The following is a 63003-nucleotide window of genomic DNA, read 5'->3' as shown; positions in this document are numbered from 1 at the left end:
ATCCCTCTTTCTCTTCTTTCCTTCCTTCCTTTCCTCCTCTGTTTATTCAATTGGTCCCAGAAATTTGAATCCTTCTCTCAGAAAAAATTTCATCTTGTACTGAGAATTTCAAAGAGGTGTCCAGGTCTGTTCTAAACTGGGCAGCACATAACCCATTCACACATATTCTCTCTCTCTCTCTCTTACATACATATGTATATATATTTACAAACATGCACACACACATACATATATGTATATATACATATACATATATACAATTTACATACAAACATACATATATATGTATGTATAATCACCTACTGTGTGTCAGGATGTACTATGCTAGTCTCTGGGGAACACAGTGGGGAGCAAGTCAGACAAGATCCCTGTCCTCATAGAACTTATGGCCAAGAGAGACAGATAATACACAAATAAATACACAAAAATTATAATTATTAAATTATTAAGTCAGCCCTACAAAGAAGCACAGACTACTCTGAGAGCATATTCACTATTCATTCCAGCATTCATTATATATTTAACAAGAGAGATTATGTGTTAGAAGATAATTTTTTCAAAACAATAAAATCATATCTCTTATTCAAATATAAAATGAACATATGTCAAAGTTTTTATTTAAATCTTTAACCTATGAGGAAGCCAGTAGGTGTTAAAGACTGGTTCAAAGGAGAATCCAAAAAGAAGATGTATACACACAGATACACACAAACACAGACACACACACACAGAATGAAGAATGCTGAAATCAATTTTGCTAAAGATGCAAAACTATTTTCTTCCAAGAGGACTGGCAGGGAGGATCAATTGTACCTTATACAGATAAAATTTATTTGCATCTCTATGAACAAGAATTATTTGTATTACTATCAGCCTTGTTACGACTTACAAAGGTGTATGATAGTTCAAAGATAAGGAAGGGCATTGACCACGGAGAATCAGGTAACCTTAAATGAGGTGAAGGCAACATATAGCATTCCATAGGATACACACTGATCTTTGCAGGTTATAGGTTTTGTTTTGTTTTGTTTTCATTTCAAAGTCTTTTACAATTTTCCCTGATGTGAGTCAGACCTATCACTAGGTACTAGTAACACAGAGGTAAACCATACAGACACAGTATCTCCCTCGGGGGACGGTTACAATGTTCCCTTCTGTTCTAAGAGTGGGGCGGATGGCTGGGGAACAGACAATATTTGAAAGCCAAACTGAGTCTTTGCCATTTTTGTCTAAAATCAGGTTATAAAAGCACTTTGTATGCTGAGAAAAACCAGGGCTCTTCTGTCTAGTTCTAAATCCCCAAATAAATGAAGTCTTGGGCCTTTCCTATGAGTTACTGATTCCCTAACAAAAACTACTTTATTTCCTTTTCCTCCAAAACCACATCTAAAAACACGTGATTACCTTTGCAGATATAATAATCAGGTGAGAAGATTGCTGTTTTCTCTACCTTGAACAGATTAATCCTTGGAAATTTTTTTCCCTTGAAGTATCTGTTGTATTTTTTTCATTTGGTGATTTATCATTCTAAAACCTGGGCTTTTGTAAAACTTTTTAAGTAAATATTTGTTTCATTTCTAAATGTTTTTGTTTCTGAATATTCTTTGAGACAACACACACACACCCCAAGATAATCAAAGATTGTTGTAAGTGCTGTGTAATCAATAAGCATAGTGATACAACAGAGACGAACTTGGAAAAAGAGAGGATTGCTTTAGATCAGAGGTCAGCAAACTTTTTCTGCTGGGACCAGACAGTAAATATTTTAGGCTTTGAGGGACATCCAGTTTCAGTCACAACTCTCAGCTCTGCCATTGTAGTGTGAAAGCAACCACAAACAGTATGTAAATGAATGGGCATGGCTGTGTTCCAATAAAACTTTATTTACAAAAATAGGTAGAGGGCCAGATTTGGAATATGGACCATTGTTTGTTGATCCCTGCTTTAAATAATGAGGTCATGCAAGGCTTTCCTGAGAAGATGATCTTTAAGATAATACCTGAAGGATGAGAAGAAGATGGCATTCCAAACAGAGAGGACAGGATGCACAAAGGCCCTGAGGCAAAAGTGAGTTTGGTGTATCTGAGGAGCAATAATGAGGCTGGTGGCAGAAGCACAGTAACTGATGGGGAGCGTGGGAGATTTGGTCAGTGATGTTGGCAGGGGCTGGGTCATATAACAACTTGTGGGCCACAGTAAGGAGTTTGAATTTTATTCTAGAAACATCAACAAGCTATTATAGGCTTTAAACTGTGGAGTGACTTTATCAGATTTTAAGTTTAAAAAGATGACTGGCTGCTGTGAATTTGAAGGGGACAAAATAGAGAGGTAAGATTAGCAAGAATGTTTAGTCGTTATTTGGGCAAGAGATGACAGCAGACGTGAAAGAGCACGGAAATGAAGAGAATGATTGGACTGAAGAGGCATTTTTTAGGGGTGGGCAGGGACCATGTGGGATTCATCTCAGCATCAGAGACAACCGCTTCCTCCATTTCCTGCTGCATAATACCTGAACTCTTCTCCCCGGTGACCAGGCCTTGCTGATGTGGCCCCCATGACCTGCTTTTTGCTTCACCATCCCCGCAAGGAGAATGTGCAAGGTTCTACAGCAGACGCCTGGCCATCTCTTGTCTCCTATCCTTGCAAAAATTGTGCTCACCGTCTGGACTTTTGGTGGCTCACTTGACTGTCAGGCCGCCTACTTCTCCCTCTAGCCTGTGATCTCCCAGAGGGCAGGGGTTACTGTTGAACCATCCCCATACAAGTGAACAAGGTCACAGAGTTCAGGTAAACGTTACTTCACTGAATGAACAAGTAAAACTGCAGTGCCTAGTGGAGGGCTCCATCCATGGTTTGTGCTGATGCTCATTGAATCGATTAGTTCATTAGAGAGTGAATACGTGAGATGGTTGAATGAACGAACTCACAATGCCTAACACCAAGTCTCCTTACATAACAGGTGCTAATAAATATTTGTCGTTATTATTTAAAAATTGAGTAAGAAACATATTCATATGATTCAAAAAATATAAAAAGGGATACTGTGAAGAATCTCATTCCCGCGCTATTTCCTATCTGTCTGGTTCCCACCACTTTTACTAGTTTCTGACCTTCTCAATTTCTCCATGCAAATTTATGCAAATGAAAAGGTATATTATTATTCCTGGAGGTTTAGTGAGGGTAGTTGAGACTAAACAGGCAGGGACTCCTCTGTCTATCCCTCACTGACCCTGAAACATGAATCAGAGCCTCAAACTGGGCTTCCTTCCTGGCTGGGGCTCTGACCTCCCCACCTGGCCTGTGTGCAGGGGAGGTATAGCCCCTCTATCGGAAGGGACAGCCAGGTCCACCACTTCCTATGAGTCCCACCTGAGCTGCTGCTAGGTTGAGTCACACCTAACTAAAGAGCAACAAAGCCCAGAGCTAGAACTTTCCTCCCTTCCCATATTTCCTTGTTATTAAGGAGAAAGTCTTCGTTGAATGCCGATATGTTTTTACACCTCTCTTAACATTTACTTCCCTTTTTAACAGAGAGCAGGCCTCCACCTCAGAGCCTTCAGCAGGCAGCCGGATCTGGCAAGAATTTAATGACATTGTTTTGTTTTCATTGTACTTATTTTTATGGTTACCTTCTATTTATGGCACGAGATACTGATTTTCCATTTATGGAGGGATCTCAAGTTCCCTTTTGAAATGAATATTTTTATGTTTTTAAAAGAGGGTCCATTTAAAGAAAAAAATATTATGTAACTGGCAGTACAGGTGGTACCCAGACATGGAAAAATATTATAAAGAGGAATGTGATGGGCTGAAAAGAACAAAATGCCTCTCAGGTCAAATACCTCTCTCAGCTCTTATTTAACAGAGGGACCACTGAGGCTTAGCGAGGGGAAGGGACATTCTCAAGGTCACATCAATGACATGGACTGAGAACTGGACTGCCTGATCCCCTGTGGTAGGGATATCCTATGCCTGAGAGGTAGGGCAGGGGTCAGAGATCCAGTGCACTCCTCTAAAGCTGGTCAAGTCACAGTCTTAGTGCAAAAAGGGCCCGGGCCTGGAGGAGAGGAGGGAAGCATGCTAGTGTTCATCAAGCATTGACCATGTGCTAAAACCTACACTAGGTGCTGGACTTTGCCCCAAGGGAACTCAGGGATTCAGGAGAAAGACACATCCTAGAAGAATAAGTAAAGTTCCTGGAGGTAGTGTGGCAAGTGCTCCAACAGATGCATCACTAGTGATATCTGGGACTTTTGCCTGCAGAGTGGTCATTTCCCCGTTTTCTTTTGGGAAACCATCCCTCCTCTACTCTTGCTTCTTGTAGCTCAGGCCAGGCAAACCCCACACCAGCTTCAAAGGTGGACATATGAGCAGGCCTGGCCAATCAGAATGCTTCATCCCTCTGGCCATAAGGATTGGCATAGAGTTGGACATGTGGCCCAAGGCAGGCCAATGGCGGCCTTCCCCAGGACTTTTGCTGGAATTACTAAGGAAAAGCCCCACTCCAAAGGGGTTTTTAAAGGATAAGTTGTGATCCAGCGTTGCTGGCAGCCATCTTTGCCACCAAAAGAGGAGATGCTCTCTGAGAATGAAGCTGACATTGAGAAAGCAGGATGAGAGACAGAGTTCTTTCTAATGATATCGTAAGATCACCTGGATTCAGCCATAAAATCAGTGCCCTGAACTTGGTACTAGAAGCCAATAACTTATCTTTCTCTTTTTTTCTATGAGCCACTGTGAGCTGGATTTCTGTCACTTACAACCAAAAGAGACTTGGCCAATTCCAGGCAGAAACACATGGGAAAGTTGGAAAAGGAGAACATTGGGGTGATGAAGATTTGTTAGGAAATTCTTTCTTGTAGGGGTGGGATTTGAGCAGGCTTTTGAAAAATAAAGAAGATTCAATGTGTGAAGAAGAAACAATATTTCCAGTGAGCGGAATTGCTCGGGCAAAGGCTCGGCAGTGGAATAGTGCAGGGAACTGCACAGTCGGTGTGGCTGGACAGAAGGAGACGGGTAGAAAAGTGGTGGGAGACGGACTGGCGGAGAGGAATGTGCCTGAATTGTGCGGAAAATCACTCTATTCCTTTGCCTGCATCCTCCCTTTTTTGAAGAGTGCCCTTCGTCGGTGAACTTATCCACACCATTTATGAAGCAACTACTATGTGCCTAGCACACTGGAAGGGCTGGTGAGCTCGCAGTGGACAACACAGGCAAAGTCCCTGTCCTCTTGTAGTTTCCATTCTAGTCGAAGGAGACAGGCAGTAAATGTGACAAATAGATAAATAAGTATCATAGTGTCAGGAAGTAATAATTTATGAAGAAAAACTCAGACAAGTAAAGGGGCTAAAAATTGATGGAGATCTGTTTGTGATAATGAAAATGATTGGTGGTGATAGCTGCACAACATTGTGAATGTACTTAATACCACTGAAGTGTACGGTTAAAAATGGTTAAAATGGTGAATTTTATGTTACATATGTTTTACCATAATAATAATAATAATAAAGCTTGATGGAAGGGTGTTATTTTAGCTCGGGTGCTCAGGGCAGGCCTCCTCGAGGAGGTGGCATTTGAGCAGAGATCTGAATGAAGGGAACTAGCGAGCCTTGAAGATCCTCTGGGGTTGAAGGGAGCATTCCAGGCACAGGGAACTGCAAAAGTAAAGGCCATAAGCCCTGAGTGTGCCTGATGTGTTCTAAGAACTGCAAGGAGGCTGGTGTGTGCCCGGTGCCCAGAGAGCAAGTGGGCAGAGGAAGGGAGATGAGGGTACAGGAGCTGGCACGCTGGAAGGGAACTTTGGGTTTGGTTGTAAGAGTGATGGGAAGTCCTTGCTGGTTTAGGCAGAGGACAAACATGAATTGGCCCTTTCTACTCAACTCTGGCCTCTCTTCAACATTCAATTAGTCTCTTAATCAGGGCAGATATCTTACCTCTGCTTCCTGAATACCTCTCTTGGCTGTTGCCCTCTGCCGCCTGCCTTCATGACCGCTACCTAGTTGAGGGCATCATTTTTACACAGATAACCCGAGTGGCCTCCAACTGGCCTCTGTGCTTCCTGCCAACCGTGCCCTCACCATGGTCACCAGGGGATCTTTCCACCTGCATGTCCAACTAGACTTTCTCTTGTTGAGAGCCATGACTTCCCATTTTTCAGTCCAGCCCTGTCCAGCTCTCCGGTCTCTTTTTTCCTCATCCTTGACCCCCCACACCTCAGCCTTCCACGAGGTGCTCTGCTGCTTCATGTTCTCTCTCTCCTCAAAGCTGGTGTACACACTCTGTCCTCTACAGAAGTCCCATTTACCTAGAGACTCTCCCTGCAATCCTTCAAGAGTCACCCCAGCTTTACTCCTCTGGGAAAATTTCCTTGACCATCCTGACCCCCAGCTGCCTTAGCGACCTCCTCTTCTTTGCTCCCTCTACCCCAGCCTCTTCCACCTTCAGAGCCTTGAGCACAGTATCAAGCAAGGCCTCTTGGTTTGTTTGATATTTTACAAGCTTCTCTCTCTCCTCACCTCCCCGAACCCCTCAGGTCCCTGCCCATAGTTTGTCCTCAATAAATATTTGTTGAATTAATGAACAAGAATTTATATTGCAGAAACAATACCATCACCACTGCCATCACCACCACCACCACCACCATCATCACCAATAACTAACCTGGGTTGAGGACTTGCTATGTGCCAGGCTAAACACTTGAGAGTCTGGATCTAATTTATTTTCCACAATCCCAGGAGGAAACTACTGTAATTAGCCCCAGTTTAGAGATAAGAAAACTGAGGCTTGGTGAGATTAAGCAGTTTTCCCAAGGCCCTGTAACTCAGAAGCAGCAGAGTTGTCAGTCCCAAGTGCCCAGTTCAAAGCCATGGACACATCACACAGCGGGGGAGGATGTCTTGGATTGTTGTGTCCATGAGTGGGGTTTCCAGGAGTCCCTGAACCTCACACAGAGTTCAGTTGCCCATGAATTTTGAGGGGTAGCAGGTTCATCGCCTTCATCAGAGTCTCAGAGGGCTTCTTGATAACCCCTCCATTTCAGATGCTCTTTTGCATCATGGGAGTAGTTGGAGCATTTCTGAATATTGGACTGATGATGTCCAAGCTATGCTTTTAGAAAGCTCATTTTGGCTATTCATTGCAGCATTTTTCTACGAGGAAAGATAGGAAAAATCCTTCATGTCCACTAAGTGTGGACACATTAATTATGTTATGATACATCTTCCCATAGAAGGGAATACTATGCAGCTATAAAGACGAACGAGGAATCTCTATGCATCAATATGGAATCATTCCAATATTTTTAAGAAAATAAAGTGAAGACCAGTGTATATAAAAAGCATCTATTTATGTTTTTTTTTAAATTTTAAATAACTTTTTAAATTTCATTCATTCGACAAAATTGTATTTAATACATATCAGGACTGAAATCCATATTTGTGTTTTTAAAGATGGGGTAAAATCGTAGATGTAGATTTGCTTCTATAGACATAGAATATCTTCGGCAATATTCAGAAGAAAATAGCCAATGGAAACACTACCTCATATGATTTTTTATGAAGATTAAATGAATTAATATTAGATAATGGCTTAGAAGAGTGCCTGATGCATAGCAAGCATCAGAGGAGATGTCGTTGGATAAAAGAAAAGCAAGTTTGCCTCGGGGAAGGGAACAAGGTGCCTCAGGGGCAGGACAGGTGGACTTTTTGCCAGATGCTCTTAGGTGCCTTTTGAATTTGGTACCATGGGCAAATATTTTTTGATGTTTTTTAAAAGTTAAAATTAAATGCATCTAGATAGATAAGAGATCATATGAGGGGGTCAGAGACTGGAAGGAATTTCTACCCAGAATTCCAAGGAATTAGCAGGAATTGGTCAAAGTCTACACTGTGTGGTGTGAAAATCAGGACATGAGGACAAAGGGGAGGGGAGACACCAGAACGCCCACATCCCGGGGCCCACTATAAAAAGCGCATTTAAAAACACCAGACTGGAAATGTTTTTTTTTATTATTATTATTATTTTTTTAAATAGCAAAAGCACGTCCCCCCAGGAGGCGTGTTGCAGCTGTGGCTGTGGCAGTTCCCAGGTGATGTCAGTCCTGGCCAGGCGCCAGCCCCGGCCCCTTGGAGACGGTCTTGGTGGGTTCAGCTTGACTGTTTTTCCTTCCTGAGACTTGAGGACACCTTCCTGTCTCAAAGAAAGCAGCCTTTCCAGGGCTTTCTGAGAGTCGGGGTGGGGGAGGAGGTGGGCCTGGGCTGAGGAGGAGGGAGAGGCAGGGAAGGTGGGTGAGGGGTGGGAGGAGGGGAGGCTGCATCCAGGAGAAGAGTGAGGGTAGAGAGAACAAGATAGGCTCAGCTCTGGGGTGGCTCCTTAACCATTCCATGTTGGGCGGGAGGGGGTGTCCTCCTCGGGAATCCAAGGCCTGCCTCCCTGACCCCTTCCTCGCCCTGCCCTGGCTGCTGCCTGGGGGACAAACTGGGGTGGGGTAGGGTTGGGGGGTGAGAGACATTCCCACGGAGTTCCCAGCTGGTCAGGGCCTTTTCTACTCCCTAAGCTCTGGGCCCATCCTTCTCTCCTCTATGGTTAAAGGCCTGTTGCCAGCATCTTTTGCGCTTCCAGGCAGTGTGGGTTTTCTGCAGACAGATGAACCGCAGAACTGGGTTCAAGGTCTAACTGCACTCCTAGCTGTGTGATCACAAGCCGGCCACTGCTCCTTTTTGAACTCCATCTGTGAAATGGATAAAATCAACCTTGCAGGGTGGTGTGCAAACTGCGTGGTCGTTCAGCAGGTGTCTGTGAGCACCCACTGTGTTTTAGTACCGTGTGAGGCACTATGGCTGCTGCAGCATGATGGCAGCCAGAAGGTATGGTGGGCAAGGGCTCCGGCCTGGCTCTGTGGCCTGGGGAGAGTTGCTTCCTGCTTTGGAACCTCAATGTCTAGCACACAGGCAGCAGAGGAGGGAGGTGAAGATGGTGGGCTCTGGACCTGACATACTTGGGTCTAAATTGGGGCCTGTCATTTAGTGGCTGTGTGACCTTGGGGAGTCATGAGGATAACGGCCCCTGCCTCACTGGGTTGAGGAGAAGTAGCTGAGTGACAAAGCTCAAACAGTGCCTGGCATAGAGGCAATATTCTGACAGCCTTAGCTGTTATTACTCTCCGTCCACCAAGACTAGCCTTGCTTTGACTGCTTCTCAGAGCTGCTCAGAGGAATGGTATCAGGGATTATCAGGTTATGTTCAGGGGTGACCTGACGACCCGCGGGTGCCTCATCATTCATCTTGTGCAGGGGCGGGCTGGGCAAATTGCAGAAACTTTCACACTCAGCAAAGCCTTCTCTTGCCTGGGAAGCATCATTTGTATGTTTCTTCTCTACCAGTCACACATCCCCACAAGCCTCGGAAGCACCTGTCACATTTTTATTATTTGCTCAGGGCCTGCTTTCTGATAGAATGTGACCCCCACGAGGGCAGGCAATGCATCTGTCTTATCCCTTGATAATCCTTAGAGCCTTGAGTGGTCCAATCCATGTTTGTTAACTGACTGACTGACTGATAGGCTGGCTCACCAACTTAAGTTGCTCTGTGATGTTAAACTATTCTATACATCCTTGCTGTGGCTCAGGCCACATCTGGAGCCAGATCCCCTGGGGTCGAAATGCAGCTATGCCATTGCCTAGCTGGGTGTTCTTGGGCTTGGTTTTCTAGTCTGTGGAATGAAGATGACAACAGTACCTATATATGCAGGTTATTGCAAGATTAAGTGAGGTCATCCATATAATTCACTCGGAGTGGTGCCTCTGACTAGTGAGCCCCATCAGTGTCACTTATTCTCATGCTTATTGCTGCTCTAAGTAAGAGGTGTCACTAAATTGGAACAGATACATGGAATCTGGCTCTGGCTCGTCTCTGATTTGCTGTGTGATATTGGGGATGCACCTTGCCCGCTCTGGGCCTCAGTATCCCCATTGGTGACTGAGGGCTCTGAGAAGATAAGCTCCAGAGGCCCTTCCATTTAGACCTTCCAAGAGTCTGTGTTTGAGCCTCTCCAGTTCTGGGAGCGGCGGCAATGCTGGGGAGCCTGTGGGAGATGTAGCTTCCTGAACCCACTCCCAAACTCTCATTCCCTCGATGTAGCTGGGCCCTGGACTCCTCTGGGCACACTGGGGCAGGCGTGAAGAGCCTGGTTGGGGGATGCCCTGTCCTGTCTTTTTCTGGAAGCCTGGTTCACTGAGGCCATGTGGAGTGGTGGTTGAGGGCTCAGTGGGGCTCTGTAGCCAGAATACCTTGTTCAAATCAGAGGGGATGTTGTTGGATAAAAGAAAAGCAGGCTTACCTCACTTATCAGCTGCCACGTGACCCTGGGCAAGTACTTTAACCTCCCTGGGCCTCAGTTTCCTCATCTATACAATGGGGCAATAATAAGTACAAACTTGTTGAGTAGTAGGCTGTATTAACTTAGGTAAAGCGTGTAGACTAAGGACTGACACATAGTAGGCTATCAAAAATGTCAGGCATTTTTCCAACCTTAGATGATCTGGACATTCAGGAAAAAGAAAAATCTCCTAAGTTTTACCAACCTTCCCTCCTACAAGGCCAGTCTGTCCCAGTTTACAAAGCCCTTCTGGTCCGCCATATGCAGGCTGTGCCAAGAAGAAAACCAAAACCCAACGAAGGGCAGACAACCACCCCAGGTCACACAGGAGGGTGGTCGAGCTAGGCCAGGCCAAGTCTCTTGCCTTGTAGCCAGTTCACCCTCAGCGCCTTTCTGGTTTCCAGGGCCTGCTGGGCTGCCCTCTGACCCTGGCCCCCTGGGAGCCTGATCCCAGGACTGTGGGGTCTGTAAGTCTGGTCTGGATTAGACACGCTGAGAAGCAAAAGCTGGCCCCCCCAGCTGGCTGCCTGGCAGGACCCGGGCTACAGCTGCTGAGGCTCACAGGGACATAAATCATGGTGGCAGGAGGCTTGGGGGCTGGGACCACCTTAGCCTCTTCAAGGGCACAGGGGCCTGAGAGTCATGGACAGGGACGCCTGGGTCTACTGAGGGTATTTTCCATCTTCTGTTGGAGCAGCTGAAGCAAGGGCGGGTCGGAGGGGGCCAGGAGACCATCTGGCAGGCCTTCCATCTTAGTGAGCCAAGATCTCAATTTTTAACTTTTTCTTCTGCAATCATTTACATACATACAGAGAAGTGACAAAAGTAGCTCAGAGAACTCCTATAACTATTTACCTGGATCCACCAAGTTTAAGTTTGTCACATTTGCTTAAACCTTCTCTCGCTCACACACGTTATTTTTTTCTGAACCATTTGAGAGTAGGTCACCTCCATCATATTCTTCTACCACTTCATCATACTCCTTAAGGGTGTATTTCTTAAGCACAAGCAGATCCTCTTACATAACCATACCGTTAGCAAATTCAGAAAATGTGACATCGACACGATACTTTTATCTATTGTTCTTATTCCTGTTTTGTCACGTGCCCAATAATTTTCTCTACTGCATTTCCCCCCCTGCAGAACAGGATCTGGTCCAAGGTCATGTGTTGTATTTTGCTGTCCAGGTCTAGACTCTTGATGTCACGTCCACATGAAGTAAAACTCACAGTAGCAGGATATGCAGACAGGGTTGAACAAAGATGTTCAACTTTATGTGAATGCCCTGATGGTTTTATAAATCCTCAGTTTAATGTTCTCATGATAATGCATCGTACTTGTGACTGTGTAGGTACTTACAAGTTAACTTACCAAATATGCCATAGTTTTTGGAATTCTGTTTTGTGGTGTTTTTGTATTTTAATCTGATAGGAGCCTCATAAAATGGAAGTAGCCTGGGCCAATGAAGGAAAAAAATGAAGTGGAGTAGCCCTGGGCTGGAGGAAAGGGCCTTGCATTCTCAGCCCTGCTCAGTTCCAAATGCTGTGTGGCTGTGGCCTATCGTTGTCCCTCTCTGGGCTTCGGTTTCCCCATTGCTATTGCTGTGGGCTACCTCTGAGGCCTCTAACTTGTAATTGTCTTTTGGAAGGGAGCCCTGTGTAGCAAGGAGGAAGACATTAGTTCCTGGAGGCCTAGTAGGGCTGGGGACTCACTGGGTGACCTCAGGCAGCTTGCTTCTCTGTATTAGCTCAGTCTCCTCGTTGCAATGGGTTCTAGATCATCCTTGCTCCTCGTGTCTAAAGAGATTTGGGTGGAGGGTGCAACCTGGAACTTAAACCTTCCCTTCAGGGTCCCAGGTAGCCTGTCTGAAGTTGGTCATCCACCCCCTCAACCCCGAGTTTCTTCTCCCCAAGCTCCTTTACTCCTCTGGCTCTGAGTCACCCTCACTCAGGGAGCCTGGAGAAGCCTGGCTGGGCTGGCCCATTCTAAAGGCAGAAAGTATGTGTGTTGGGGGCAGGGGTGTTAGACAAATGGCCCCTAGAGGTACTGCTCCACAGCTGTGTCTCTCCCAAGTCACGTGTTTGGGCTGGCCTTGCAGCTCACAAAGGCTCATAGACATTAACTGTCCATTACCCAGGAACTCAAGGAAGACAGCAAGCTGCAAAATGTGCAGAATGGAACACTACGCAGGCGTGAAAAATATGAAGCAGCTCTTTGAACACTGGAGAGTTGAATTATGTAAAAAAATCCAAGTGCAGAACAGTGTGTAAAAATGCTACCACTTGTGTGGAAAAACAATACATATGTGACTTGCCCGTATCTGCAAAGACTGTCTCTGCAGGAATCCCCAAGACATTGTCTCTGAGAGCTAGAACTGAGTGGCTAGGAGGGACGGACACTTATTGTCAGTTTACTCTCTTTTGAACTGTGAACTCTCTAAGTGTATTATCTATTTCAAACGAAATATAATTGAAAGAACCCAGTCTGAGAACAAGTACGGGAATGGCTCCTGGGATGCTCCTAATTGCATTTCTTGATCTACATGCAGGTGTGCTCAGCCTGTGACAACTCATTGTGTTGTGCACTTAACAGCATGTGCACTTTACTGCATGCATGTTATACTTCGGTAAAAAGTTTTAACTCAGTATGCAGTAAATGATTGTTTAAGTGTATGTGTATGTTTCACAAAAACTCTGTGGGATTAGTGTTAACTGGTTGTCTTTGGGATGGGGTGACATTTCTAGGGTCTTGTAATGTTTTTTTTTGTTTTTTTTTTAACAATGAAAACATAAGCAGAGAAACCTGTAAATACTTTTTCAGAAACAGTAAGCAGTGTAGAGCATTTCCGAAGGACACACAGGAAACTGCTAACAGCCGTTGCCTTTGGGGAGGAGCCTGAGGGAGGTATGTACTTTCACTGCCTACTATTGGATACAATTTGCATTATTCACCCAGTGCATAAATGGTCTATTAAAAACAGTTTAACAAGGCAAAACAAATACTTATCATTCTGCCCCAGCTGTTCTTGCTGGTTAGAGATCAGGCCAAGGAAGCCCAGAGAGGTCAAGCAACTTCTCAAAGGTCACCCAGCAAATCTGGTGGCAGAAATGGGCCTCTAGCCAGAGCACCCAAGTGTCTGCTCTGCCCCCACTCCCACGTTTCCTGCCATTGACGAGGTCACAGTCCTTTTCCTGTGGCTTTGCCAGGGGCTGCCTAAACCTGGACGTGGGTAGGCGCGGGGAGTGAAATGTGCTTTCCTAATTAGCTCCCAAAGGGGAAGAGCTACTGCACTGGGACACAGGATAGGAACACCAGTGTCCCTGGAACATTAGGCAAGCAAGGTAGAGGGCACTTGGTAAGCTCTCCTGGGCAGGACCTGGGCCCCTTGGGGCCCTCCTTCTTTCACGTCTGATACCAAAGGGATTAAATGTGGTTATTTTTTATGGTCCATTCCAACCTGGACTGGCAATTCTGGCGAACCCCTTGTTCTTCTGGGGCCTTGGTTTTCATCTGCGAGGCAGACAAGATGGGTCTGGCCCACCCCTGTGGTGTCTGGCACAGTGAGGGTGCTCAGTAATCTGGTGATGTGCAACACGGGCAGCCCCACTTCAGGCTCAGTCAGACGGTCAAATGCTGCAAAGTGGATACGACCATGGACTCTGGAGCCAGGCTTCAGGAGGTCAACACTAAAAAAAGGTGTTTGTCAAATAAATTTAAAAATAAACATGTAAGTATACCTTGAGGAAAGGGCGCTGCCTGGCCCTGCAGCCTCTCCTGGCCCTCTCCCTGCCTTCTCCTCCTTTCAGACTCCCAGGCTTCTCTGATCCTGGCTGCACAGGGACTGAGCCCTGGCTGGAGAGCCAAGAACTCTTGGCTCCACGGACCAGCTATCCCTCTTACTATCTTGGCTGAATCTGTGAAATGGGGAAACACCAGCCCCCACCTCCCAGGTCTGCTGGGAGAATAACGGGTCGCAGGGGCGAGCATTCCATCTGCGGCATTTACAGGCCAGCAGAAGGAACTTACTTTAGGCTTTAAAGGTGGATAGACCTCACACTGTCACCCTGCCACATGCCAGCCACACACCTTTAGGTGTCATCGTTTCTCCAAACCATCTTAGCTAAAACAGGGATAAGAATATCCCCTTTTAGCACATGCTCATTTGCACATGTGGAAAACTGCCTACACAGACCTATTTGTAAAGACAGGATAACAGAATGGTTAAAGTACAGGCATACCTTGCTTTATAGCACTTCACAGATGCTGCATTTTTTGAAGGCAAGACCCTCCACCAAAAGATTATGACTCGCTTTATCGCGATACTCACTTTATTGCGGTGGTCTGGAACTGAACCCACGGTATCTCCGAGGTATGCCTGTATGGTACATTCATAATGTGGAATAAGCAGCTACTAAAGGAATGAGGAGACCCTATATCTCTGTGTTCTGATTTGAGATGACAGCCAAGCTTGATTGAGGAAAAACAGGAAACAAAAAAAGGCAAGGAGCAGAAAGCATGTGTAATGTGCTACATTTGAAGAGTAATTGATAGGGAATAGGGACCTCATGAAACACTGGTAGCTGGAGGACAGGAGATAACTGTCGGTGATACCCTTTCACCAACTCTTTTTCCATATACCCTCTTGCACCTTTTGAATTTTGAACCATGTGAATGAATATATTCCTTATTCTAAAATAAATAAAATTAAGGTTTCTTTACCAACCACACAGACAACTAACAGGTGTTCAAGAAGACTGTGAGGGAAGTTTAGTTATCTTCACTTCTGCAGAGGGGTCTTCCTGCCTTTCCTCAAGCACCCCCCTTTCCAGGGCACAGGGCAGCACCTGTGATGTCTGTGCCTCTGCCAAGGCCCAGGAGAGGGGTCGTCTCTGACCTCTGATGTCCCCAGGCCCCTCCTTTCCTCAGTTGGGAACATCTTTTATTTAAAAATACCTTTTATTTTAAACCCACCAATTTCTCTCTCTCTCTCTCTCTCTCACACACACATGCACACACTCATGCACAGACATGCACACACCCTTTGTGACCAACAGTCTTTGTTTTTCCAAAAGTTTTGCCTTGTCTCTGACCAGTCAGAGCTGGGGCCAGCTGGATGGGTCTTCACAGCTCTCCAGGGTGGAGTGGAGATGTCCTAGGGGGCCTGCCCAGAGGGTCATGGGCCCAAGCCATTGTCCTCTGGCTCTGCACAAAGGAGGGGTAGGATTGGCTCCTGGGATCTGTCTTCTCCCTTGTTCAACCAGTGGCTGGCCTCTGGCCTCTTTTTCCAGGGTCCTGCTTGGAGCAAATACCACAGGGGTCCAGGCTCATCTCCGTGGCACTCGAAGGGGGGCCACCCCCCTCACCTTCAAGCAGCTGCCCCCCAGATCACGACGGCCACCCTATGAAGGGGGGAGAAAGAGGTATTAGGAGGTTTGATCAGATGACCATGAACATTGAAACTAACCTCTATGTCCAAAAATAGGGGACTTAATAAATAATCACAGTTAGCCACACAGTAAAGTTCTCTGCAGCACAAGGCGGAAGAAACTCTTTATGGACAGAGAGGAAATGATGGCGACATAACATTGTTTAAGGGCAAAAGCAAGAACTGAGAGAGAGGGCACATAAGAAATTGCTAATGAATTTCCTTAGAGAAGAGTAATTTGATGACGGGGAGACAAAATGGGAGGGAGGCTTTTTTACTTCCTTTGCTCTTTTTTACCTTTTTTGTTTCTTCCCCACGTGATTTGTTGCTTTAAAAAAAACTGAATACATTTTAAATCATATTTTATACCGAAGGGCAAAACAAACACCACAGTGGTTCTCCCCACTGCCCAGCTTATGTCCAGTGACTTACTCATCGACCTCAAAAGTAGACTATGGATTTCTGGCCTCCTTGTCTTCTTTCAGGGTGTTCCTTCGACCAGGAAATATGCTCTCTGGTCCCGTCTCCCTGTGAAGGTTTCTCTATTCCTACAATTGCCTAGCGCTTCCTGTCTTTCCTGGGACATTCCAACAGGATAACTCAGAAGAGTAAGACTGGTTTTTCTTTGTCCCTCATCAGGCTGGGACCTGGGGGAAAGTTCTTCACTCTGTGACCCCAGTTCCAGCCCAAGGCCTACATGGAGCAGGGGCCAACAGATGCTGCTTGAATCAGTGGCGCCCATTGGAAGAGGAGCTAATGGTGGCAAGCGCTTGAAGCCACCTGTCCTTTTACCCTGCAGAGGCAGTCTCTACCCAATATTCGGAGATCCGACAGTGGGTTTCATCCTCGCTGAAAGCCAATGAGGTCACAGACATTAAAGCACTCCCACTTTGGAGGCCTCAAGCCATTGAATGACTGGTCCAGAGGCACCGAGCCAGTTGGTGAAAGGGCTGGGCTGGAAATCCATGTTGTCCAAGTTTGTCCTGTTTCCAAGACCCAATGGTGTCTGACATCCCACTGTAATTGCTCACCCCCTAAGCCTGGTAAGGTGATGGGACAGGCATCTTTCTCAGCCAGCCAGAGCAATAGCTGACCATCTGGGAGCTCTGCCCCCTGCTCCCCTCCGCCCTTGGGCCCAGGTTGGGGCAGATCCATCCAGATGTGAACCCAGCCTCCCTTGAGGCTTTCTGGGCCCAGGGACAGCATGTTCATTCACAGGCAAGGCTATTTTGAGGGCTGAGGCCACAGTCCCAGCAGAGCCTGGGGCTTGGGCTTCTCAGACAAACTCTGGCTTGAGTGTCTGAGAAGGGGGGTTTGAGGGTAGGAGGAGGGGTGTGGGAGAATGGGGTATAGGGTTGAGGATGGGGGCTAGAAAATCAGCCTCCCACTCTCTCACTCTGTGTCCTCAGGGACAGGGAGAGCCACCTCCATCGCAAGTCTGGCAGTCATCGAGAGACCTTGGTTCCAAGAGAATAGTGGGACTGTACACCTCCCTGAACCTCAGTTTCTTCATCTATAAAATGGGGACAAAATAATTCTACTTGCCAGCCCAGGGTGTAGTAAAACGCAATTGTAGCTGTGAAAGAGGTGTATAAACTGCCATGAGCACTTCTAAGAGGCCCTGAGTAGGCCCAGCTTTTTTGTCCCTTAGGAACTCAGCACCAAGGGCTCTGGGAAGCACCAGGGTTAGGAGTTGGGTCCCAGTGAGACAGATCTGGGCTTCAGTTCCTGCTCTGCCTTGGACTACCTGTTGGACTTCAGGCAAGTGATTTCACCTCACCAAGCCTCGGTTTCCCATGTGAAAAGCGGAGTTACTGTGAGGATTACACACGTTAACGCAGGTAGAGCCCTTAGCAGTGTCAGGAACATAGTAAGTGTTCCATGAATGTTCATCAGTATTATCATCAGCATCATCTGGTAATGTTGCCTCCTCGCCCCACTGCCCTCTGTGCCACTTCTGTTTCTGAGCTGGGTACACCAACTGCGGAGGGCCTTATGAGACAATCCTACCCTACTCTCACCCTTAAGTGACAAAAGGGGAAACAAGGCAGAGACAAGAACCCTTTTTCCATTTTCCACTTGCTATTTCTGCTACGGAGGGCCACCCTTAGCCTCTCCTTACACAGGAAGATGTTCCATGGAGATCCCAACCCCAGAGCAGACAGGTAGGAGGGAGATGGTAGCTCACAGTGAAGGGATAGGGTCTGAAGCCTTGGAGCTATCTGGCCCCCAAAGCTCAGAAGGGAGCCCCCCAGGAACTCTCCAAGATAGTTTTCTTCCAGTTGAGTCTTCGAGGGGCCAGAGCTGGCCAGGATTGCCCCTTTCACCTATTCCCAGAGGAGCCTGTGGGGTTGAGAGCATAGTTTCTGCAGCCAAATTTGGCTGGGTTCTTGGTCCCATAGACAGATTCCAGGGAAGCAGCCAGATCCAGACGAGGCCCGATGATCTGTGGGACTGACCTGAGACTCACAGAGAAGCCGCCCTGCCTACCTGCTGTGGGGGTGGGCGTGTGACAGACAGACATTCTCCCCCAGGCCTGTAGTTACAGGGCTCTCCCACGCTAATCTTTCCCACCTCTCTATCAGGCAGGCCTGGGTTAGAATCCTGACTCCATCAAGGGCTATCACTGACCCAGGGACAGCATCTCTAAGCAGGTAGGGATAAACAGAGCACCTCCTTCCCTGGTTGCTGAGGGGTTTAAAAATAACGTGTGAAGAGTGCTTAGTACAGGAAATCAGTGATCATCCAGACTGCTGTGATTAATGTCACTGGCCAGTCTCTGCCTCTCTTTTGTGTTCTGCCTCCTTCAACACCTTCCCTTTTCCTTCTCTAGGCCATGTTTTCTGACCCCCGCACTCTTGCCATGCCTTTCTCCTAGAACACCTGTACCTACCCCCTCATCTGCCTGCTTCTATTCCTAAGCATCCACCAGGAATTTAGCCCCTAGGTTGGGGACTTCCTTTGGGTTATGACAGTCCCTTTGTGTACCCCCTCCCCACCATTAGACCACAGTATCCAGGTCCTCATCTCCTTGCCCTTGGCCTTGACACCACACTGGGAGTTCCTGATTGTGGTGGGTGGAGACCCACAACCTGCTTCTCTGGCAATGCTCTCAGAGCCAACGCAAGGCAGCTGTTGGGTAGTTAAGGTTTGCTGAACTGAATGAATGGGTGAAAGGTGGTCAGGGAATATCACTGAGGGCCCGGTCAGCCCTTCACACTCCAGGCTGGACACTAGAAAGCCCACCTCAGCTTTCCAAACCTGGATCACTGACTGGGCCATGGCTGGGAGCAGCAGGGACTCTCAAGAGAGTGCAAGTCTAAGCCTAAGAAGCCTGATTTAGGGAAACTGAGGCAGCCAGGCTGTCAGTACGATGAGCCAGAAGGGAGTAGTCTGAGGCTAGGATACAAAGGCTTCCCCAGAAGAGAGTGAAGCAGGGGACCTAGGGCAGCCAAGACAACCCAAGACTGGGCCTGACTCCAATCTCCCACACCGTTTCACTTTCCAAGTCTGTGGGCCAGTCTCAGCCTCAGTTTCCCCAGATGTAAGTGGTAGCTTCTGGAATCCAAAGTTTTCACACAGACCAGCTTCTCTACTGTAGGAAAAGCCCAGGCCAGAAGCAGGAAAGGTGGGTGATGAAGCAGGATCCTTAGGGCCTGGGCAGGAGGAGAACCAACTTTCAGCCAGGAGAGCCCCCTCGGCTACCTCTGCTGCTACCCAGCCTCATCCACCACCGACCAGCCTGCTTCTCATCCTTACCCAGGACAGACCACAGGAGCTTTACTCCAGCTCTGCCCAGCTGACTCAACAGTGCCCTCCCCCAACACTGAGGGCTGGGTGACCTCAGGGGACTCCATTCTTCACTCCTACTGCTCATCAGTTGGGTACCTCAGGCTCTTGGGTGGGGGCAGGTATGCCCTTTTCTTCTCAGTCTCCTGCCCTTAGATCAGGTCTTGGATAGGGGACAATTGTTTCAAGGTCGAGGTAGCTCAGAGACACACATAACCAAGCAAGCCCAGAGCCTGCCTCTGGCTTCCCAGCTGAGTAAATGCTGGCATTTACTCTCTGAGCCTCAGAGTCTCATCAGTGAACTTCAAAGCCTCATCAGTAATAACATGGGCAGAATCACTACCTGCTTGATGAAGACCTTGTGAAGGAAAAAAAAAAAAAAAGACCAGGAGCGCATCTCGGTACAAAGAGCTGAATAAATGATGGCCTTTGTTATTATTTCCTCATGCTCTCTTCCCAGCACACCTTTGGTTAGTTGGGGTAAGAGGGGGTGTCCTTCGATGAGCAGTCTGCATCTTCTAAGCCAAGCGTGAGCTCTGGGCTTTCCTGCTCCCCTTTTGATTGGGAGACATTAAGCGAGTTCTGTTCCATACCAAACCCTGGACTTGGAGCACCGCACGCCCGACGAACTCCACGTCGCGTACCCCTCTCTTCACCTCTCTCTTCTCCGCCCTCTTTTGCGCCCTAAAAGGCCCCGTCCCCCGCTTACCCCTGACGCCACGGCCGCTGTGCCGGAGCGCCGCGCACTCACCCCCTTGCGCTGGTTGCTGAGGCAGAAGGTGCAGATGGAGCGCGGCTGGCGGCCGCCGTCGGGGGCTGCGGGGACGGCGCTCTTGGCACTGCCCGCGGCTCGGAAGCACGGCTGCCCGTCGTCGGCCGCGTCGCCCAGCAGCAGCACGTTGGCCAGGTGCGCGATGTAGCTGGACGCCAGGCGCAGCGTCTCGATCTTGGACAGCTTGCGGTCCACCGGCTCGGTGGGGATGAGCGTGCGCAGCGCCGTGAACGCCGTGTTCACGCTCTGCGTGCGGTCCCTCTCCCGCGCGTTGGCCGCCTGCCGCTGTCGCACCACCACGACCGGGCCCGCGCCGCCGCCCGCCCGCCGCCCGCCCCCGGGGCCCGGGCCGCGCCGCGCCGCCTCCAGGCCCTCGCAGCAGCCAAACGACTGGTCGGAGGCGTCGCTCTCGCTTCGGTTCTCCTCGTCCTCGCTCAGCAGCCGCACGTCCGGGTACAGCACGTGCGCGCCGACGGGGCGCAGCAGCGCGAACGCCATGGGCGCCCGACAGCGTCCCTGGGTGCACTGCGTCCCAGCCCTCGCCGCGGCCCACAGTGCGCTCCCGCGCGCTCCCACGGCCCAGCCGGCCGCCGCCTTATAGCCGGGGGAGGGGCCAAGCACGCGGCCGCCCAGGCCGGGGCGGGGGGCTCCGCCCTGGCCAATAGGGACGCGCCCGCTGCGTCCCGGCCAATGGCTACTCGACTGCCGCCCCCGTTCATCAGGTTGAAAGCGGCCCGCGAGCCGGTGACCCGCCCTGAAGGCTCCCAGTTCCCGTGGGCGAGCCCGGCAAATGCTGGGAGTCTGGGTGGGTGGGTGGGTGGGGTGGGGTGTGCGCAAATCCGGACGCGTTACCCTCAGCCTAGATCCGCAGAAACAATGCGGCAGATCCTTTTCTCTGTCTGGGTTTCAGTTTCCTCGTTCGGAAAGAGGATTGAGAGAAACCAGTTTGGGATTTTCGGCCCTCAAATTCTAATTCTGAGGTTCTGCAACTTTCATGCGTGTAAGAATTGGAGAAGGAGGGCTTTGACATTCCAGATTCCCGGATTTCCCCCATTTTGATCCGGCAGGTCCGGAATGGGGCCCAGGAATCTTCAATGCGTACATGATAGTGGTGGCGGAAAACACTTGGAGAAGCACTATAATCTTTCCAAATAAAGACTCTATGGTGTCACATCCCTGACGATAAACTTAAAAAAACCACAAAACCAAAGCAGAACGAAAACAAAACACAAACACCGGTAACTTCATTCATATATTCATTCAGTAAATATTTGTTAGGTCCCTACTTATGTGTCATACATAGTTTTAGGCCTGAGGATACAGTCGTGAACAAAACAAACACTTTGCCTTCACAGAGTTGACATTTTTGTTGAGGTCCTACTGTGTGCCAGACCCCAGACACTTTACGGATCTTTAGTACTCCTCGCTGAAGTGGGGAGTACCCCTAATAAGAGTTCTGGCATTCAGTCTTACAAGTGATGAGTGGGGTACTAGCCACAGCTTGTTTGGCTTAACTATCATCCCCACTCCCAGAATCAAATGCAAGTTTCTCTTCTCCACAGCCCCACCTTGGACAGCTGCAGCTTCCCGGGCTCCTATCCACATTCCCCATCCTCTCCCCAGGCTATTCCCACTGCTTGGAATGCCACCCCCACTACACACACACTGCACACACACACACACACACACACAATCTTCCTTCATTGCCTTTGTTCCTTCAGGAAACCTTAGATTGCAGCCTGACATGTTCTCCACAGAGGCCCTAGGAAGAATTACTGAGCTTATGATGGCTGCTGGGGTCCCTGTGTTGCTCATGCCCCCTTCCCAGCTCCATCCTGGGGACTGGCCAAGCCTGTATCCACTTGGCCTGGATAATAACCTTCTCTTCAGTCCAAACGACAGCTCATGTGGCAGAGAAAGCACAGGGAATGAAGCTGAAAGTCTTCTAGGTGCCTTCTGGCTTAGTCTTCCTTTCTTTATTGAAGACGCTTCCCAGCTCTGACATGTGCTTGCTTTTCTGACTTCTTTGAGCCAGGTCAGAATGGGAGGGTGAGGCAGGGGCCAGCGGGGTGGGGGGGTGGCTGGAGGGTTTCCCCCTGGCTGCTGAGAGAGAAGCCCCTGAAGTCTTCAGGCTCCAGGGTCTGAGGAAAAGCCTATTCCCACATCTGGCTCCCCCCACCCTTTTATTTGACCATGACCTTGGCCAGGCTGGGCTTTGTGGAGGAGAAGAAGCTTGCACGGCGGCCCTCTCCACAGGGCCAGTCCCACAGGCAGCCCCAGGCCAGGTTGCTGCTTCCTGAGCAGATGAATTATTACCGGGAGATTTCCTTCCCTGTCTGCGCCTCCTCACAGGGGCTCCTGGCTCCCTTCACTTTCGCTTTCTCCCCCTTCTCCCCCTCTCTTCTGCTCTCCACACTCAGGTGGCTTGAAATTCCTGTCCAGCCCCCTCCCCATTCCAGCTTGACCTGGAGAAGCCAAACAGGGCATGAACTGGGCCCGGAAGGCAGGAGGGGGTGGATTTGGTAGGCTCATTCATTCATTAGCTCTTCAGGCAGATTTTGACACATGGGACCCTGGGAGTAAAATAAAACCATGAATGAGAGTGAGCTGGGCTTTCAGCAGCCCAGAGGGGAAGGCGAGTTGTAAACAAAGAATCCCAGGACAATGTGGCGGGAGCAAGCCAGGGTCTGGCATCAGAGAGACCTGGTTCCGGCCCAAGGTTAGCTACCTCTCCTCTTGAAGTCTCAGTTTCCTGCTCTGAAAACTGGGGATAATAATAGTACCCATTTGTAGGGCTGGTGATGGTTCTTTGAGTTTATGCCAATAAAGTCAGGTTCTGATACACAGTGAGTGCTCACCACCCGAGAGGAGTTTGTGCTAGTGTTGTAAGGAGCTGGCCCCAGGCCCAGGCATAGATTTGACTCTGTGCTGGGCCTGGTCCCTGGGAGTGGGGAGGAGTCTCCTGCCACATTCTCAGCTCACCCACAAACGGTTTCACCTCTTCCCATTCTCTGCCCCTCACTCCGCTCCAATCACACTGGCCTCCTCACTCTTCCTGGAGCCCACCTCTTCCTGGCACACGATGACTCCAGATATACCCTTAATAAGTGAAGCTTATTCCTTCACTTCCTTCCAACCTTGCCTCCAATCTCATATTCTCAGGGAGGCCTTCTCTACCTACTGGGACTAAAACAGCAACTGCCCCTCCTGCCACCCAGCACCTCTCCCACTCTCTCTCTTCCCTTTACTCGGCTTTACTTTTTCCATAGAATTTATCACTGCTTTCACTCATTCATTTATTCATTCCTCCATAACTATTAATTGAGCTCTTACTATATGCCCAACACAGCTCTTGGTTCTGGGAATACAGAAGTGAACATTATATATTATATTATTTGTCTACCTGCTGTCTCTCTTCACTAGAATATAAGCTTCACAGGGTGGGGAATTTGTATCCTGCTCATCTCACTCCTTCCCCATCACAACATTCTGGGGGAGGTATTGCTATTATATTCATTTTACAGATGAAGAAACCTAGGTTCTGAGAGGGAATAATGACTTGCCTGAGGTCACACAATGGGCCAGTGGAGAAGCTCAGTTCTCTCTGTCTCCTTCCCCAATCACATAGCCTCTCAGGTAGCCGACTTGTGTGAGGGCTGAGTAGAACTTCACGAGGTAAGAGGAGGAGTGTCTTCCAGGCTGAGAGCCCCTCCCTGCCTTCCTGACGAGTGGACCCTGGACTTCAGTCCCCCTAAAGCATTTGGAGGCACCAGCTTTGCACATCTCTGAGCCTTTGCCCCAGCTGTCCTCCCTGCCTACAGTGCCCATCCTTTCAGGTCTGATAATTATGACAGCCCTACTCATCAGCCAAAATTCAGTGTAGCTTCTCAGTGAAGTCTACTTTGCCTCTCCTCCCCAACCTTTGTGCAAAGTATTGTGGTGTTGATCACAGCATATTTTGACTTCACTCTCTCACCCCCGATGCCCCACTTCTATTTCCCTTTCCCCACAGGGCACCCACTCTGATATTAATTTTAATACTTTATTTTTTTAGAGTAGTTTTGGTTTGCAACAAAATTGAGAAGATACAGAGCTGTCCCATATACCCCTGCCCCCACATTATTAATATAGATCTATTTCTTAGGTTGTTATGTTTACTCGACACCGTGCTCAGTGAGCTGAGTTTAACTCGAGTCCATTGCTTCTAACTACTGCTTAGTATGTGTGATGTGCATGTGTCCTGCATGCCAACCTTTTCCGTTCTGACTGCTTCCAACTCCTGCTTCCCCAAGTAAACCTGCGATGATCTTCTGGTACATGATTCTCATGGACTCCTGTGTGTGTTTCTGAGATATATACCCAAGGGTAGGATTCTCTAGGGCAGGGACAATATACATACTTAGCCTAAGCACTGTCTGACTGCATCCTAGACAACTGCTGCAGTCCGCATGAGTAAACACTTTCCTCCACATCATCCCTGACACTTGGAATTATCCAGTTTTCTGTTTTAATCTGAATTTTCAAATGACAGAGAAATGCGCTATTTTCCTATTATGTTGCCTTTTCTATTAGACTGCGTTCTCCAGGGTAGAAAATGTATCCCAGAATCCTAGACCAGAACCTGGCACAGTGTGGGCAATAATGAATACTTGTTGAATGAGTGAATGAATGAATGAATGAAAAGGCTGATACATAACCTCCTACACCTACCTTGTACCAAAACTTGACCTAGATGGTAGCCGTACATGTGTGCATGTGTATATATTTGTGTGTAGATGAGGAGATACACCAAGACCTACACCTCAATCTACTTGGAGAAAAAGACTAACAATAGTAAGAATTTATTGAAGGCCTACTTTGTGTCAGGACATCATAGATATGTTCATCACAACTTTAAGTTCAGTTAGGCAACATAAAAATGTATTTCTCACATTCAGGGTGTTTGTAGGTCTGGCATTCCATGGTGTGGTAGCTAGCCTCCAAGATAGCCCTCAATGATCCTTGTCTCCTGCTAGTCACCTGCTTGTGTAGACCCCTCCTCTATTTAACCAGATCTGACTTGTGTGACCGAAAGAATATGGCAGAAGTCACACATTGTGACTTCTGAATCTAGCTGATAAAGCCATCGAGCTTCTGCCTTGTTCTCTTGAATCACTCACTCTGGGGATGGCAGCCACCACGTTATGAGAACATTCAAATTGTCCTTTGATGAGGCCCATGGAAAGAGAAACCGAGGTCCTCAGCCTACAGCCAGCACCAACCTACCACGTGTGTAAGCCTCGTTGGATGTGGATCATGAATTGCTGGCCCATGGGAACTATGAAAATAACAAAGAAAGAAAGATAAAGATAATAAAAATTATTGGTGTTGTAAGGCCCTCAGTTTAGGGTATTTTGTTATACAACATTAGGTAACTGAAGCACATGGTGTCAAGGACCTAGGTTCTGTCTATCTTTTCGCTCTACTGCATGTGGCTTTTACTCCCTAGATTGTCTCATGGACCAATATGGCTGCCGGTGCCATTCTGTCTGCATTCTAATTGGCAAAAAAAGGGAGAAAGAGGCAGGAGGAAGGGCACACTTCACCCTTTGAGGATACTTGTCTAGGAGATACAGTCTCACTTCTGCTCATGTCCCATTGACCAGACCTTGTCATTTGACCATACCATACTGAAAAAGAGGCTGAGAAATGTAGTCTTCATTGCAGGTGGCCTCACACTGGGTTTCTATTAGGAAAGAAGAAGGAAGAATAGATATCAAGAAACAATTAGTGATGTCCACCCTAGGTGTTATCTCTGGAGATTATACAGTGTCACATGGTTAAGTTTGAGATTTGGTAGCCTGATTGCCTGGGTTAAGCTCTGCCACTTACCAGCCATGTGATCTTGGGAAATGTACTGAATTTCTCTGTCTCAGCTTCCTTGTCTGTAAAACAGGGATCATAATAGAGCCTACCTCCGTAGTAGACTATCAAGATGAAAGAAGTGCTAAATAATTTAGCATGCTCAGGGAGGTACCCACCTGGTTTAGGCTGGCCCTAATACCAGTGAGACTGAGTCACCAAGATGATGCTAAATGAAACTACTGTTTAAGGAGTCCTTTGAAAATTCAAGGAGTCCTATTGAAAATCCTCAAGGCTGAGTGTTAGGGGCAGGGGCCCCATCTTGAGCTCATGGGTGATTCTCCTATGCTTTGCAGGCTAGACGGGGTGGGGATGCAAGTTGGGGAGTCGGTTCCAGAGAACTCTGACATCGGCAGATCATACTACTCCCGGTTCCAGGTCTGGAGCCCAGCCCAGACGATAGGATTTCAGAGAATAGTGAGATCAGAGGCCCAGAGCAGTCTGGAAAGGCTTTCTGAGGGAGGCGGCCTACATCAAGTTTAGGGAGTCTCAGCTACCCTAAATGAGGGAGCCCCATGATGAAGTTGTGTTTTAGTTTATCTTCAATGGTCGATGCTGACACAACAGATGCATCTGTGGGTTGCCCTCTTGGGTTGGCATGCAGACACTGCTGTCTGTCTATACAATACCCACCTACTCCCAACAAGAGAACCCCGATTCGTTTCTGGCATCAGTTGGTCTAACTGTAAATACTCCCTTTCTCAGCCTTTGTTGCAGCTAGGAGAGGCCATGTGGCTCCTTCTGACCAAAGATAGGGAGGACCCACCTCCTCAAATGAAATGACAGAGTCTCTGGGGAAGGCTTTGCCTTTTACCTTCACTTTCCTGCCTGGAATGGAGACGCGATTCTTAGAGGTGTAGCAACCCTCTTGGTCCCATGAGGACAGAAATCACATGCTAAAAAGTGCAGAGTGAAAAGCCAGAGGAGCTGGGTTCCTGATGTTTTCCTTGAGCAGACACACTAGTCCCTAATCTCTTGGAAGAAAAAAAACCCAACAACTCCTTTTTGGTGAAGCCACTGTATTGGGTTTCTATTACATGCAGCCAAATGCAGGCCGTTATTACTATATCCAGGTCTCATAATAAATAATGTTCACACTATTACCATCTATAATGCCCTGTGTACCAGGCACTGAACTAACTGCTTCATATCCATTGTCTTATTTCATCCTCACTATCCTGGAATTACTATCATGTTACAGAAAGAGAAATTAAGGTTCTAACGAGTTAAGCTAGGAGAGGGGCAGAGTCAAGATTTGGACCTGGGTCTCTAATTGTCCTAATTGTCTGTGTTAATGGCTATGGTGGTTTAAAAACATGACCCCCATTTTTCCTATTAAGGGCTGGGGTCTATGGGTCTATGTCTCCTCTCCTTGGGTCTGGGCAGGCTTGTGGCTGCCTTGATCCATTGAATTTGGCATAAGTGACCCTTTGTGACTTCTGAAGCTAGGTCATAAAAGGTAATGCAGCTTCTGTTTTATTCAGTAGAATCTTGTTGCTTGGAGCTCAGAGTTGTCATGTAACAAGTTCAAATGCCCTGAGACTGCCATTCTGTGAGGAAGCCCAGGCCACATGAAGGTACATCAGATCAGTTGTACTGTTCTTCCTGTCCTCCCAGCCCAGGGGACAGATATGTGAGTGAAGATGCCTTCATATGATTCCAATCCCAGCTATTGAGTCACTCCCACCTTTAAGTCTTCCCAGTTGAAGATTCAGCCATTATGGAGCAGCAAGAAGCCTTCCCTGCTGTGCCTGTTATTATGACTCCTGAAGTACAGGATTTGTGAGCATAAGAAAATGGTTGTTTTAAGACACCAATTTGTAGGGTAATTTGTCCCACAGCAATACTAATTGCAACTGTAGCTCACTGCAATGCCTCCCAAATATTATCGTCATACCTGAAAGTACCAAAACTCCAAAAATTTAGTTGATTTTTTTTATTATTCACTGTAATTATGTTCTGTAAAGTCACTGCAAACTTCAAATTAGAAAATACTGAACCATTGCTCATGGAAAAAATACAGGATTTGTTTCCTGTGAGCCTCTGGTCCCAACATTTTCGTCAAATGATCAATACATAGCTCTATTTTATGTGTGTTTCCGTTTTAGGACACATTATTTAATACATATTGTTTATTCATTAACACTGAGCTCATGGCCAAGTGCACTATAACTCATACTTGAACAAAGTTTATCTGACATATGTATTTTCTCCATAAGGCACATCATAGGTTTCTTGAGCTCAGGGACACTAGATAGCACTTCAGCACTAAGCTTGGGGCCATTTCAAACAGTGAAATCACCAATGAAAAGCATAAAAATTGTGAAGCGTGACACTAAATAGAGCACAAAAAGAATACTCGTTTCCAGTACGAGAGCAGAAACAAGAAGGCAGAACGTCAGCTCGATCCATCTCAGCTGGGAACATGTGCGTCCAGTGACTCAAATTTTTCATCACTCTGTGCAGATCCATGAATGACTGTGAAAGCCCTAGCAAGCATTCATTCTGGGATTACAAATAAATTTTAACGAGTAGGCAAATTCACAAATATGGAATCTGAGAATAATAAGAATCGACTGCATTATTTAACAAGTTCAGGGCTTGTAGTCCTGGTGAATAGTTGGAGCAAGTGAGGCATAAAGCAAGTAAAGGCATATTTCAAGAGCCTTACTTTTGTCCTTTGTAAAATGTGGGTGATGACACCTATCCTGTTGGGTTTGTGGAGGAAAGGTGGACCGTAGTGCCCCCCTTGTCTGAGGTTTTGCTTTCTATGGTTTGTTACCTGTGATCGACTGCAGTCTGAAATATTAAAGGGAAAGTTCCAGAAATAAACAATTCATAAATTTTAAGTTGCACACAGTTCTCAGCAGTGTGATGAAATCTCATGATGTCCTGCTTTGTCCCATGCGGAACATGAATCACCCCTTTGTCCAGTGTCTCCACACTGTATATGCTCTCTGCCCATTAATCACTTAGTAGCCGTCTTAGTGATCAGATCGAATGTCACAGCATCGCAGTGCTTGTGTTCAAATCACCCTTATTTTACCTAGTAGTGGCCCCAAAGCACAAGAGTATCAATTCGAATTGCTGGCAATTCGAATATGCTAAAGAGAAGCCTGTCAAGTGCTTTCTTTAAATGAAAAGATATGTATGTATAGGAAAAGATATAGTATATATAGGGTTTGGTACTATCCATGATTTCAGGCATGCACTGGGGGTCTTGGAATATATCCCACACAGATAAAGGGGAGCTACTGCAGTAACAATAGCAACAATAACTGTTATTTATCAAGGGCTACATGCCAAACACTCTACATATCTTACCTCATTGATTCCACAACAATCCTATGACATAGAGCCAATTATTAAGCCCATTTTACAGACAAAGAAACTCAGACCCTGTCAGGTTAAGGGACTTTGCTCAAGATCTTACAAACTAGAACAGGCAAAGCAGGATCTCAGGCTCATTTCTGAGTCCCATGTTCACATTCTTTCCTGTCTTGCTCTCATGAGCCATGTTTACAAAATGCCTCATAGTAAGTGGACACTTTGCTAATGATCCTAAACTGAGATCTGGGGTCTTCAAGGCTGTTCTGCAAAGGGAGTGAGGAGGCAGAGTCCTGCAGCGGGGTGGAGGCCAGAGCAGGAGCCATTGGGGAAGGAAGAGAGACTGTGTGGTGGGAAGGCAGGGCAAAGAGCTAGGAGGATCTAGAATCAGACCCAGTGGTCCCTCCCACAGAGGGTTAAAGCAGCTCAACCTCCTTCGGCTGAGCGGAAATCAGATTCTGAGAGCTGAGCAGGGCTCCAGAGGGATGTTTTTCTTCTCTGTTTGTCTGCTTGCTGTGGCTGGCCCATAAAATCCACCGGAACTCCATGCTGGACTGAGAAATTCCTGCTGAACAGGGACGTGGAGAAAGCAGGCAGGGGGGAGGCCTTGTCAAGGCAGAGACCACCCCCATCTTCAAGAGCCCACCTCTGGGGGGCCTTGAAGCATTCTTCGGATGGAAGCATGTTCAAGGAAGAAGTGACAAACAAACTTGGGGAGCAATTACCAGGAGGGGTTAAGCTGTGGCAGGTGAATGGGGTGTGATTCAGGTCCTTTCCTTCTACGCCACCTCTCTGGCTGTTTCCTCATCTCAGCACCCCAAGCGAGATGACTATCATCTATATTTCCTCGCCAGAGTTGACAGTTTTCGGTTCTTTCTGGAGGTTAAGCAGACTTCACTCCAGGTGGGACTCGAACTGACAATCCCTGGCTTAGGAGACCGGTGCCTTATCCAGTAGGCTGCTGGGGCTTCACAGGTTCTTTTGTCTAGTAGGCGCTTTGTATGCCTTCCTCCTTTGAAGGCAGTGCAATTATCACTGCTATTTTACAATAAACCAGGGCTTAGAGAGGTGAGATGGCCTGCCCAATGTCGCCCACTAGAAAGGGCAGGGCAGGGCAGGATTCAAACCCAGACAATAGGTGACAGAATCCACCTTGCAAGCACTTACTCTCCTGTCTCCTAATATGAGTGCTCCTAATTCTCTTTGTTCTGGGATGGTCTCTCCCATTTCTCACTGCCTTGTTTAGCCAAGTTGGGCTGGGGCTCCTCTCTGGCTGCTCACACCCCTAAGAGGTAACTGTGTGGTCACTGGGCTGTGAGCCTGGGTGAGCAGAGTCACTCTTGGTTCCTTTTTGTACCTCCTGCATCAGCCAACGCAAGAAACTTTCAATTTGCCTTGAAGATGCTCTGTGCTGTGGCAATTTTGGAACATGGCCTCATTGAGGCCATGTCCCTTCCACTTGAGTCCATGTCCCTTCCACTTGAGTCTGGGTGGGCTTGTGACTGCTTTAACCAATGAAGTATGATGTATGTGAGCCTATGTGACTTCTGAGGCTGGGTCATAAAAGGCGATGCATCTTCTACCTGGTTCACTGGAACACCTGTTTTTGGAGCTCTGAGCTGCCATGTCAGAAATCCAAATGCTCTGAAATCGCCATGCCATGAGGAAGCCCAGGCCACGTGAGGAGGTCATGTGTAGGCGCTCCTGCTAGCAGTTCTCGTCCTGAGGTCATACCAGTCCAGGGACCTTCAGGTGATTCCAGCCCTCAGCTGTTGATTCACATCCAGCCTAGAGTCTTCCCAGAGGAGGCTCAAGACATCAGGCAGCAGAGACAAGCCAGCCCCACCATGCCGGGTGTGAATTTATGGGAATAATAAAATAGGCATTGCTTTAAGTCACTGCATTTTGGGGGAGTTTATTATGCAGCAAAAGTGACTGGAACAGTGTTACCACCCTAGGTAAGTCACCTTCGTTTCTTGCCAGGATTATTGCAACAGTCTCCTCACAGGACTTCCTGGTTCCTTCCTCCCTCCTCTAAAGTGAGCTTTTGACACAGCAGCCAGAGAAATCCTATATTGCACAAATCAGACCATGTTCCTCCTCTGCTCAAAACCCTCCCTTGGTTCCCAGCTCAGTCAGAGCAAAAGCCCAATCCTTACGATGACCCCCAGGTCCTATGTGACCCACCTCTTCTCCCACCCTATTACCCCTCCGTCCTGTCTCCTAGCTTCTCCCCTCACTGACTCCTCTCTCGCCACACTGGCCTCCTTGCAACTTCTCATACACCAGACACTGCCTCAGGACCCTTGCACTTGTCGTGGACAATGCTCCACTACCTGGAACACTCCCTTTAAGTGTTGCCTAGTTCGTTCCTTCATCTCGTTCATGTCTCTGCTCAGATGCCACTTTTTCAGTGAGGCTTGCCCTGTCCACCTGTTTAACACCATGACCTGTCTTTCCTACACCCAAACCACTTGCCTTTCTCTATTTTTGCCATGGCCCTTATAATCGCCTAACATACGATACAGTTTACTTAGTGTGTTTTTTTATTTATCGACTTTCCCTGCCCCAGAATATCAACACCACAGGGCAGAGAGCACAGTTTATTCTCGAATGTACCCCCAGTGCCTAAAATAGTATCTGACGCTCAATGGTGGTTTGCTGAATGAATGAATGAGCTGCGGAAGAACAGGCATGGGGCTATCTGGGCGAGGAAGCAGATGGGGTCAGGAAAGGGCAGGAGTGAAGACATCAGGCTGAGCCAGTGTGGCCAGAGCTGGAGGACATTCCATGGACGTGACAGCTTGCTACCCCTCTGGGGAGCCTTGCGGGTGGGAGAGCGCAAGGGCAAGGCTTTGAAGATGCAAGCGTGGGGCGTGTTTCCCAGGGCTTCCCTCCTTCCTGGTCTGGTGTGCCTCCGGCCCTGCCAGTAAACAGGATCTCTGGGCAACTGCCTGAGAACTCTGCCCAGTGCCCCAGATGCCTTGACTTGCTCCTTCCTGCACTATAACTTGGGTCCCTTCAAGCTGTGACATCCTGGACACTGCTGTGGGGAGGTGAGGCAGGGCAGATTTCTGGCAAAGAGCTGTGTGTGGTCTTGAGCTGGACACTGTACCTTGGTTTTCTTGTCAGCAAAATGGGAATGATAGAGTACAGACTTCAAGACATGACTGCGAAGTCGGATGAATTAATGGCACACAAGTCCTGGGCTAATGGAGGTGCTCTAGGCACCCATTAGTGGGTAGAGGAACAGGGACCAAATCCCAGCTCTGCCACTGAGCTCAGTCTCTTTGCCTATAAAATGGGGTTAAGGTGAGTCACTAACTTCTTAGGATTGTTGAGCGATTCAGAATACAGAGGACATTCTTAGCATCCAGTAAATCCGAAATAGTTAATAGCCATTATTGATGGTAATTATTCTAAAAATGGTAGGGAATAAAGTGTTACTGAGAAGCCATCTGGGAGCTCTGGAGCCTACGTTCATACCCCAGAGGGGACTGTGAACTTGACACAGCACAACTTCAGCACTGTACCTTTCGTGTACATTTCTGTTTGGTTATAGAGACCATCTTCCAAGCACAAGGCCACCTCCTCCCACTGCCTCCAGCAAGGCTATACCTGCGAGCACACTGCCTTCCTAAAAGGTGCTGCAGATGTAAATATCTAGCCTTGAAACCAGCCCTGGAGTGGGAGTGTGGGGAGTTCAAATCCAGGCTCCACCACTCCCCATCTGTGGAAACTTAGACATGTTACCTAATTGCTCCATGCCTCAATTTCCTCATCTGAGAGAGAAGTATAGTAATAGTACTCACCTCTTACAGTCGCTGTAAGGATTGTGTGGGTTAAAATGTGCCCCATGCCTGGCAAGCAGAGAGCATATCATAAGGGTCAGTGTTATGATCTTCATCCCACTAATGGGTAAACTGAGTCTCACCCAAGAGAAAGAACTTGCTTTAAATGATCAGTTGTGATGTATATTGGCCCTGAGCTGGGATTAGTTTCATTATACCACTAGCAGCCCCAACTGGTGAACTCATTGTCTATGAGATATCCTCTTTTATCCTTTAGTGATTTTTTTTAGGTAAATGGGAGTCTATACCAACAACCCAGGGAAAATGGATAAGGGAAAAATGTAACATTGAGAAAAATGTCACCTCTGAATTTTTTTCAGAAAGCTAGGGAAACACTTCATCCTGATATTAAAAAATCTTCGATTCCAGTTTGAGATGTGTCAAGTGGGGTAATAGGGAGTCTCTGAAGGTTCTCGAGAAGCAGAATTGTGAACTTAAGATACCAAACAAAGATAAGAAGTAGAGCCTGAGTGGGGAAGGGTGGTGTTTGATTGAAGGCACAGATGAAATAAGAACAAGCCATGGAAACATGTCGGAAGAGAGCATTTGAGGTAGAGGGACCGTTAAGTGCAAAGGCCCTAAGATGGGAGTGAGCCTGGCAGAAGGTACAAGGTGAGAGAGGTCACGGGGTCAGACATGTAGGGCTTCAGAGCCATCGCGAGAACGTTTTACTCTGAGTAATGTGGAAGGTCATCATGAGCTTCTGAGCAGAAGAGGGACAGGACCTGACTTAGGTTTTAAGGGGATCCCTCTGGCTTCATGTGGAGAATGGACAGTGGGGGCCAGGACAGAAGCTGGGAGCCCAGGGAGGAGGGTGGCTTGTACCAGCAGGGTGTGGGTAGAGGTGGCGAGAAGTTATGAAGAGATGGAACTCAGGGGTTATTGAAGCACTGACAATATCTGTCAAAATTATAAGTGCACGTACCCTTTAACCTACTATGTCTGCTTCCGGGATCTAGCCTATGTTTATACTTGCATTAGGTGAAATGACCCAATACGAGAATGTTTTTGCTGTGCGAAAGGAGAACTGAACAGACTGGATGGAGCCAAGTGTGGGTGGGAATGTGGAGATAGTGCTGGGGGAGTAAGGACTGGAGCTGCCATCTGGAGTGCAAGCTTTCAAGTTAAACATATAAATATATATTGGAGTGTATAAAATATGGCCACCAATTTTTTGGTATTTCTATCATGGAAAGGTGAGTCTATACACCCATTCTCTGAATCTGGGCTGATCCGTGACTGCTTTGACCAACGACTGTGGTGGAAGTGATGCTGTGTCAGTTTCTAGGCCCAGGTCTTAAAAGACTAGCAGCTTCCACTTCCTCTTTCTTGGAATGATTGTTTGGGGATAAGCCAGCTGCCATGAACGAAGTCTGACCTCCTTGAGAATGCCATGCTGTGAGGAAGTCTAGTTAGCCATGGAGAGGTGTCCTCTAGGATGAGAGGGTAAGTGCGTAGTCTCAGCTGACTCAGCTGATAGATACCACATGGTTCAGAGACGAGCCACTCAGCTGAGCCCTTCCTGAATTCCTGACCCACAAAATCACAAACAAAGTGGTTGTTTCAAGTCTCAACGTTGAAGGTAATTTATTGTGGTGCAAAATATAACCAGAATACATGTGACCCAGCAACTGTACTCCTATTTGTGCAGTCAAAATTCTCATATAGCCCAGACAAGGACACAGAAGTGCTGTTGTAGTGGCAGAGAGTTAGAGACCATCTAGGTGCCCATTACTGGAGTAGTAGGGAGGAAAACGTGGTAGATGCAAACCAAGGAGCTCTAGTCAGCAATTAGAAGTCACAGGTCGAACCACTACTTGATCCAAATTAGACAGATGAGCAATAGAACAAAAATATATTTAAAATGCCTACGCAGGATGCAATAATACAATACAATCATATTATGTTCCCCAAGAAAGCTTACACATCGGAGGACACACATGGACCCCATCAGAATGGGTCTGCAGAGGTGCATAAAGTGGGAAGGCGAAACAAGATACAAGGAAATAGAGAAAAATAGAATAAAGGAGGGTTGTGCAAGGGTCAACGATAATAATCTGCCATGAACTGAGTTGGTTTTTTTTTTAACTTGACTTCCTACATTTGGAGTTCAAAAAGTAGTAAGAAAGGCAAATAAAAGAAATGTCTCTATGTATGAGATGTTGGTTTTATTACAGCGCATCCACATGATGGAGTACTGTGAACTCATGGAAAAGAACGGAGAAGTTTGCTATGTACTAATATGGAAGAATCTCCAAAATATATTGATAAGGGGAAAAATGATATGGAAGCATGTGTATACTAGGCTTCCTTTTGGGAAGGAATAAAGTGTATGTATTTCCGTCTATGTTTCTAGACAAGTGGTATCTCTCTGGACGAATATCCCAGAAACTTGTACAAACGATGCTTCTGGGGAAATGAGCCAGGTGTCAGGGGACGGGAGTGGATGGGAAACTTCAGAAGAGTAGGTACTTGTGTTCAGAGGAGCTGTGTTCAGAGACAGAATTGCCACCAACATTGAGACTTCCTCCAGGCCAGGCCCCTGCCAGGTGCCTGGACTCAGAAGGGAAGCAGAGCTCACCCTGCCCTGCTCAGGGTTCTGATGTTGCCCCGCCCATTATGTGACCTTCACCGAGAAGACCCTGTGTGATTTGGGCACTGCTCACCCCTTCCCCACTCCCCATCTCCCACTGTGGTTGTAAACACTCAAAAGACATATGGAGAATAATAAAATAAAATCCCATGTCCTCACCAACCAGTTTAAGAAAGAAAACTTTTCAAACATAACTGTAGGTGTAGTGATTTTAAAATATGTCCACAAATTCTTTGACGCTCCTTCCTTCAAAAGGTGGCATCTATTTTCCTCTACCTCTGAGTGTGGGCTGGGCCTTGTCATTGCTTCTGACGAAGAGACCGTGGCGGAAGTGATGTTTGAGGTCAGGCCACAAAAAGGATACAGTTTCTGCCCAGATGTCTGTCTGTCCCTTTTGGAATCCAGTCACCATGTTGTGATGGGATCCAGGTCACCTGGCAAGGTCCATGTGGAGAGGAACTGAGTCTCTGCTCTCATCACGTCCACCACCAGTCAGGCCTTTGGATGACTGTGGGCCCAGGTGACATCTGAATGCAACCTCCAGAGGACTAGAACCACCAAGTTAAACCACTCCCAAATTCCTGACCCTCAAACAACTGCGAGATATGATAAACGACTATCGTTGCTTTTATTTTATTTTAAATACTTTTTTCAATTACAGTTGACATATTGTCATTTTTAAACACCACGTTGTGAGGTCGTTATGCAGGATAGATAGCTCTGATACACAGCCCCCGATATCCCTTCCTGAAAACAGTTCCCTGCTCCACGCCAAAGAAACCGCATCTGATATTTATCATTTCTATGAATGTTTTAACTTTTACTAAACATGTATAAATCCTTACTCAATATATAGGACTGTATTTCATTCCTAAAAGTGTATAGAAATTCCCACAATACATGTTTGTATTTGTGATATGCATCCTACATCACTTGTTTCTTTCCTTCCTCCGTATTCATTGGAGATTCATCTGTGTTGAGACAGGCAGCGGCACTTCCCTTTTCATTGCTGTATAGTATTTCATTCTATTAATATACTGTAATATATTATCTGAAACTTCATGGCAATGAATATTTGGGTCACTTCTGGGTTTTGCTATGATTAACAACGATGGTGGTAACATTCAGTCACCCTCCACGCTTCTTCACAGAGCGACTTCCTGTTCTTCGAAGTCTCAGCTGTAATACCACCTCACTGACCATCCCTCCTAGCTAACAGGCTCTTTGTCCCCAGTGGCTCCACCAAAGCTGGTCTCTCTTGGTGCTCTCTCTATTTTTCCCTCCAGCACCTACTATGTTTAGTCAATATGAGCTTCCGTGAGCTGGAGAGTGAATTCCATGAGGGCAGGGATGGTTGTGGGTTTTCTCCCCAGTCTCTTCCTCAACTCCCCACACACCTAGTAGAGGGCCTAGAACAAAGAAGGCCCTCAACAAAAATCGTATTAGGTATGGCTGAGAATAGCTTCCTTACTTTGGGCTTCAGTTTTCCCATCTGCATGGTAAAACCTTTAGATCAATTTTGGGGTGACTTTAGATTCAGCTTCTGAGAGGAGCCTCAGTGGCCTCCATTGTTATAGAGAAGACCTTCAAATTGCACTTAACATGTTGGAGACCATTTTCTATGTGCCCATAAAGAGAACTTTTGCTAATTTTAGAACCTTGTGTCCACCTGAGAGACAATCTCTTCATGTTCACAAATAAGGAAACTGAGGGCCAGAGTGGGGAAGGGACAGGTGCCCAAACTTAGAAGGCAAAGCAGATCTGAAACCAGCCTGGGACCCTGCACAAGGGAATTGACAGGTCTCGCTGGTGGGGAGCTAGGCCTTTCTGGGGTCTCCCCCAACGAGATGCTAGACCCAGGCTCACAGGCCTAATCCCAGCCTCACTTCTCCCCACTCTCCCCTCCCCCGCCGCCACCACAGGTCCTCTTCTTAGGGACTTCCCTGCAGTTTCCTGCTGAGCCAGGCCTTGGGAGCCCCATTGATCCTCTGCAGGCAGATCGTCAGGGAGTGGCGTGGCAGGTACAGGCCAAGCCATGAGGCCATGAGAATGGGGTGGGGGTGGCAGGGCCCACTAGGGTGGGGGATGGGCTAATGAGGCGAAGATAGAGGATCCCACAGATACCTGCCTCTTCTCTCCCTCCCCACCATTCCCAACCTCCTTGGGGGTTCTGCTCCCCCAGTCTCCTCTCATGGGGGTGGGGCTCACCCTGTCCCCTCCTCTCTCCCTGGCCTGGGAGGCCTCAGGGTATAGCAGAGAGAAATTGGGACAAGGAGTAAGTAAGCCTGCTTGGTTTGAGCACAGCACAGGCCCTTCTGTGAGAGTCAGGCAGATGATGGCCCCTCCCAAGCCTTGGTTTCCTGGGGACAATGAGGAGGGAACATGCTTCACATGGGTCCAGCTGACAGTGAGACGTGCCCCATAAATGTCTCCGTGGCCCTTCACTGGCCTCTTAAAACTCCTGCTGCTCAGGCCCTCTCTGGTTATGGAAGCCCCAGCTGTTTACCCCAACTCTTCCTCCCCCCAGAAGCAACAGGGGTCAGGTCTGTTGACTCAAGAGGATTCTCCGGAACAGGCACCTGGGGCTGCTCAGTCCTGTGCTGGCAGGAGTCCAGGTGCTGCCCCTGGGCCTCAGGTGATGGGTGCGCGTTCCCTCTTGAGGTGGCTCTCAGATCTGCCTGTTGGTGAATTCTCCCTTCTCCTTCCAGAAACCTGTCCCCTGTGGCTTATGCAGCGTAATCTGGTCCCCCAAATGGCACATGCATCTCAAGTGGGTATCTGAACATTGTGTGGTGTGCAAGGGGGTAGGGGGCTCAGGGGGGCATAGGCTCAGAGGGGGCGGAAGTAGGACGGAGAGAGGAATGGGGCTCACTGAGAGAAGAGGAGGCTTAAAGGAGAGGTGGGGACGTGGCGGGAACAAGGTTTCAGTGAGATAGATGGGGACTTGGTGAGGGCCACAGGGTCTCAGATAGGCTAGGGGCAGAGGGAGCTGGCAGAACAGAGGGAGGATGGGTTTCAGATGTGGGGGTTGAAGACTCAGACCAGAGGAATGAAGGCTTGGATGGGGGATGGGGAACAGAGGAGAGGGTCAATTTGGGGATCGGTGGGTTCACACAGTCCACTATAGCCCAGGATGGAGGATGGCTGTGCCTGTGGAGGTGGCACCAGAACAAAGCCCAGGAGCAGCCTGGGCCTGGCAGCTCCTTCCCAGCTGACAGACCCTGAGCTAATTATCATTAATGAGCAGCTGGGCCCAGTCCCCTGGGATTTGCATTGGCAGCTACAATCAGCACATCAGCACCTCTGCGGATGGCAGCAGGTGCTAGCCTTCCAGGGGGTGGCAATTCAGGGAGCTGAGGTGAGGGCTTCCCTGGTCTGAGGTGTGGGGCTGGGGAAGGTGTAGTTTTGCCTTCCCTGTGGTTAGGAGATTGTAGGAGGGCAATCTCCACGGGGTGCAGGGTGCAGGCATTAACTTTCCACCCTAGGCCAGGCCAGGGGAGAGGGTCCTGGGGAGGAGACAGGGGTTGTAGCCCTCATAAACTCTAGGACATTAGGCTTGGAGTTCCTTAGATCGTGTGACTAGCCACCCGGTGCAGGGACGAAGGAATAGGCCAGAGAGTAGTAGTGCGTTGCTCAAGGTCACACAGCACAACAGAAACACTTGTTGCATGTGTCTGTGCCAGAGGCTGTCCAAAGCACTTTACTAAGTCCTTACTAACAACCCCAGGAGGTGACTATTATTATTAACCCCATTTTACAGATGAAGAGACAGAGGCACAGAGCAGTCAACAGCAGGGAAGTCCCACAGCTGGGATGTGAACCCAGTCACCCTGGCTGGCCCCTGCAGGGGTAGTAGGAGCTCTCAGACCTGGGCCTCCCTCTCCCTCTATTCCCCTCTCTACAGGGATGCCGATATGTTTGGTTCCTCTGGCAGTGTTGGGAGGTGAGACTTAAGTATAAATAAATAAACAGGGAGCAGATGGTGGTGGTGATGAGAGCGTAGGACAGGGAGGGGCAGGGCCAGGGCCTCCCACTTTTCCTTGGGAAAACATTGCTGGCCGAAGCAAATGGATTCCAGACTCAGGGCCTAGGAGTCCCTTCCCTAGGCATGCTCTCCTCTTTACTGGTCTGAGACCGGGCCCAGCTCTTGGAGAAATGGTGGGCTGGAGCCCTGAGTCCTAGGTTCTGCCTATCTCTCATTTCCCTCTCTTCTTCCTGTGTGGCCTTGAGCAAGTCACTTTACCTCTGTGTGCGTCCATTTCCCCATCTGTCAAATGAGAGAAAAAAGAATGAGTGGAAGGAAGTGGTTAAGTTTCTATGCAAAGGCCACCTCCTCAGAGAAGCCTTCCTTGATAGCTCTAGGCAAACCTTTTTAGAGTAACAGCTTAGAGCATCAAGGAGGATATGGGCATTTGTGTCTTTCATTTCACAGCAGCCCATTCAACAGATATTTGCTCAGAGTCTAACATGTACCTGGCACTATACTATCCTCAAGGCTGACATAGTGACGAGAACGTAGTTTTTCTCTGTAGCTCCAGCAACTGGCCCAGAGTATCTACTAATAAACGCTTGCCATTTGAATAAATGAAAGAGTGGGTGGATGGAAGAGGAGATGAGGTGCTGCCTTGTGGAACTTGCACCACTGGGGTGAGGGTAGAAGTGGACAAAAGATGATGTGGGTGAACAGCAACAAAGAACATTCAGCCCTCCATATTCATGGGTTCTGTATCCACAGATTCAACCAAATGCAGATATTTAAAAATTCCAAAAAATTGACTCCTAAACAATACAGTATAACAACTATTTACATAATACTTACATTGTATTAGGTATTATAAGTAATCTAGAGATTATTTAAAGTACATGAGAGGATGTGCATAGGTTATATGCAAATACTATGCATATAAACTATTTTGGTATCCGTTGGGGTCTGTAACAGATCCTGTGCAGATACTGAAGGCCGACTATATTAAATAACAACAAACTCACAGTGTGAAAGTCATTCTTTTTTAGTATCTCCCAGTTCTTCCAATAGACCAAGGAGAAAGTCTCCAAGGATACCAGTAACACCTTTCTAATACCTGTGGGTGTCTCTCTCTCTCTTCCTCTCTCTTTTTTAACCTTTAGGAAGCTGGTCTTAGGCTCGGAGCTTCTACAGGCAATGGTATCCAGCTAGAATTTGAGGATATTATTTTGTTTCCATTTTATTCATTTTGATCAGTTACTTTTTAATTGTGGTAAGAGATTCTGATTTTTCATGTATGTTTGGGTATTGCTGGTGGGAGTGCAAACTGGTCCTGGAGAAACTCTGGAGATGTGTTTGGCACTTTCTGATAAAGTGATTGTCTGGGGCCAGGGTAGTGATGGGGGCCTGACTGCAAAGAGGCACAAGGAAACTCGTAGCAGTGATGGAAATGTTCTGTGTCTTGACTGAGGTGGTGGTTACATGGGTGTGTATATTTGTCTAAATGTATTGCACTGTATTCTTTAAATGGGTGAGTTTTATTGTACGTAAATAAAACCTCAATAATGTTGATGTAAAAACACGTTTTTAAATTTAAGTCAGCCCCCCGAGCCTGACTTAAGATGTTATATACATAAGATGTAAGTACTTAAGATATTAAGTATAGATGCCATGTATGTGTAGCCAAACTCAGGAGGTTGTGCGCTATGCAGCAAAGTTTGGAAAACACGGTCAATGAATAAATGAGTAGATAGGAGACAGAATGAATAAACGAGTGGGTAAAGAGCAAGTGAATGAATATCTACCCCATCTATGGCAATGAGTCCATTCTGCACAGCCCCAACACATCTGGTGGTCCTAATCAGGGGTTGTCCTATCTCATTTGCATAACTCCTGCGATGGGGTGCTCACTACCTCATGACATAGTCCTTTCCGTTGTCTAATAACTAGGACTGTGTGAAAGACCTTTTCTTGTATTAAGTTGATGTTCTTGGTGACCCTCTGCCCTCCGCAGCTCATAGACACATCTGCTCCCCTATCTGGGGACAGTCCAAATGTCACCTCTCCCAGTCTGCTCTTCTGTGGGCTCTTCATCCCAGATACTTAGCTGCTCTGCCCACCACCAGGTTCTGCTTGCACAGAACTTACTTCATGGTGGGGCAGCAGGACAAAGAACAAGTTTACAAGGAAATAAACAAAACAATTACAAGCCGCAAAGAAAGGGTAAGGGCGAGAATAGTGGGGAGACCATGGGAGGGATGAGGAAGCAAAAGAAGCCTGAGTTGACACTGAGCTGAGTCCTGAAGGATATGAAGGAGCCAGAAGAACCAGAGGAAGGGCATTCCAGGTGGAGGCAAGAGCAAGTGCAAAGGCCCTGAGGTCAGAAAGCATTTGAGAACTGTGAGGCAGCCAGCTTGGCTGTAGTGGGATGATCTGAGGAAGAGCAGGTCATTCAGGGCACTGACAATGAGGAGCCTGAAATTGTTTTCTAAATTTGATCCTCCAACCCTTTTAAGCAAGGGGCGATATAATAGGACTTAAATTTTAGTAGATGCTCAGTAAATACTTACCGAATTAAAATGAACTGAAAGCTCTCCTTGTTCCAATAGTTTGGCACTTCCAAAGTGAAAATGATATGCCTTCAATGACATGCCTGACTGGATTTGAATCTTGGCTCTGCCTCATCCCTGTTGTGTAACCGTGGACAGGGACTTCATCTCTCTGAGCCTCAGTTTCCTCATCTGCAAAGTGAGGATAATAACTTCATGGGGTTTTTGTGAGGACCAAGTGTCTTTATACTTGGAAAGCATTTAAACACTATCATAAGTGCTTTTTGTCTGTTAAATACAATAAAAAAAGAATGAGGATGCAGAACGTGATGATCCTGACTCCTACAAGGAGAGAGTCCTGGGTTGGAAGCAGGTGGATTTTTCAAACACTTGCTGCAAAGTGAGAGTCCCTAAACCAGATCTGGAGGCAGTTAGGAACAATGTTGTTTACATTGTTTATATTGACGGCTACATTTATTTATGTCACATGATACTGATTTTCCATTTAGGCTGGCTATCTCAAGTTTCCTTAATTTTTTTTTTAATTGATATAAAACAAAAACAGATAGGTTTAACAATTCAAAAACAATATTCCTTTAAAGTGATACCAGGCCCTCCTGTTCCAAGTGGCCCAAATTGTGAAGGAGGCTTTTGATGGGATTTGAAGAAACTTATTTTCTAAGCTCATTTCCTCATTGTGCTCTTGGGGAACTGGGGCCCTACTGTGAAGGATCTGGAAAGAGCTGATGAATTCCGGAATCAGGGAGTCATCGGGATCCTTCTTTCTATCCCTCAGATCGAGTTTCATCCACTGGAAAATTCTGAGGCTCTACCTTCGAATTATATCTAGAGTCTGATCACTTCTCTCCACCCTGGTCTAATCTACCCTCCACTCAGCAGCCTCACATGGTGCCCAGGTCACTTGGAGGAATAACTGAAGTCCTAACCACCTACAAGGTGCCTCCCCAGCTGACTGTGCCCACCCCCCATCTCATCGCCTACAGCCCCTGCCCTTGTCCCATCCAGTTTGCCTCACAACACTGGGGTGCAGACCCATGCTGGGTGCTCCTGGGCAAGCCGGGGACCTGCTCTCAGCCCCTGTGCCCTCTAATGAGAGTGATCAGCCCTTGCGGAGTTACTATACTTTATCTCTATTTTACAGACAAGGAAACAGGCTCAGAGAGGTGACTTTCTCTCTGGGACAGCTAGAGCCACAGTCCCCTCCTCTGTAAAATGAGGACAATAACACCTCCCTCCTAAGGTTGTTGTGAGGATTAAATTAGCTAAATAAACGCTTAAGCACTTGGTAGTTGGCACACAGTAGGTGCTCAGGAAATGTTGGCTACTAATGCTGTTTTGAGATGAGAGGTGAACTTACTTATCAGGATCCCACAGCCAATAGGTGACAAAGCCAAGATTCAAACCCAGGTCTATCTTAATCTTAATCTTTCACTTCTACAAAATAATAACAATAATAGTAACAATGGCAGCAACAATGACAACAGTAATAGTAACACCACCACCACCAATAATAATATTTCCCACCCCATATGGTAGCACTCAGGGCTAGCATAAGGTTATCAGGTGGCAGCACCTGCCTTGTGCCCACGGCTTGGACTACGAGCACGGATTCCTCTTGCCCACTTGCTTCCTCCACAGGGACAGGTTGGCGGCTAGCACAACCTCCCGCTGGAGACGTCTCCCAATCCCACCGCCGGTGGGGGGCGGGGGGTGTCGCGGCAAGCAGGGGCCCTAGGTGGTCCAGGGAGCCCCCCGGGGGAGGCGAGCGCGGCTCCGCCTCTGGAAGGAGCTGCGCGGCCTGGAAGACATTACACGGCTGTCGGCTGGGGGGCGTCGCTCCGAGTTCCGGAGGGGGTCCCGGCGGCGGACGCGCCGGGTGAGGAGACGGCCCCGCCACAAAGCGCGCTTTGTTCTGCGCTCCCCCCGGGAGCTGGAACCAATGGATTGGCGGCAGCTGAGGTCATCTGTCAGGCAGCGCCGGGGGTCAGACCCCGGGAAGAGGCCGCGAGGGCGGGCGGGGCGGATGCCGGCGGGGGTCGGTGTGTGCGGGCCCATTAACCAGGCGGCTCTCGCCAGGGGCTCTGCGGCAGGTCGCTGCTCTGATAGGGGCCTCAGTTTGCCCACGTGTCCAGCGGGGAAGATAATTTCTGTCTTGTCCACCTCTCCATACTACTGTATCGAGGATGGAAGCGATGATGATGATGATGATGATGATGATGATGATAATGATGATGATGATATTGGTGGTGGTGGTTATGGCAGCCTCTCAGTAATGAGCACGCTAAGAAGGTTCTACAGTCGCGATTCAAACCCCAAAGCCTGAGTCTGACGGAAGAAGCAAATGTGATTTGAAACAGGGAGTGCCCGTGTATGGAAAGCAGGCACAGATGACCTGCAGCCCCCTTCTCACCCAGGGGTCAGAGAGCCTCTTCCTGGTGCCCTGCTTTGACCCCGGATGCCAGACTTGGTCTGCCTTTTCCCGGGGCTGACAGGTGGAACTGCCCAGACCTGAGTCCAGGGACCTCTTGGAGACCAAACTCCTGTCCCCCAGGTCCAGGGTAGAGCAGGGCTGGAAACTCTTCCCTTTGTACCCCCAGATAGGTGACAGATCAGGATCTGAACACTTTACCCCCCATAAAACTAAGTCCCATTTATTCATCCATTCACACCCCCACCAATGTGTGCCACAGTGTTCCCATTCATACCATGAGACGATTAGGCTTCTAAATACTTGATTTAGGGTCCTCTGGGGTGTGTATGGGGGGCAAGGCCATCAAGTCCAGGGAGCCCCAGAAATTGCCTGAAATATTTGTGTGTTTCTGGAGGAAGGGATCATGGCTTTCTTAGGATTCTTAACCATGTTCATGACCTAAAACAGGTTAAGAAGAGGCACTTAAGGTTGGAGTGTATGGAAGGAAAGCAACCCCTAAACTCTGCTGGAGGGAGAGACACTTGGAACAGCCACTCTGGAGAGCAATTCACCAGTAACTTAGAAATTAGAAATTGAGCTATGTATTGGCCAGGCTGTCCACTCCTAGGTATACAGTTGAGGGCACAAAGAGTGATGGGTGAAGACGTTCACAGCAGCAACATAACTGTAAACCCCCAAATGTTCATTAATAGGAGAATGACTAATAAATGGTTATATTCAGACCCTGGAACACCATGCAGCAATGAAAAGAATAAGCTAGACCTATATAGAATTTACTTACTCAACAGATATTTATTGAATACTTACTAAGTACCATATACTGTTTTTGGCACTGGGCCTGGAGCGATAAACAAGACAGATGAAGCCGTGTCTCAAGAATTTATTTTCTAGTGGGTGAGATTGTCATAAATAGACACATAAGATAATTTCAGGGAGTGTGATAAAGACCACGAAGAAAATAAAATTGATTAAGATGATGGAATGATGGAGGACAGGGCTGTTTTAGACAGTATGGTCAGGGAAGGCTCTTCTGAAGAAGTGTCCAGAATGAAGGAGATTCTGGAAGAAGAGCAAAGGCACTAATGAGGTAGATGACTAGGGCACATTGCCACGGAATAAATGCAATCTGCAAAATCATGTAAATAAAAGAAAGCATTTTTTACTTACGCACATATACACACTGCAAAATTAGAAGGGTATATGCCAAATTCATTAAGGTGATTGTCTCAACGAGGGAGGACAAAGGGACAACCAGAACTGGGACTCATAAGCTGGGCTTCCATTTGCTTCTGATATTTCAATTTTTAAGTATTTAATTACTTAGTATTTGAATATCTTAATGTTATAAAGCTAAATATATTAACTTGTGACATTAAAACAATTTTTTAAATCTATTATGTGAAGAGGGTTGTCTCCACCGCAATGAAGGGATTAAAGGGTCCCTGCATACTGCATTTTATCGGACCCAAGTCCTGGAGGCAGTGGTTTGTTTGGGGAGGAGACACACAATTGGATCAGAAGAGCCCAGAAGAAACATGTGGCTCAGCCTGGAGGATCAGGAAGCTTGTAGGAGGTGCCGCCTTTGCGGAGCCTGAGACCATCGAGTCCAGCACCTCCAGTGCAGACTAGGAGACAGACAGTCCTGAAGAGGCCATGATATGTGCAAGGCCACAGACCAAGAGCAGTCAGTATTAAGTAGAATAAATAGAACCGGAAACTCCCAACTCTCAACTAGGTCTCCTTCTCATGCCTGGACCCCCTGCCTTTCTGGTCAATGATGGGCCTCGCTCTCAGCCAGGTCTCTCTACCCACCCCCTTCCCGTAGCTCTGCGGGCTACAGGCCTAGCCCTATTCCCGCACGCCAGAAAGCAGCGCCACCTGCTGGCATAAGAGGGAGACGCAGCTCTCAGCCTCTACTGAGAGCAACCAGGTTTCATCTTGCAAAACCCAGCTCTCCCTTAAGAATGACCAATCCCTCTCACTCTAAGTCTGTTCTGCATTCCCTGCCCAGTGCCAAGAGGAGCCCCTAACGTTACCTTACTTGCGAGAACCATATCTGCAAGAAGAAAAGGTGCTTTCAGGAAGGGGCAACCATTCTGTCACTATAGCCATTGGGTACAGGAAGATTATTCACGTGAGAGTGGCACCTCATGACAGCACAGTTTACAAATCACGTCCTTAGCTTCCTGACCCTTGCTACAAACCTTAGGGACAGACAGTCCATCTCACAGCTTGGAAAAAGCCCCCTAGAAAAGGGCTTGAGCAATGTCACAGCGGAATGGGTGCATAAGCTGGCCCTAGAACACAGATCTTTCTGGGAGCCAGACCAGTGGGGGTGGAGAGGATATCACCGTGTTTGAAAACAATTGACAGTCTAGATCAGTGCTTCTCAGCTTGTGGTCCCTAACAGAAGCAGTAGCAGCATCACCTGGGAACCTGTTAGGAAGCAAATTCTCAGGCCCTACCCCAGACCTACTAAATCAGAAACTCTGCGGGTGGAGGCTAGCCACCTGTGTTTTAGCAAACCATTTTGAGAAATTGAACCGTTGGTCAAAAGCAATTACACCCCTCTTTTTTTCTAAATAACTTTTATTTGAGAATGATTTTCGATTTAAAGAAAAGTCGCCAAGATAGTATAGAGAGTTTTCATATACTCGGTACCCAGCCTACCTCAACGTCAACATCTTACACTTTACATGGTACATTTGTCAAAACTAACAGACTGACATTGGCATGTTATTAACTAAAAACCAGACTCTATTTAGATTTCTAGTTTTTCCACTAAAGTCCCTTTTTGTTGTTGTTGTTGTTCCAAGATCCAATCCAGGATATCACACTGCATTTAGGACTACATTCCTTTTAAATTCTACTGATCACCTCAGTCATTTTCTCCTGTTATCGTCATTACTGAGTTGGGGAAACTGAGGCTTAAAATGCTCGATCAAGATCCCTTAGCAGGGCAGGAAGAGCAGGGCCGACCTCACTTTGTACTCTTCCTCTACTTCTCCCTTTTCTCCTAGGACTCTGGTTTTCAGAGGCCCTTTTGGAATGTCCCACCTGGCCTACCCCACCCCACCAGTGCAGACAAAGAGAGATGCCCCTACTAGAGTGGGCCCAAATCTGGGAGAGATCCACTCTATGCTACTCTTCCCTAAGACCAGCCCGAGGCCAGGATTAATGTGTACAGGCACAGTGAGACCCCTGCGCATACGCACACACGAGACAAGAAGAGAGAGATAGAGAGAGAGAGAGAGAGAGAGAGAGAGAGATGTAGCGGGGAGGGACTCTGACCATTATTTGCTTATACAAATCATTTGTCATAGATGAAAAATGCCACAGATTATTTTCAGTTTTTCTAAGAAGAATAGTCTGTTTCCCCTTGAATGTGGGCCAGCCTTATGATTTGCTCTGAACAAAGAACTTAGCGGAAGTGATGTACCAATTCTGGATCTAGAACTCAAGAAGCTTTGCAGCTTCTACTCTCATTCTCTTGGAATCCTGAGGCCATCATGTGATTAAGCCTAAGCTGACCTACTGGAGAGGGCACATGGAGGAGAACCAAGTCACCCAGGCAACAGCCTACTAACGGCCAGACAAGTGAGTTAGACCATTTTAGACCATCCAGCCCCATCTGAAGTGACAGCTGACTGCATGCAGTCCCAGGAAGGACCCTAGGCAACATCAGCAGAACTGTCCAGATGAGCCCAGCCCAAACTGCCAACCCACAGAATTGTAGACAAATAAATGACTTGTTTTTAGCTGCTAAATTTGAGAGTGGTTTGTTACACAGCAAAGGCAAACTATTACACAATTCCTCATTTTTCTTTTGGTAATGGGATTCCAATTTTATCTCAAGCAGCAGTGTGCCAGTCCCAGGAAATGAGATATGACTAGTCAACTCGCTTGTGACAATTCTGTTCCCTGCTGTCTTAGCTTTCTTTGCAGCTAGGGTTGGCAATGGTAGCTGGCTTAGGCCAAGACCTAAGTGGAAATATTCAGAGAGAGAGAGCAGGCAACATGCCTCTGAAAAAGGTTTGACTTTATGATAGAATTTCACTGGTCCAGCTGGTTTGACCCTTCCTCCTCCCCCATTCCTTTCTTCCTTGAAGACAGACATGACTCCTGGTGGTATGGCAGCCATCCTGTAACCATGAAGCGACAAGCAATGATGTGATGTGAGCTCTACCTGAGCTGCTAAACCAATATCATTAGCCACCTGTCTCCAACACTGATGCTATGTGGAAAAACAAACTTCTCTTCGTTTAAGCCACTGAGAAGTATAGAGCTAAGTGTATTCCACATAATAGCATATACAAAGACAAAAATGCAGAAATATCCTCGACCCTGAGAATCTGGAACCAGCAGCATGTAGCTCTCCAAACCCATCTCCTTTCTCATTTTATCCTCTCAATAATCCCTTGAGAGCAAAGACACAATCCATTTTCACAGCATTGGGAACTGGGCCTCCCACACTGTTCAGTAGTTATGTCCAAGGTCTTGCAGCTAGCAAAGAGGGTGCTTAGAGTCAGACCTCCCTCCAGGAGCAAAGAGAATGCACCACTAATACACCTTCTGCATGGTCCAGCTCACTGGAGGCTAGGTGTGTCTTCTGGGCTCTTGGGAATAGTGGCAGGTGCTAAGGAGGGTGCTATTGCAAGTCCGGTGTGGAAGCACCCAGGTATACCCTTAGGTCCGAGAGGGTGGATTGGACAAGCTTGGCAGGGATGGTCTCTCGCTGCAGCTGCTGGTAGGCTGCATAGCGGTGGCAGCCCCCGAAGGAGTAGAAGTAGTTACCACCCTGGGCCCCTTTGATCCAAAGGACATCGATGGGGGGCACGCTGTCTGGGTCCTCCTGGAGAGAAGGAGGCACAGGGTGAATGAGCATGGATTAATGCTTGACAGTTCACAGTCTTTGTTAGCCTATGTTGAGCTCCTATAGGGTATTCACATTCACTTGTGCCGGCTTGTGAGAGACACTGTTAAATATTCAGGATTTTTGTGATCTGGCTGACATCACCTTGGTAGCTTAGCAATCAATCATGGCGAGAGAATTTATACCAGGAAAATGGACAGATGCTACAAATCAGGGCTTTTTCCCCTTCTAGACACCAGGTTCTTAAGAATTTATAACACGCCACATGCATGTATATCTGCATATATCTGCATATACTTAACACACACGCCATATATTCCTGGCACTGTTCTAGGCTCTGGGGATAAGATGCAGCTGGAACAAGACATAGCCCCTGCCTTCATGGGCTTCAGTAGAATGGAGCGGATGGAAGGAAGAAGTAAGTGTCAAAGTGATAAGTGCTTGAAGACAATAACACAGGTTGACATGACAGGGATGGGGCTCCATAAGGCCTCTAAGAGGTGACAGTGGAGCAGAGAACTGAACATAGAGAAGTCCACTTTGGAAGACAGGGTTGGAATAGTTTAGAGTAAGAGCTTGACACCCAGGTTCAAATCTCAGCTATTTAACAGCTACATGACCTTGAACAATTTACCTCTTTGTGCCTCAGTTGCCCCATCTATCAAATGGGGATGAAGAAAACATACCCACTTCATAGAACTATAGGGTTAAATGAGTTAGTATATGTAAAGCACTTTGAACAATGCTTGGCACATGGAAAGTGCTCAAATTTAGATGCTGTGAATTACCGGAGAGAAAAGCATTCCAGGCAGAGGGAACAGCAAGTGCAAAAGACCTGAGGCTGGAACAAGTTCACTGTATTGGAGGCATGGCAAGAAGGCCAGTGTGATCAGAGTGGACTCAAGGGAGTGTGGAGGAGTAGAAGAGGTTAGAAAGGTCAGCAGGAGCAATGCCCTGCGGGTTTCTAAGAGCAGTGGGTGGGCCCTGGAGCATTTTAAACATGGGGGTGGGTGACGTGATCTAACGAATATTCTATTAAGCTGTCATGGGAGAGCAGCCTTGGTGGGGTGGACAAAACAGGGATGATGGAAGTGAGGCCTCAGCAAGTATTCAGCAGAAGACAGTGGCATGGGTGAGGGGGTGAAGGGGACAGGGAGAGGTGGACAGGTTTGGGATATATCTAGCAGGTAGATTGGAGGGGAGTGGCAGAAGGGGTGAATGTGAAGAAGGAGAAGGAGAATTTAAGTTGACTTCCTGTTGGGGGCCTGCAGCCAGGGAGAGAATGGGTGGTCCTCTAAGTAGGAGAAACCTGGGGCAGGGCTGGATGGAGGGGAGAGGATGCTGGGAAGACCGTATTAAGTGTGAGCTGCCATTGGCCCACAGTTTTTCTTATTATGCTGCTTTGATGTATTCATTTGTCCATTTATTACAGATATGATTATTAAGCAGTAAGTCATGAGCATTTATGAGCCAGGGCTCTAGAACCAGGGGCGAACCTGCATTTGAATCTCAGCTCCTCCATGGAACAGCAGGGGGACCCTGAGCAAGTGACCTCGCCTCTCTAAGCATTATTCCTCATCTGTAAAATGGGATGGAGAGTCAAGAAGCTGACGCATGGGTGGCATGGATCACGGCCTGCTTGGCAGTGGAGCACTAGAGAGGGGAGGGGCAGCCATGTTGGGTGCTGGCGGCATGATGGAGGGTAGGCAGAATAACAGCTCCCAAAGATGGCCACATTCTAATCACTGGAGGCTGTGAATATGTTACCTTGCATGGCATGAGGGACTTGACAGATGCAATTAAGTTAAGGATCTTGAGATGGGAGATTATTCTGGCAGAAGAGGAGGTCTGATGTTGCTGGCTTTGAAGATGGAGGGAGGATGCCATGAACCAAGGAATGTGATGCCCACTAAAAGCTGGGAAAGGCAAGGAAATGGATTCTCAGAAAGGAATGCAACCCTGCTGACATCGTGATTTTAGCCCAGCCAGATCCATTTTGGACTTCTGGCTATAGGATTATAAAATAACAAATTTGCATTGTTTTAAGCCACTAAATTTCTGGTAATTTGTTACAGTACTCATAGAAAACTAATACCTATGGTAAGCAAAGACAGGTCTGGGTTCTTGCCTTCACAGGGCATATGGTTCTAGGTAGGGTGGAAGACAAGTATCTAAACAGCCCATTAAAACCAAGTGAGATCAGAACTATGGTGGTGGGCATGCAAGTGGCTAGGGGCCCACAGGAGGCCCCTAACCCAGTAGGGGCCATCAGGGAAGATATTAACCCTGAGACAGGAAGAATGAGGCATTAGAAATAATAAAGAAGATGGAAGGGTTTTCCCGGAAGGGGAAAAAGTCTCTTTAAAGGCCCAGGGTGGGAGAACGAGCTGCATGCATGGCTAGATCCTCCAAGCCAGGCTCCGTGCTAGTGTTGAGGAAAACAGCCAAGGCATGATGACGTCCCTGTTCTTGTAGAGTTCACATGAGGTGGGGCAGACAGACAATGAAACATGAACAAATAAAGGTATAATTTCAGGTGGATATAAGTGCTTCATGGAGAAATACCAAAGGTTAAGGGGGCAGCTAGAGAGGCCAGGGCTCCATGAGCCAGGGCAGACAAGGAGGCAGAGACTTGAAACAAATGAGGGAGAAGGCCCTGTGGTTACCTGGAGAAATGGTTTCAGGCAGTGGGAACAGCAGTGTAAACTCTAAGACTGAAAGACATTTGAGGGAGCTGTTTGGTGGGGTCTTGGGTCTCAGATGGTCACCTTCTAAGGGTCTGGGGGAATGGGACAAGATGCCGTGCAGACCTAACCTGGTACATATGTTTCCTCCCTTCCCCTAAGTTCCAGGGTCACTCCTGCATTCTTGAACATCGTCCTTCAGTGGTGGGGCTGACCCCTGTTCTCTCCCTGTTACAATTCAAACAAGGCCCTCCTGGCAAACAGACATGCCCAGTCTCCCTGCCACTGACCGTCACAACCAGAAGTGACAGCACAGCTTATCTCCAGATAGTGTGGTGGCCATGCTCCTGGGCACTGAGGCCAAGTTGTGCCACTTTCTAAGTGCCTGACCTTGAACGAGCTGCTTAAATCCTCCTCAGTTTCCTCGTCTGTGAAAGAGGAACAATAGTAGTATCTACCTAATCGGCTTGGCGTGAAGAACCGAAGACACTGCAAGTGTCATCTTTATAAAAGTTAGCGATCGTTATTTTAATCGTCTCGTCCAATTCCCCTTGCTCAAGTGAGGAAAGAGAGGCGCAGAGAGGCTCAGTCACTTGTTCAAGGTCACACAGCAACTGCTGAGCTCCGGTAGAGTTTGGAACCAGTCCCCTCTCCCGTCCAGTGCGACCTCCCTCCTCCGGAGCCCTCCCTCCCCCTGGCCTCCCCGGGGCCTCACCCGGATCGTGTCCACTAGACTCTGCACCTTGACCGGGTCCAGCACAGACTGCAGCGGCCGGATGAGCACGCTCAGCGGCACATTGTGCACCGTGGCGATGCAGCCCGAGTGGATGCTGCCGCCCTGAGCGCTGCTTCTTGGTTCGGGTCCCTCCGGCGCCCCCCGGCCCGCACCCATCCCGCCCGCACCCATCCTGCCCAGTGCTCCTCCGGCGCGCAGCCCCATTATGCCGCCGCGGCTGGCCGCGCCGCCTCCCCCGGGCCTTAACCCGGCCGGGCCGTACCATTGTGCATGGGCGGGCGGGGGGCCCAGGTTTCGATCGCCTTTCTCCCCCGGCCCCGCGGTGGTCCGGCTCCAATCCGGAGCTCCCCAATCCAACGTCGGCTCGGCTCGTTGGGCGCTGCGGTAGAGACGCGGGGCTCCGAATCTCCGCCGGGGGGCGCCTCGCCTCCTCTTCTCCGCCGCGTGGGGTCCCGGGAGTGGAAGCGCCCGGGCCGGCTGACTCAGGGTGAGTCTGCAGGTTGTGGGATAGGAGGGCGCAGGCGACACACAGTCGGGGGTGACTCAGGCCCGCGGAGTTAGCAGTGGGTGTGGCCGGACCTGCTGAGCGAGGATGAGTTGGCAAAACCCACAGTACTTGGTGGGGCCGTTGGAGCTTTAGCGATAACAGCCCTGGAGGTGATAATAATACCAACAATAGTAAAACTAAATCTGGTGCTGTGTCAGACACTGTTTAAACACTTTGCATGCACATCAACATACTGAAACCTCAAAACAACCCTTCAAGGTAGGTATGAGTGTTATTCCCTTTTTTTATTAAAAAAATATTATCATCGTTATTATTATTATTCCCTTTTTACAGATTAGGAAACTGAGTCATGGTGATTTGCCCAAGGTCATGGAGCTAGGAAGTGGCTGAAGCAGGGTTCAAATCCAGGCAGGCTGACTCCAGAGTGCGCTCTCTACTCCACAGCTGGCTGAGTCTGTTCAGCAAAAGCAACTGTCACAAGGAGCCTTCTGGAATCATGCTGCCAGAGTGTGGGCACTGCCCTCACATTCCACGCTAACTGCCTCATCGCATCCACTAGGAAGTAGATGTGGTTATTGAACTGCTTTTCCAAGGTACAGAAAATGAAAATCTGGTCATCTGAGCCCAGAGCTCTGGGCCACTTAACTATAAACACCTGCTTACAGATGTGGACACTGAGGCTACCGGGGTGGAGTGGGGGGAGATGGGGGTGGTGGTGATGACTTAGATTCAGACATGCTGACTGCCAGCCCCACTCTATTCCATTCAAAACCCTCTGTCCCTTGGGCCCATGTTCAACGCCCAGTGTCCTCTTGAGCCAGGGGGAGGTAGGCAGAGATTCCTGGTTTAAATTCTAGGTGTTTGTCAGCATCTTTTTCAAAATTAGGACTTTGGTACAGATTGGCCTGGGTTCAGGTCCCATGTGGCCACTCCCTAGCTGTGTGGTCTCAGGCAAGTTGCTTAATCTCTTTGAGCCTCGGCCTTCCTTCTGTTCTGTAAAATGGTTGCGGGCGCACTCAAAGATAATGGCTGATGGCAGGCAGGGTGAGAGAGTAAATCAGCGCTTACAGAGGTAACCAAGGAAGGTGACTAGTTTTATGAATACCCATAGTGCCGAAGGAGAGGCCATATTTGTCTGAGGCATCAGGAAAGACTCTCTGTAAGAATGACATTCTAACTGGAAAATGGTCCTGTAGAGGGAGAGGAAAGAAATGGGTGATGGTTTAGGGTGTAGACTCTAGAATCACTCGAATCGCATGGATTCAAACCTAGCTCCACCACCTACTAAGCTGTGTGACCTGGGGGCAGGGGAGAGGTTACCCAACTTCTCTGGGCTTCAGTTTCTTCTCTGGATTGTCAGAAGAGAGTAAATGAGAATAACATATTAAGTGTTTAGAAAGGTACTGGCACGAGAAAGTGCATGACTAAAAGGTAGATATGAATCCCATTACGGCCTCAGAAGCAGATTGAGCAAAAGCAGGGAGGTGGGACAGGCATGTGTGGTTCGGTTCTCCTTCTCCCCCTGGTTGGCATCTGCTGTGGGGAATGCATAGCTGCCCTCTCAGCTGGAGAACACTAGAGATGGTAAACACTGTGGGTAGGGGTGCTGCTGCATGGACCAGTTACAGACTTTTCTGAACCCTTAGCAAAATGGGGTAATGCTGCCCATTTTATGAGTATGAATCGAGAGGATGCACATAATAAGTGCTATGTGAATTGTGTGATACCCATTTTGCTGTTGAAGATGAGTTCTTCCATGTTGGGTTCTTAGTCTCTTGCAAACCTTAGAATGCTGAGGCCATGATGAATTTCATGTGAACCTTTCCCTTTCTGCAGTTCCAAAATATAACCCCTGTGAGCACATAAATCATACTTTGTTTCTGGAAATAGAATTGATACCCACTCCTCAACCTCAGAATCATTAAGAATTACATCAAGAGGGAATTTGTCCCTTCTAGAACCACTTCCTCATTACAGGAAGTAAGAAGAAGCAGGAGAACAGCTTCTGGAATGGAAAATGGAGATTTGACCTGAATCTGTCATCATAGTATGCCCAGTGAGGCACCCACTCCTGGTATCAAGTTCTATATGTTAAGATACCCATGGTTCAACTCAAAATAGCTTAAGCGTTGAGATTTATTTACCTCTGAAGGTGTTTGAAGGTAGGTGTATCTATGGTTGGTAAAGAGGTAGCTGAACAATGTCATCAAAGCTGGAATCAACTGGAGGTGACTTCTCTTGCATGTCTGGTGGGAGGACCTGCCTGTCAAACAGAACACCTCCATCTTCTTATATCATCATCCCCTGTGTTTGGTTTTTATCCTCAGGCTTGCCCCTCATGGTCCCAAGATGACTGCTGTAGCTTCAAACATCACATCACTGAACAAAAACTTTCAAAGGTAGAAGTTAGGATATCCCTTTGTGCCTCTTTTTAAGGGTAAAGATAGGTTTACTAACCACTGCCTACCCTCCTACCCCCTTGCCCAGGAGCCTTTTCCTCATGTCTCACTGGCAATGGTATCACATGTCTTTGCCTAAACCAATCTCTGGCAAGCGGAGTGGAATTACCATGATTGGCTTAGCTCAATCAGTCAGCACTCACCTCTGAGTTTAAGACTCTGAGCTTAAGTGCACTGAAGTTCATGGTTCCTGATCCTTGAACTTCACTGGCAAGGCCTGGTAGCTGCAACCTAGTTTTTCTCTGAGGAACCTCCTTTCCCTGCTCTCAGGACTGTGGTTGGTGGGGCAGACCCTATGGTGGGGCCTGGGGGCAGTGATGAGGAAGGAGGACTTGACCAAGCCTGCCCAATCAGTAATTGCATTATATTGGCCTGTCTGTCCCTAAAACAATGAGACTGAGACTTAAGCTTCTTGTTGGGATTAAAATGAGGTACCTTCCACTTGATCTAATGAAAGTACAGAGCTGGCAGCTGGAGAAATTTGGGGATCTACACCATATCCTTGTGTTTTAGTTTGGATTCTCCCCAGAGTAGACCCTGAGACAAGGACTCGTGTGCAGGTAGTTTGGGAGATGTTCTAGTTACTATTGCTGTAAAACAAATGACTCCAAAATTTAGTGACATAAAACAACCATTTTATTATCCTTATAGATTCTGTGGGTTAAGAATTCAGACAGGGCACAGTGGGGACTGCTTGTCTCTTCTCTACAATGGCTGTGCCGTCTGCTGGGAGGTGATTCAACAGTTGGGGGTGACTTGATGGCTGGGGTTGGAATCACCTGAAGGTGACTTCACTTACATGTCTGGTGGGTGGTACTGCCTGTCAGCCAGAACACCTGCCGTTTGGCCTCTCTAGGTAGCTTCTTCATAGCATGATGGCTGGCTTTTAAGAGCGAATGTCCCAAGAGAACCTGGCAGAAGCTTCATGGGCTTTTCCAGTCACGTCTTGGAAGTCATATCACATAATTTCTGCAGCATTTTACTTGCAGGAGCTGTCACAAACCTCCATCCCCACCACCAAGCTCAAGGGAAGGGACAGAGACTCCCTGTCTTAATGGGAGGAGTAGCAAGGTTCTAAAATAGCTTATTGTGGCCAGGAACATTAAAATCTTACATTCCTCTACCCCTACCATGTTCTAGCCTATTTCTACAGCTTGGTTTAGGGTTCTGCTGTGTTGCTTGGTTCCATTCTCTCCGTTTCTTCTCCATCTCTTCTTTGTGTCCTCTATCAACCCCTAAGTTCCTGTACTTACTTTAGGCAGAAAGTTTGCCTCTTTCTTCTGCGGCTTCAGTGCCTGCTGAACATTTCCTTGGGGTCTTGAGGCAGCTTCGCACTTAAACTGCTTCTCCTCCCAGTTACAAAATGACTGCCAGTGCCAACTGGGGCAACCTTTCTTTGTTCTTGTCTCAGCTTAGGCTACTATAATAAAATTCCATAGATTGGGTAGCTTAAACAACAAACATTTATTTCTCCCAGTTCTAGGGGCTGTAAGTCCAAGATCAAGGGACTGGCAGATTTCGTGTCTGGTGAGGGCCCATTTCCTAGTTCCTAGATGGTCCTTTTCTTGCTGTGTTCTCACATGGCGTAGGGTCGAGAGAGCTCTTTGGGGTCTCTTAATATAAGGGTGCTAACTCCATTCATGAGGGTTCCTCCCTCATTACCTAATCACCTCCCAAACCCTATGCCCAAATACCACCACATTGGGGGGTAGGATTTCAACATATGAATTTTAAGGGGGGCACAACCATTCAGTCTGGAGCAATTCACACCCAGAAGAGAAAGAGAACCTCTGCCCCAGAGATCATGGAATTAAAGCTTTTCTCTTCAGTCCAATTGGGCTAGCTTGAGTCACAGGACCACTTGAGATTAATAACATTCTCCAAGTACCTGCTATGAGCTGAGCTGCTTAAACATGGGTGCTGGAACCTGTTACCTACTGGGATGACTGTAATTGGCTTAGAGGAGACCAATCAGCCACATCCCAGGAGTCAACCTCTTCTGAGCCGCCTGGATGGGTTAGGTGAATGTCTAAATAAATGGTAGGTTTGTTAATGAGGAAAAAGTGGAGCAAAGGCTTGGGTGTCAGTATCAGGTCTCCTTGTCCAGCTTGTGATTTCAGCCTAAGTTGTGGTGGGAAGTTTTGTGCAAGCCAGGACTCACCTAGCACTGCCAATTTCTCAGCCCAAGCTTCCTATGCTTCCACATTTTTCATCCCCGCGGAGCTCCATTCATACACAAGCACATCTCAGATGTTTAGGGTGTTCACTGATAGAGACAGGAGCTGATGAGTAAAAGCTAGTCTTCCATTGTCACAGATGGACAGTTGTGAGAGGCATTCCAGACCATGTGGGTCTTTCTGGACCCTTCTCAGAGACCAGAAGTAACCAGCCCCATTGTTATAGCAGTGACCTCACTAATGTACCCTCTGTCTCATTCTTCTTGCCCTCTCACTCATGCTTCCTGGAACCACCTCCCTAATAAACTGCCTGTATGCAAGTCTCAGACTGCTATTGGGGAACCAAAACTAAGACAAAGGGGGAATGTCGTGGGTCATCCCCAATAATATTGCACATTGCCTGAGTTAAAATTACATCTTATTAGATGTATGACTGTGGGCCAGTCACCTATCTGTGCCTCAGTTTCCTAACCTGCAAAATGGCCATAATAATGGCACCTAAGAGATGAGGTAGATAAAATCCTTAGAACAGCGCCCAGTCCATTGTAACTTCTAAATAAATATTAGCTGTTTGATTACATTAATAATAGATCTTGAAGGTCTTTCTGTGTTTGCACTTCCAGACTAGTCCCAGTTTATTAGATAAGACTCTTGTTTGCAAGTGAAGAAAGCCAATGTGCATTAGCTTGATAAAAATGGGAACATTCGGCTACTTGCTTGAACTGGGTATGGGGGTGAAGCTAGGGGAGCTGCTCCATAGTCACTAGGGGCATAGGCCCTTTCTATCTGTCTACTTCATTTTAGAGTAGGGTTTTCTCAGAGTCACCTTCTGGATTGTTGCTGAAGTGCCAGCCTGGAAAGAGGTGGAGAAATAGAAAGATAAAAGGATATGACCCCCTCCTTTTTAGATGCTGCCTCAGAAGTTACATATAACATTTTCTCTCAATGTCATTAGCCAGTTTGGTCACATGGTCACCCCTGGCTGCAAGGGCACCTGGGATATATAGTCTTTATTCAGTGAGGCCATATGCTCAGCTAAAATTGGAGTTGTCTTACTAAGGAAAGGGAGGATGGCGATTGATAAGTGGTTAGCAATCTGAGCCACAGCTCTCAGGTTACAGGTCTTATGACTCAGAGAGAGAGAGACAGAAAATTTCCAAGTTCTAGTCAGATGACCACATCTGAACTGATCAGCTATGGCCCTGAGGGTCAGAGATTTTTTTTTTTAAAGCATAGTTGATTATGGCTTAAGTATATGTTGTTCATTAAAAAATAATTATTGGTCATCTGCCATTGGATAGGCATTGTGCTAGACCCAGGGGATTTAATGATGAGCAAAAAGAGACTTCAGTCTCTGCCTCATGAAGCTTATAATCTAGTGGGGGAGACAGAGAATGACCAAATAATTACTGGTTAATGGAAAAGTATCCATTGATGGTAAGTGCTGAGAATGAAGAGCATGGGGTCCCTGAGGAAGTGACCACCCAGCTGGGAGATGAAGGATGGAAAGGCATTAACTAATGAAGGGTGGTGGCGATGGCAGTGCAGATGGAGTATGTTACTGGCAGAGAGAACAGCTTATACAAATCTTCTGTGGCAGGAGGGAGCAAACTTGCTAAAAGAGGCAGCTACAACTCAAAGAGCAAAGGGCACATGGTTGAAGATTGAGATGGAGTGATGGAAAAAGCCAGACCAGGTAGGGCTTCATAAGTCACCCTAAGCAGGTTCTACTTTTCTCACACATAGTGAGAAATCACTGAAGTGTTTTAAGCAGAAAAGGGGGCGAGGGGTGGGGGTGGTGGGGTGGTGGTGAGAGTGACATGATTAAATCTGCGTTTTTGAAGAGATCCCTGTGGCTGCTGTGGAGAGAGGAAGGGAGGTGCGGGAGGCAAATGGATCTAGGGAGACCAGTGAGAAGGCTGGTCCAGTTGTTCAGATAAGAGATGATGGTAGGTATAGACTAGGCTGGAGACTGAGAAAATACAAGAGGAAAAGTCACCAAAACCTGGTAATGGATTAGGTGATACCGTGAGGGAGACAGAGGCAGGGGAGATGACTTCTGGGTTTTGTGGCTACACAATTGGATAGGTGCTGGTGCTATTCATGGACATGGGAAACCCTGGAGGAGAACCAAATTGTGGCTTCAGACTTGGGCTGATCTGTGGGGCTTTTGGGATATCCTTGTGGAGATGGCCTGCTGGTAGATATGGATTTGCAGCTCAGAAAGGAGGTCGGAGTTGAAAATGTAAATTTATGAATCATCCGTGTGTGGGCAGAAACGGAAGCCGTGGGTGTAATGGGATTGCTTCATGAGTATACAGTGAGGAGAGGAGAGTCTAGGAAAGAATGTTGCAAAACACAAACTAGATCATAAAAAGGAACAGGAAATGAGTTCCTTCCTTGGGTATAGAAAGGTGAGTCTGCAAAGTTGCTGGGGAGAGCAGCCAGACAGATAAGTGAACCAGAGTTGCATCATGAAAGTCTCCCTTTCAGAGAACTGTGAAAAGCAGACTAGGTCGATGTGCTAATTGAGGTGCTCTGGGCTGTAGGTAACAGAGACCTGATTCAGCTGACTTAAAACAATAAAGACACTCATGTCACATGCCCTGAAGTCCAGAGGCAGCCCACTTCTGGGTGGAGCACATTTCAGGGTGGATTTTTTCCTTGGCTCCCCGATGTCACAGGGATATGGGCTGCCATCAAGGCTGTGGGCTTCCTGCTATTAACCCAGGCTGGTTCTCTTTCTGGTCACAAGATGACATGCTTCCTTGTTCATGTTCAGAGGGAAAAGAGACGTGGCTTCCTTTCTCTTAAGAGAGAGGAAGAAGTAAAATTTCCCATTAGCTTCCAGCAAACCTCTCCTTAAGCCTCGTTGGCCAGAATTGAGTCATATAGTCATTTCTGAACCTATGGGGGATGGGATTACTCTTCGACCAGTTAAGACCAGCTAAGCTGATGTTCAGCCCCTAAATTGCATGGCTGCCAGTCAAGGAGGGAGAGACGGGATGGATGAGAGATCTATAACTGGGCTGGGTATAGTCAGTGGGTACCCAGCATCCGTTCCCATCTTCCTCTGAGGAGTATTGCTTGTTGGAGAGTTAAAAACGACTTTACTCAGACTTCCTTGCAACAAGAATACTGACGGTGAATTAGCTTCTGCCAGTAAGGTGCAGTTCTGTGAGATGTGGATGGCAGAGTGAATAGGGGCCATTTTCTTATTGCTTTGTCTCTTGCTACTGGCAAGATGGTCGTGGAGGCACTAAGTTTTCCTGTAACAGTGGTCCAGTGTTGAGCCACCAGCTTAGTGGGAGATGGGAGACAGTTATAGAGGAAGTAGCAGGGTCCTCCTCATCTCTGGATCACACCTCCAGGCTGTGTTGTTGAACTCAGTAGTTCCAGAGCAGTCTCCTGACTCCCCATCTGCTTGTAGAAGAGGTAGCAACTCCCCTGGCAGGCCAGTTTTGCAGCGATATTCTAGGGATCCCACTTAGGGCTCACCCCTTCAGCCCTTACAATAATTTTGTCAGCAGCCAATTCCCTATGTTAAATACTTTCCATTTCAAAGGGAATTAATACAGGGAATTAGATATTTATAAAATGCTGATCTGAGAGGGTTCTGTTCCCTGGACCCGAAACAAACATAATCGATGCCGCAACTAATCAGGAGCAGTGTGTAGCTGCTCCTGAGGGCTGTATGTGGATAGCTGGTGAAGGCCATGTGTGCCTGGGCTCCTCAAAACCCCATTGGAGACTTTGTGGGGGCTTCCCATACTGCCGTTATTGCTGGAGACACCTAGCACATGGCTCAGGATGCAGTCACCTGTTCAGAGGTGTGTCAAGGAGAACGAAAACAGGCACCAGGGTGAGGGTCTAAAAGTTGAGTACACTGCAAACGAAAGGAGGAAACCTGAAAGGTGGCCCCAAGGGAGTTAGGGTTCCAGTCTGCAGTTCTCAGCCCTCAGCCTGTCATCCAGCCCTCAAAGCACACAGGCCCCACCTCTCAGTGAGTCAATGGTGAGGGTTGGAATTAAGTAGCATGGTGTTGGTGGTCCATAGCGAAGTTTTTAGTAAGGCGAGGACAGACTTGTGTTTTGAAAGATCACCAAGACAGCTGGCACAGGGGATGGTTATCCAATGTCTTCCTGAACACTTTTAGTGACAGGTAGCTTGAGCTCTAAGAGCAATTCACTGTTTTTGGACAACTTGTTTGCATGCATGTACTTGCTGCTTGTGTGACCAATAGGGCTGGCCAGAAACCCAGCCAGAGCAGTAAGGGATGGGGGTAGGGAGAATATAGGGGTTGTAAACTGGCTGTCAAGGGACAAATCTGGCTCACAGTTGTATTTGTTTGGGAGCTGTAATTAATTTGAATTGCAATTCTTTAAGATGAGATACATTTCTTCTTGGGAGTCACAAGCTCCACCATTCCCTAATGTCTTAAGGCAATCTGCTTTATTCACTTATGTTTTTAATCTAGTTTTTGCACGCTTTGAGTTTGCAACCCTAGTATTAGAGGATTATTTGGGACTAGGAATGTCTGGGACCTTGCGGATGATGTCAGGGGACAC

General features: G+C 47.6%; 2 protein-coding genes and 1 long non-coding RNA gene across 4 annotated transcripts; all 3 read right to left on the bottom strand.

Moving 5' to 3' along the window:
• Positions 1-15189: 15189 nt before the first annotated feature.
• TCF15 (transcription factor 15) lies at positions 15190-20941 on the bottom strand. Its single transcript, XM_039863676.1, has 2 exons — positions 20341-20941; positions 15190-15774 (listed from the first exon to the last, which is right to left on the bottom strand). Exons 1-2 carry the CDS (start codon positions 20857-20859, stop codon positions 15700-15702), a joined length of 594 nt encoding a protein of 197 aa, XP_039719610.1. The 5' UTR covers positions 20860-20941; the 3' UTR covers positions 15190-15699.
• Positions 20942-42992: 22051 nt separating this feature from the next.
• LOC120603498 (uncharacterized) lies at positions 42993-48134 on the bottom strand. The gene is made up of 2 exons (XR_005653029.1): positions 45273-48134; positions 42993-44892 (listed from the first exon to the last, which is right to left on the bottom strand). It is a non-coding gene; the product is annotated as an uncharacterized LOC120603498 (long non-coding RNA).
• Positions 48135-48762: 628 nt separating this feature from the next.
• SRXN1 (sulfiredoxin 1) lies at positions 48763-53735 on the bottom strand. 2 transcript variants are annotated; one of them, XM_039863965.1, is made up of 3 exons: positions 53554-53735; positions 51639-51787; positions 49017-49850 (listed from the first exon to the last, which is right to left on the bottom strand). In XM_039863965.1, the coding sequence occupies exons 1-3, from the start codon at positions 53561-53563 to the stop codon at positions 49647-49649; spliced, it is 363 nt and encodes a 120-aa protein (XP_039719899.1). In that variant the 5' UTR covers positions 53564-53735; the 3' UTR covers positions 49017-49646. The 2 variants fall into 2 exon arrangements, with proteins under 2 accessions (XP_039719898.1, XP_039719899.1); XM_039863964.1 differs by lacking the exons at positions 51639-51787; positions 53554-53735 and adding an exon at positions 53271-53510 and having other exon boundaries at positions 48763-49850.
• Between the last annotated feature and the right edge of the window lie 9268 nt (positions 53736-63003).

The sequence above is a fragment of the Pteropus medius genome, unplaced genomic scaffold (assembly GCF_902729225.1).
Source record: "Pteropus medius unplaced genomic scaffold, Ma_sr-lr_union100, whole genome shotgun sequence".
Lineage (NCBI taxonomy): Eukaryota > Metazoa > Chordata > Mammalia > Chiroptera > Pteropodidae > Pteropus > Pteropus medius.
The sequence above is the reverse complement of the archived record's forward strand: the minus strand, read 5'-3'. Positions and strand labels throughout refer to the sequence as shown.

Bases quoted from the DNA above. Each gene is read 5' to 3' on its own strand.
- TCF15 (XM_039863676.1), bottom strand. From the start codon at position 20,859: ATGGCGTTCGCGCTGCTGCGCCCCGTCGGCGCGCACGTGCTGTACCCG. The intron at 15,775-20,340 runs GTGAGTGCGCGG...CCCCCTTCATAG, and splicing joins TCAGCAACCAGCGCAAGGGG to GGTGGCCGTCGTGATCTGGG.
- SRXN1 (XM_039863964.1), bottom strand. From the start codon at position 53,495: ATGGGGCTGCGCGCCGGAGGAGCACTGGGCAGGATGGGTGCGGGCGGG. The intron at 49,851-53,270 runs GTGAGGCCCCGG...CCTTCTCTCCAG, and splicing joins GTCTAGTGGACACGATCCGG to GAGGACCCAGACAGCGTGCC.